Below are 62,277 nucleotides of genomic sequence, written 5' to 3'. Positions count from 1 at the left end.
ACTTGGAACTCTAAGTTAAGGACTACATGTCCTTAATTTTTGTGCTTGTAACTCTAAGTTAAGGACCAAGTGTCCTTAATTTGTGAGCTTCTAACTTGAAGTTTAGGACTATATGTCCTTAACTTTTTAACTTGTAACTCTAAGTTAAGGACTACATGTCCTTAACTTTTTAACTTGTAACTCTAAGTTCAGGACTACATGTCCTTGTTTTTTGAACTTGAAACTCTAAGTTCAGGACTAACTGTCCTTAATTTCTGTGCTTGTAACTCTAAGTTAAAGATCAAGTATCCTTAATTTGTGAGCTTGTAACTTGAAGTTTAGAACTACATGTCCTTAACTTTTTAACTTGTAACTCTAAGTTCAGGACTACATATCCTTAACTTTTTAACTTATAACTCTAAGTTCAGGACTACATGTCCTTAGTTTTTGTGCTTGTAACTCTAAGTTAAGGACCAAATGTCCTTAATTTGTGATCTTGTAACTTGAAGTTTAGGACTACCTGTCCTTAACTTTTTAACTTGTAACTCTAAGTTCAGGACTACATGTCCTTAACTTTTTAACTTGTTACTCTAAGTTCAGGACTACCTATCCTTAACTTTTTAACTTGTAACTCTAAGTTCAGGACTACATGTCCTTAACTTTATAACTTGTAACTCTAAGTTCAGGACTACATGTCCTTATTTTTTTAACTTAGAACTCTAAGTTTAGGACTACCTGTCCTTAATTTATGTGCTTGTAACTTGAAGTTTAAGACTATTTGTCCTTAACTTTTTAACTTGTAACTCTAAGTTCAGGACTACATGTCCTTAACTTTTTAACTTGTAACTCTAAGTTCAGGATTACATGTCCTTATTTTTTGAACTTGGAACTCTAAGTTCAGGACTAACTGTCCTTAATTTATGTGCTTGTAACTCTAAGTTAAAGACCAAGTGTCCTTAATTTGTGAGCTTGTAACTTGAAGTTTAGGACTACCTGTCCTTAACTTTTTAACTTGTAACTCTAAGTTCAGGACTATATGTCCTTAATTTCTGTTCTTGTAACTCTAAGGTAAGGAACACTTGTCCTTAATTTGTGAGCTTGTACCTCTATGTTAAGGACCAATGTCCGTAACTTATAAGCAGCTAACATTCTGATTCTTATTTTGAATACTATCTCATAGGCTTTAAAGAAAAACCTAGGATAAAAGATTGATACTTTATTGAAGCTTCTTGACAAACCTCATGAAACCATAGAGAGAGAACCTAGTGTTCCAATTAGCAAAGATGCAGTTGATGATCAATGTGATGATATAGATGTGCATGTAGAAGATCATTATGAAAGCGATTATAGAGATGCGCATCTAGAAGATGAAACTGATATTGGCATCGAAATTGGGAAAGTTTAGATACAGTTTTTGAATTTGTTATCATTGAAATTTATATTCAATAGTGTAATACATATAAACTTTTTTGTGATTACAAATGTGTGTAGAATCTTTTGATGAAGTGCAAGTTCAATATGTAATGGAATGTCAAGACCAGGAAAATCCAAAAGAGACAAGTGTAATAGAAATAATTTGTAAATCTGGAGTGCAATCTCATGATTTAGAAAATCAATTGGGAACAAGTATAAGTGAGATTGTATGCAAATGTGTTGAAAAAATATATTATCTATCTACACCTCTCTCACTTAAAGAGAAATTTGGAAATCAAAATGATGCCAATCAAGGTTAGATGGAATTTTCATGACATGTTGAATGTTAGTTTTAGTAAACTATTAGTAACAAGTATTAATTGTAAATGTTACAGAATCTTTTGAAACTGCAAGGAAAGAAGATGGAGTGGACTATCAAGATGATGAAATTTCAAAAGAGAGAAGTGGAGGACAATCTCAAGACATAGAAAATACCCAAGAAACAAGCATAAGTGAGATTGTTTGCAAATGTATAGAAGGAACATATGATATCTCTACATCCCTCTCTCTCTTACAGACAATATTGGAAGCCAAATAAATGCTAGTCAAGATAATATTTTAACTGGCATGATCTTGACAGTTGCAAAAGGTTAGACGAAGTTTTTTTTTCATCTTATACATATTTGTTTTAATCAAAGATTAGTAACAAGTTCTAATTGTGTTAGCTCCTGTAAAAATTTTGCAGAATCTTGTGAACTTGCAATCGAAGAACATGGAGAACAATTGCAAGATAAAGAAAATGCAAGCAATATGTCAGCACCATTGTCTGTTAAAGAAATACAAGAAGGCAGCGTGGCCAACACAGGTATTGGTTGTGTCCTTGTTATTATATTCATAATTCAAATTGTCAGGACATTTCAAAAATTATGTCCTTAGTTTTTGTCTCTTCATTTGACAATTCATAGGATTGACGACTTGCAGCAAACTAATGTATATGTAGTGTTGCTTGCAGAGCAAAACAAAAATGAAGCCGTTAACCAATATACTAGGAAAAGAAAGAAAGATAGTATTAGTTTTGATGGTCCATCATTTTCTATTCTTACTCCTACTCCTCCGACTACACAAATGAGCATTGATGAGGGTTTGTCTATGGAGGTTGAAGGAAATGTTGAAGAAGAGATTGGTCAAGGGAAAAGGAATAAAAAGCTTAGTTGGCAATTGAAATCTCCTTTTGAACAGAAAAGAAAAAGAGGAACATCGATGGCGCACAATGAAAATACTCCTAAGTATACAGGCTGGATAAAATCAAAATATACTCGTACATGTATTTTTCATTATGCCAAAGATGATAAAAACTTATTGAAAAAATTCATTGGGTGGTTGGGCAAGGAGAAAAGGAAAGGTCGCAAAAAAATGTAAGTCCCTAAATGTATTCATTATTTCTTAATTGCTTACATTTGTGTCTTGAACTTGTAATTTTAAATTCAGGACTAAGTGTATTGAGCTCCCAACTCTAACTTCATGACTAAATGTCCTAAATTTTTAAGCTTGTAACTATAAGTTAAGGATTAAGTGTCCTTAACTTTTGAGATTGTAAGTCTAAGTTCAGGACTAAGTGTCCTTAACTTTTTAACTTGTAACTGTAAGTTAAGGACTACCTGTCCTTAATTTTTGAATTTGCAACTCTAACTTCAGGACCAAGTGCCCTTAATTTTTGAACTTCCATTCTAAGTTCAGGACCAATTGTCCTTAACTTATGAGCTTGTTACTCTAAGTTCAGGACTTTAATTTATGAGCTTGTAAGTCTAAGTTCAGGACCAAGTGTCCTTAACTTTTGAACTTGTAACTGTAAGTTAAGGACTACCTGTCCTTAAATTTTGAATTTGCAACTCTAACTTCAGGACCAAGTGTCCTTAATTTCTGAACTTCCACTCTAAGTTCAGGACCAATTGTCCTTAACTTATGAGCTTGTTACTCTAAGTTCATGACTAATTGTCCTTTAATTTATGAGCTAGTAAGTCTAAGTTCAGGACCAAGTGTCCTTAACTTTTAAACTTGTAACTTTAAGTTAAGGACATCCTGTCCTTAATTTTTGAATTTGCAACTCTAACTTCAGGACCAAGTGTCCTTAATTTTTGCACTTCCACTCTAAGTTCAGGATCAATTGTCCTTAACTTATGAGCTTGTTACTCTAAGTTCAGGACTTTAATTTATGAGCTTGTAAGTCTAAGTTCAGGACCAAGTGTCCTTAACTTTTGAACTTGTAACTGTAAGTTAAGGACTACCTGTCCTTAAATTTTGAATTTGCAACTCTAACTTCAGGACCAAGTGTCCTAAACTTATGACCTTGTTACTGTAAGTTCAGGACCAAGTGTCCTTAATTAGGAATTGAGGACTAACTTATAAACTTTCTAACTTTGATATTTTCAAATTTTTCAAGGGACAAAATGATATATATGTTGAGGATAATGGTGTGAGAAAGAATCCATATAAATTGTACCATCAAAAAATCAGTAGCAAAATATTATTCCTTGAGCTTGCAGATAATAGCTTTGTACTTGATGATAAGGTTTGATAATTCACAAGACATTTGTTTTCTTTCTTCTTAATTTATTATTTTTTTAATTATTTATGACTGATGGATTTTTTTTCTTTTTTTTTTTCCTTTTTATGAAGCATATTGACATTGCCATGTATTATTTGAGAAAGAAGGAATGCTACCACCCTTGCGCTCATCCTTTTCGTTGCACAACTACAGATATACTTTTTGATAACTATATGCTAATTGTGTATAATGATTTCAATGAAGATGCTTCAGATTTGTTTTGGTGTGATGATAATCAGTTGGTTCTCACACCATATGTGTGGGGTGACAATCGTAGATGTGGAATTGCTTGGACAGAGGTTGACAAAATCTTTTTTCCATGTCGGCTTCCTTCAGAAGATAATGATGTTGTGACACATTTTCTTTTGGGGGTATTGGACTTGAATGAGAGAAAGATTGATGTGTACGATTCCATATATAGTGATCGAACCATATGAGCAAGGAATGAAACACATTGAAATATATGCATGCATGATCCCCCACTTGCTAAAGTTCTCACAGTTTGAGAAAAATCATAAGTCTTTTGGAAATGCATTCAACAAATTTGATATTCAGTGGCAAAGATCACCACACCAAACTGGATCGTACGTGTTGTCATTTTCTATATAATTTATATGTACTTTAGATTTATTTTATTAAAGATATTATTTAATTGACTCCATATTTTTCTTAGGACTGATTGTGGTGCATTCCTAATCAAGTATGTGGAGTTGTTGATGATGGGAAAGGATGTGGAGAAATTCCAATCTGAGGACATATCAAACTTCAGAAAAGAACTTGCAGCAAATCTTTGGGCACATGGAGAGTGGAAAAAAATTTCTGGTTATGATACACCACCAGAAAATGTCGGCGACGACTATGATAGTGAAAATGAAACTTCTTGCCCAAAGAAGATGTAGTGTAGTTGTAAAGAAAGTCAGCTGTAGTGGAATTGGTATAAAATTACTGTAAAGAATCCATATGAATTCTGAAATATCATGTAAATTGTCACAAGACACTTTATTTTGTTTGCATATCATAATTTTTTGGTCACAGCTATGCTAAATTACAGTTTCAGCAGTAATATGAAGGCATCGTGTTATTAATTTCTTTCTTTCTGTTAACTATTGATTTGTCCATTTTTTCACGGTTTTAAAGGGCCAATCTTTGATTAAATTATCTTGAAGTTTTTAGAAATTCAAAGCAACACACATTGATTGTTGTAGAACTTCAGAATCTGTTAACTACATCCTTATTTGTTGAAGGATGAAAATAATATTCAAGACATATTTTTTTAAATGTGCTAAACTTCTGGAATATAGACAATAAACTGAGATTTCCAGAAGTTAAGGACATTTTAGAAATTTATGTCCTATATATTAGATTCATACTTCAAATGTTCAAGACGTTTCAAAAAATTATGTCCTCAAGTCTACTTATACCAATCTCATTTTAAAAATAAGATGTAACAAGCTACAAATATCAAGTTTTATAACTACTGATTTGTCCATTTTAAATTACCAATTTTTTATTAAATTTGTAGAGATATAGCAAAAGATACATTGATTGTTGTAGAACTTCAGGACATTATGTTCATAAACGTCCTGATTTGTTGAATGATGGAAATAATATTCAGGACATATTTTTCTGAAATGTCCTGAACTTCTGAAAATCTAGACAATAATCTGAGATTTTCAGAAGTTAAGGACATTTTAGAAGTTTATGTCCTTAATATTAGATTCATACTTGAAATTTTCAGGACTTGTAAAAGATTATGTCCTTAAGTTTTACTTGTACCAATCTCATTTTAAAAATAAAGATGTAGCAAGCTGCAGGCGTCAAATTATATAAAGAAAAGGACTTTCTTGTTTACTTACGTCAAGAATAAAATTCCATAAACAATAATTGGTCCGACAAAGGTAAATTGAACTCCCAGAAAAAGAAAAAGAAATAAAGAGCACGTAAGCGCAAAGAAACTGTAAAAATTCAGGACATCTTTTATATAACCATCTGCTAATGTTTACTTGCTCAAATAAAAAAAATCTAAATGAATCCAATTTATAGCAAAAACTTAAAAGAGTAGATAAACATAAGTGAATATATCTATTATTCTCTATGCTTCCTTGAAAATGGATGGGCTGCCATAGAATATATACAAGAAGTTCTATTATGACCAATTCTCCTGCAACGACCACATTTGCATGTTATTTTTGATGATTCGGTAGCTGGAATATGCCTTTTCTTCTACCTTCTATCTGGCGGGACTTTGAAAACTGGAGGTTTAATAATTTGTGACTTAACACTCTCTGGTACAATCCAAGAATCCGTATATCCTGCATGATGTATTTGTCTTTCATATATTTTCAGCCAAGATTCCTTTAAGTACCAGTCCGAGCAGAAATTGGACTTCTTGATTTTTCTCTTCTCGATAGCTGCAATTGCATGTATACATGGTAATTCATCAAATTGAAACTAAAAACAATCACATGTTCTTTTGATTAAGTCCAGAAAGTAATTCCTTCTTCCTCAACATAAAGCGCCATGAATCAACAGGGAAGACCTTCAAAGTTGAAAAACTATAAGTTAGTACATTATGTTAAATTATCATTAAAATAATAAGCTAAAGTAAGAACATAATACTTACATTTAAAGTAAAAGCTAAATCTATCTTTTTCTTCAATTCCTCTTCTACCCAACAAGAAACGTCATAAAAAGTTCCTTCTGCTTCATTTCTTTTTTCATAAAACCAACGTTGTAGCTTCACTTGGATGAAATCCATCATTCTTAATATAGGCAACTCCCTTGCTTCCAGCACAGAATTCATTGACTCAACTATGTTTATTGTGAGCATGTCATATCTTCGTTGTGGACTACAAGAACGTGCCTACCTTTCCGGTGGTTCTTCCATCAAGTAGTCAAAAGTCTTCTTCTCAACTTTTGCTATATCTGACATGTATAGATCAAATTCTTTGCACTTGTATACTCTTGCAGCACTTTGGAAAAGTTTTATGACCTCACTTTTCACTTTCCTTCGCTTTAGGTTCTACTCCAAATGATAGATACAAATCCCATGGTGGCTTTCAGGATATACCTTTGCAATGCCATGTGCAATAGATTGATGCATGTCCGATAAAATAAATAAATTGTCATGGCTCCCAATTGCATTGCGAAGCTCACTAAAGTACTACTCATAGGAATTGTTATTTTCAGATTCTGCAATTCAAAAGGCTAGTGGGAATATTTGGTTATTTGCATCCTTTGAAACTGAAATCATTAAAACACCACGATATTTTGACTTCAAAAAAGTTGCATCAACAACAATCACTGGTCTACAATGATTCCAACCAACTATTGATGATCCATATGCATAAAACATATAAAGAAACCTAAAATACAGTTTAACAGAAGGTTAAAAATGCAGGACACTAAATCCTTAACATTTACACTGCACACATCAAAGTTAATGACATCTTGTCCTTAATATTTTCATTGCACATATCAAAGTTAAGGACACAATGTCCTTAACATTTTCAGTGCACACATCAAAATTAAAGACACCATGTCCTTAACTATTAGAATGCACACATCAAAGTTAAGGACACCATGTCCTTAACTTTTACAATGCACACATCAAAGTTAAGGAAACCATATCCATATCATTTTCACTGCACACATCAAAGTTAAGGACACCATGCCCTTAACATTTTCACTGCACACATCAAAGTTAAGGACACCATGTCCTTAACATTTTTATTGCACACATCAAAGTTAAGGACACCATCTCGTTAACTTTTTTATTGCACACATCAAAGTTAAGACACCATGCCCTTAATATTTTCACTGCACATATCAAAGTTAAGGACACAATGTCCTTAACTTTTTCACTGCACACATCAAAGTTAAAGACGCCATGTCCTTAACTTTTACAATACACACATCAAAGTTAAGGACACCATGTACTTAAGTTTTTCACTACACACATCCAAATTAAGGACACCATATCCTTAACATTTTCACTGCACACATCAAAGTTAAGGATAACATGTCCTTAACCTTTACAATTCACACATCAAAGTTAAGGATACCATGCCCTTAACTTTTACAATGCACACATCCAAGTTAAGGACAACTTGTCCTTAACTTTTACAATGCACGCATCAAAGTTAAGGACACCATGTCTTTAACTTTTTTACTGCACGCATCAAAGTTAAGGACACCATGTCCTTAACCTTTACAATGCACACATCAAAGTTAAGGACACTGTGTCCTTAACCTTTACAATGCATACATCAAAGTTAAGGACACCATGTCCTTAACTTTTATAATGCACACATCAAAGTTAAGGACACCATGTACTTAATATTTTCACTGCACACATCAAAGTTAAGGATACCATGTCCTTAACATTTTCACTGCACACATCAAAGTTAAGGATACCGTGTCCTTAACTTTTTCATTGCACACATCCAAGTTAAGGATACCATGTCCTTAGTTTTTTCACTGCACACATCAAAGTTAAGGACACCATGTCCTTAACATTTTCATTGCACACATCCAAGTTAAGGACACCATGTCCTAAAGTTTATAAAACAGACTAATAAACTCTTTTTGATTGTTTACCTGTTGTTGTCGTCTATCTTTATGTTAGTGTATGTTCCCGGATTTTTACTTTTCATCATATACAAGTATGAAGACAATAATTCATAATTCTCTTTAGGAGTTCCTCTTATTAAAGTTGAAGCACGTTGAATAGCACGCCACGCCTTGTGATAACCAATGTCTAGTCCATGCAATTTTTGTATTTCTGCCATGACAAAGGCTGGTATAACTTCAAACCTTGGGTCTCGAAGATTGTCGATAATGTAACCACTAATCAACTTTGAAGTTGCATGCCTTTGATCAGCTTTCATAGTGTTAACTGAGCAGTCATGATTTTTCTCAATCTTTACTATCTTGAATAGTGTTGAATCTTTAATTCTGAAAGCACGCACACACCACCCACACCTATCATCATTGCATTTCAATGAATATCTTGTTGAGATTGACCTAACAACCTTGAATTCAAAATGTCCTTTAATTGCTATATTGGAAAAACAGTTAATTATACTCTTCTTTTTGTCAAATATTGATCCTACTTTTATTTCATCTAACGAAGCATTTTCTCTTAATATCGTAGTTGGGGATTCTTTTTGTTTCGAATTTGAGCTTTGCATAGTTAGTTGAGTAAATGTTTTTTCAGCAACTTTTTCTATTACCGGTGCACTCTCTAAGACTTAAATACCCAAAGCTTGTTCGTTGTCAATCTCTATAATGCTTTGTCATTCCACTTGAATAGAATCAAATGTTTGAAGCACCTCTTCAGTTATTGGTTGAGCTTTAACCACATCTATTTCCATTATCTATTGGCATTTGTCTTTATTATCTTGTTGAGTTTCTGTATTGATATGTTCAAAGGTGCTTGTAGAATTAAAAATTCTTTCCGAAATATCAACAATGAAACGACAGCCCTTGAAGAGTGAATGACTTTTTAGTAACTCTATACATGTGTGAAGATCTAAATCTTTGGATACAAGCATTCCCTTGCTTGTTCTCAGATTGATATCAAACCATATCATTGCTTCAAACTTGTCTCTATCCAATTCAATAACTTAAAAGACATGGTTAATGAAATTTTCAAATCGAATTACCTCAGGTACTAGAACAAGCTTTGTTTGATGATCAAGATACTTATAGTTTGCACTCCATCTACCATTAAAAGCAACTATAATACATATTGTATCCATCCTGCAAGTCAAGAAAATGGAAAATTCAGGACATATTTATACAACAATCGTGAAGTTAAGGACAAGATGTCCTAAACTTTATCAATACAAGTTGTAAAACACAGGACACTATGTCCTTAAAATTTAGAACAACAATCAAAATGTTAAGGACATGGTGTCCTTAACTTGGATGTGTGCATTGTAAAAGTTAAGGACATGGTGTCCTTAACTTTGATGTGTGCATTGTAAAAGTTAAGGACAAGTTGTCCTTAACTTTGATGTGTGCAGTAAAAATTTTAAGGACAAGCTATCCTTAACTTTGATATGTGCAGTGTAAATGTTAAGGACAAGCTATCCTTAACTTTGATGTGTGCAGTGAAAATGTTAAGGACATGGTGTCCTTCACTTAGATGTATGCAGTGAAAATGTTAAGGACATGGTGTCCTTAATATTTAGAACAACAGTCATGAAGTTAAGGATATCGTGTCCTTAACTTTATCAATACAATTTGCAAATACAAGACACTATGTCCTTAATATTTAGAACAACAGTCTTGAAGTTAAGGACAACGTGTCCTTAACTTTATTAATACAAGTTGCAAAACACAGGACACTTTGTCCTTAATATTTTTTAGAACAACAGTCATGTTAAGGACACCAAATCCTTAACATTATGTCCTCAATATTTACAGAACAATCACAGAGTTAAGGACGCGATGTCCTTAACGTTATCAATATAGAAAAGAAAAAAAAATCAAATTCCTAGCATTTTATTCTTCAGTAACGAACTAAAAATCTACACAAACACACAAAAGCATATAGAGATATCTGAAACTTTAGAACTTACTGTAATTTTATGGTGAATTTTGGACGAGAAAGTTGAATTTTGAACTTAGACAAAAAGTTTGAAATCGGAAGAGAAGTTTCTGCAATTTTGGACGATCACAACAATCCTCTGCACGTAAGTTTGCACGTAAGTTTGAGCTGCTGCTGATCGTAAATAAGGAGCGTATGCATCAGCGAAATCCTATATAGTAGAAGGGTATTTTCGTCCGGACGGGTAAAAGTTTATTAAAGCAGTGGCTAAAGACTAAATATATTTAAAATAGTGGCTTAAAAGTAAATACATGTGTTATTACTGGCTATATGTGCACATCGCCCCAAATTTGATGCTTCTAATTCGGGTCACAGCCCAAGTTCGTCGTAAATATAAAACCCTTCAGAAAATCCACAATCCCGCAAAAAAAGAGAATCCCACTGAAAAATACCGTTCCCTCCAAATCTCTACAAACCCTCGTAAAAATCCCCAAACTCCACAAAAACCCCACGCAACCGCACACACTCAGAGAGCGAGAAGGGGAAAAAATAAAATCCAAAGGGCAGTGCTGAAATCCGTGTAATGGGGAAAGACGAGGATGAGATGAGAGGTGAAATTGAAGAGAGGCTGATAAACGAAGAGTACAAGATTTGGAAGAAGAACACACCTTTTCTTTACGATCTGGTTATTACCCACGCGCTTGAATGGCCTTCACTCACTGTCGAATGGTTACCGGACCGGGAAGAGCCGCCAGGAAAAGATTATTCTGTTCAGAAGATGATTTTGGGGACCCACACATCCGAAAATGAGCCGAACTATCTCATGCTTGCTCAGGTTCAGCTCCCTCTCGAGGATGCTGAGAATGATGCCAGACATTATGATGATGATCGGTCTGAATTTGGCGGATTTGGTTGCGCCAATGGCAAGGTTTAAATCTTTTCTAATTTTTGACTGTTATGTGGATTTCCCTTTTCAGTGTTCTGGGAGTTTTTATATATACAGGTGTAAAGGTCTTAAATTTATGCGATTTATTTAATTATACTAGCTCTGAGGTTATGTGACAGATTATGTGGCCTACAGTTGTCTCCTTTGCAGCTTATTTAGTAGGGTGTAGTGAATTGAAAGTTGACTAGTTTAACTCTTGGTTTTCAGCTTAAGGTAAATTTAAAAATTTACCAAAAGAGAAAAAAAGGTGCCGAGCACAATTAGCACCCAAAGCACAATATTTTCTGATTCAGTGTGGCACCTAACATGCTAATCTCTTTTGGAAGAGTGAAGTATTTGACTGACACATTCTTGTTGAAGTTCAATGTGCTGTTGTAGTTTGAGTTTTCATCGTTCCTCTGCTTCTTCCTGAGTCCTGATATTGTTGAAATATCTCTTTTTATAAGGAGGCCACTTGAGGCTATAATATGAATAGTGGTGCTTGAAGCCCAGCTCAGTAATGTTTTGCTGGTAGCTTAGGTGAAATGGCTAGTAACAATTAGCTAATGCTTACTGCTTTGGTTAGAATTCTAAAACTGTTGGTTATGTAGCTCCACACTACTGAATACAAAGATTCTAATGACAAACCACATTGTTTTGGGAGAGAATTAATAAAGTTTTGAATTGCCAGCAGAGGAACTTCGAAAAGCTTCTTATGTGAATATCATTTATGCCTATGTCCTATTGGTGTAGATTGATGTTACTGTTATAAGAAGTTATTGTTGGCATGTGGATTCAATAGAAATTTGATAATGAATTCTCTATTGGGACATGGATCCCTAAACTCTAGTTGTCTGAGAAGTCTTTTAAAATGGGCTATTGGTGCCAATTCAGATCGTTTGGAGGCCCCATTTCCACATTTTTTTGCTGTGCTATTATTTCCCCATCAACATCAGAGTGAACTTGGTGTATCTCTTTTAACATTGACTGATATTTATAATGACAAATATTTCTCTTTCAGGTACAAATAATCCAACAGATAAATCATGATGGAGAGGTTAATCGGGCTCGATATATGCCCCAAAACTCATTCATCATCGCGACTAAGACAATTAGTGCTGAAGTTTATGTTTTTGACTATAGTAAACATCCATCTAAGCCTCCTCTAGATGGTGCATGCAATCCAGATTTGAGATTAAGAGGCCACAGCACAGAGGGCTATGGTTTGTCGTGGAGTCAATTTAAGCAGGGTCATTTATTGAGTGGTTCAGATGACGCTCAGATATGTTTATGGGACATCAATGCCACTCCCAAAAATAAGGCTCTAGATGCTATGCAGATATTTAAGGTATGCCTTATGCTTTCTTGACGAATCTGCATAGCTTACTGCCTTGGTGCACTGCATATTGTTGTCACTTTGTTACTCTGCTTACTGCTTGTAGTTTTGTCTCGTGAAAGTAACTATAATTGATATATGGAGAAGACCTTGCATACTATCCTTCCAGCAAACATCCTCAGGCACCTTGGAAGTAAAAGAAGGGAACTGAAGTAGAATAGCACGAGTTCTCTTCACAGACCACATAGCCTTTGTAATTAATATCATGTTACAAAAGGCAAACTGAAACTTCCAATAGTGTCCCAACTTTTACCTCAAAGGATATTTAGAGTTGGCAGTCACATCATCTCAGCTTTTTGCTGCCTGAAGTTTCAGTCGACCGATCCTGGAAGTCTTGTCTCTCGGATTATTTTCTCATTATGATTTTGTCAACCTTTCTTGATTTATTCTAATATTTGAAATGTATAGATTCATGAAGGTGTCGTAGAGGATGTAGCATGGCATCTGAGGCACGAGTATTTATTTGGCTCTGTTGGGGATGATCAGTATCTGCACATATGGGATCTGCGGACTCCATCGGTGACCAAGCCTATACAATCTGTAGTCGCACATCAAAGCGAGGTGCGACTTAGACTTCTTAGCTGGACTTTTCCATATTTATGCAATTGACAGCGCTTTCCTTTGGCCTTTTGTAGCTATGTTGCTCACATCCTCCAAAAAGTGCTGCTGCTCCGTTGTCAGATCCTCAAAAAAATGTACAACTTTTTGGAGGATCCGACACACTCGGCAACATTTTTGGAGGATCCGAGCAACATAGTTTTGGAGGAACTATTTGAATATTTCTTATTAACATAGTTGGCAGTCTTTTGGTTCTTCCATGGAATGTGAGAATCTCGTGCTTACAAAATAATTACATTTTTTCTTAAAACTAGAATTTGGATTTACCATATTTACCCATACTCCTATATTCATAATTGTGGATTTTACAATATCGGAATATGCAAACAAGTGGTAGTGCTGTTTGTGAAAACCTATAGTTTGATTTTCATGTCGGGATTGCTCTTAGTTGCATATATACAATGTGGTGCCTCTTCCTGTTGTTCCATTAGCTGTATATATCCATTCCCACCCAGCACGCTACAGAATCAGTTGATTTAGTAACACACCCATTAGATGAAGCCTGTGATATGCTTTTTCCACTCTGTTAGGTTGACTTTAGGTGCATGCTATAGTTTAGATATTCTTTGAACTAACATGTCGTATTTTGATTGCTTCCCTATGTTCTGTTCGTGAACTTTTACTTTAAATGGCTCAAGGAGATGGTCCCCCCCACCCCCCACAACAACCCCACGCGCACACAAAAGAAAGAAAAAAAAAAGGTGGGGGTGGGGCTTCAAGGAGAAGTTATTGAATTTAAAATACTACTCTATGCTGCTTCTTTAGATATACAATTCTCTTATGAGGGTCCATTGTGATGCTGTTCTGATTACTTATCGTGTGCGAAGGATGAACTTTAATGTACATTGCTTATTAGGCAAAAAACAATGTCTTACTGCAGTGAAGTAGATCCTGGTGTTCGTAAAAAAGCATGTTTGAGTACATAATTCTGCATGGTTGACCACCTTTGTCTTTTGATCAGGTTAACTGCTTAGCTTTCAACCCCTTTAATGAATGGGTTGTAGCAACAGGATCTACAGATAAGACAGTTAAATTATTTGATCTACGCAAGATTTCTACTGCACTGCATACCTTGGACTGTCACAAGTAAGATGTCTTCCTTACATATACTTCTGAGCAAAATGTTGGTAACCCTCATCAGTCATGACAAATAGTACTCTCTATGTCCCGATTTATGTGTCTTGCTTTCATTTTTAGTCTATCTTCAAAAGAATGTCATACTTCCTTATTTTAGAAACAACTTAACTTTAAGTTTCTCATTTTACCCTTAGTGAAACGATTTATAGCCACACAAATTTTTATGGCTTGTTCTAGACCTCAAGTTTCGAAAGTTTTCATCTCTTTCTTAAACTATGTGCCTAGTCAAACACCGCCACATAAATTCGGACGGAGGAAGTATAATACTTAAAAAGTTTGAAGAGTATCATAGAAGCTCATACGTATGGTTTTACAGTTAGTCATCCTTGCTTTACTTGTAACTTTTCTACAGGGAGGAGGTTTTCCAGGTTGGATGGAATCCGAAGAATGAAACCATCTTAGCTTCTTGTTGCCTTGGTAGGAGACTCATGGTTTGGGATCTAAGCAGGTTGCTCTTTCAACTATCACTACTAGTATTATTGTAATGTCAGAATGAATGTTCTGTCTGTCAAGTGGGTATTTTTATTAGTCACAGGTCTTTAAAAGTGGGCTTATAGCTCTTTGATGTTTTTTGTGATTCTATCTGTATGTTAACACCTCCCTTGTCTTGCCTGCTATAGTTCACCTGAAGTTAGGATCTATCTCACCCCATTCCTTCCCTCTTCTCCAACCTAGCACCAAGCCCCCGAACTCCTTCAGAAAACCACCTAGTACAGAAGTCAGCTTAAAAAGTTATGCCAATTCATTGTCTGATGTAGGCTCATCCTTTTGTGTGTTTGAGTCAATACCGAATTGTCCTAACATGTGAAAATGACTACATCATATGCTCCACTGAGTACTGGCATGTGTGGAATTAAAGTTCCATGTTGATTTGTGCACATGATGCTCCAGATGTACAATTGTAGTATCATGTGGTCCGAATCTGAGTTTCTGATCCCAGTCCAGTATCTGGGATTTCAAAATTCAGTTTCAAAACATTTACATTTATTTTCATTCTTAAAAAAAAATAACTTTTACATTTATTTACTGAATTACTTGGTGTCCCTTCTATTGTTTTTGCTATGTAACAAAAATTGTTGTCTAAGAGCTAGACGTTGACATTATAGATATCATTGCGTCGAGGATTTGAGATCTTGTACTTTAACCAGAATTACAAAGAAACTAGTTTTAACCATATGATAATTTGCTGTGTCAAAAAAAAAATCTGCTCAGTGATACATTAATGTCTAGCAGTCTAGGCTTAAATGTCTTTGCCTTTTCTATTTTTGATTTTATGGTGTTTACATGGGATTTTTGGAGGATTCGCTGGAATCACTATTAATGTTTCCCTTGAGACCTACAGGCAGCAGTAAACCTGAAATTCACTTTTTGATTTTGGTTTCAGGATTGATGAAGAACAAACACCAGAAGATGCAGAAGATGGGCCACCGGAGTTGCTCTTTATTCATGGTGGCCATACAAGTAAAATTTCTGACTTCTCATGGAACCCATGTGAAGACTGGGTCGTTGCTAGTGTTGCTGAGGACAATATACTACAAATCTGGCAGATGGCGGAAAACATCTACCACGATGAAGATGATCTACCAGGAGATGACGCCACCAAAGCTCCCTAGGATACTAATATAGCCCCAAGGGGGTTTAGTATGTAACATCAATTAGGAGTCCAGAAATGCGCCTTTTCAATTTGCCTTCCACCTGCTCTTCTGTTGCGTATTTTTTCGCGTCTTATTTCTTTTTCACCTTTTGAACTGAGCTTCTCTCTAGCTGTGGTATCTTTGGCTGTTGCTTTAACAACTGTTTTTCTCTTTAACATTTCATCTATGTATTTAGGCAAAAAAAAGATTGAGCCCGCTCCTTCCATATTGGCTCCCTTTTCATTCTTTGTATACTTTTCTGGATTCTTTTTCTTTTTTTTTTCCTCCCTAGTTGGCTGTGATTGCTTTAAGATGAAAGCGAGGTTCATGTGAGATGATAATGTGTAGTGTATTCTTGGAAAAAAGAGGAAGATTGTGACAGTAGTAACGTGGCATGTGACACAAATTGTATGCTTAAATTGGGTGGTGATCCAATCCCTCTGTAAACCTGCAAAGTTTCACGTGAGAAAATGGGTAGATTAACCCCAAAAAAGATGGAACAAGCCACAGCTTTTTATCCAAATAATGGCCTTTTGTATTATGATCCGTATAATTGGAATATTAGGTGTAATTTTCTTATAATACTATCTGCTTTATAAAATTTCTACACCTCTTTAAGAAAGACAAGCAATAGCTTTTAAATTAAATATATAAATGGCCTAGTTGATAATAGAATAGCAAAGGATTATACCAAAGTTTTGTTGATTAGGGTACTCTATTATAACTTAATATAAATAACATAGAATTTGAGGCTAAAGTTGACATTTTGCGCCTAAGTTGGGTGAAGAAAAGTAGGTAAACAAAATTGAATGTTTTCTGTTCGACAATGAAAACAATCGCCCGATTCTTACCGAATGAAGTTAGGATAAAAAGGCTATTGCAATAGAGTGAGAGGGGGCCTTGTGAGGAGAGAGAGAGAGAGAGAGAGAGAGAGAGAGAGAGAATAATTAGGTGGGACTATTTTGTGTTTCTCTTCCTCTTTTAACTATGTTAAAGATTAATAATCAGAATTTATCTTCCATTATGAGAATTTTAATACTATCACTCGGATAATGAAGTTTATAGGAAGGAAAAAAACAGAATGGATAGTATTAGGCAGGAAAAAAGAAAAAAACACAAACAATGAAATTTGTAAAAATGGATTGAACTTATTGGTTTCAAATCATTTTCATTAAGTTTTATTGGAAAATTGTTAAAAATGGAGGTCCAGATTTTATCATACACCAAAAATATAGTCTTTTACAATTCTAAGTAGATTTATTAGTAAACTGAATATATGTATACACAGATTTGATTAAAAGTTGAAAAGTTTTTATTTCCTGGAAATGGACATGGACAAGTTGCTTTTAAAATTAACTTTTTCCTTAGTACTAGGTTACAGAAAAATATTACAAGTATTATAAAATAAAAACTGTAAAGTAAAGACAAGTATAGAGAGAAACTGATATATTATTCAAACTTCAAACTTATGTACATAATGAACTGAAAACTCCTCTATTTATAGAAGAAATGAAGCAATTGCGAGGCTTTTCAGGAAGCAGCTGCAAGGCTTTTTTTTAGCTGCTTGTAAGCTGTCTGCATGAGTTTCTTGCAACCTACCTGTTTAATAAGAAACTGCTGCAAATCATTTCATTGAGCTGCTTGCAACCTGCCTGCATCAGCTGCTTGAGATAAACTTCAACAGAGTACTAAATGGATAATTTTCTTCAGGAAGATTATCTATAGCGGAGTAATAAATGAACATCCACAATATAATTATTTTCATAACACTCCCCCTTGGATGTTCACTAAAAGGTATTGTGCCTCGTTAAAACCTTACTAGGAAAAATCCAGTGGGAAAAATCCTAGTGAAGGAAAAAGAGTACACATATTTAGTAATACGCATTTCTAACTGCCTCATTAAAAACCTTATAAGGAAAACCCTATGGGAAAAAAATCTTAGTAAGGAAAAAAAAGTACATCGCGTGTTTTACTCCCCCTGATGAAAATCTTGTTTTAAATATTTGAGTCTTCGCATTCCAATCTTGTATACCATCTTCTCAAAAGTTGAAGTTGGCAAAGATTTAGTGAATAAATCTGCCGGATTGTCACTTGAACGGATTTGTTGCACATTAATATCACCATTTTTCTGAAGATCGTGTGTGTAGAATAATTTTGGTGAAATGTGCTTCGTTCTGTCTCCTTTTATAAATTCTCCCTTCAATTGGGCTATGCATGCAACATTGTCTTCGTATAAAATTGTGGATCTTTTATCACACTTCAAACCATATTTTTCTTGAATAAAATGAATCAATGATCTCAACCATACGCATTCCCTACTTATTTCATGAATAGCTATTATTTCAGCATGATTTGAAGAAGTAGCAACAATTGACTGCTTTGTGGAGCGCCATGATATGACAGTACCTCCACATGTAAACACGTACCCGGTTTGAGATCGAGCTTTATAGGGATCAGATAAATAACTTGTATCTGCATAACCAACAAGATCTGCACTACCTTTGTTAGCATAAAACAAACTCATATCAAGAGTTCCTTTTAAATATTGCAAAATATGCTTAATCCCATTCTAATGTCTTCGAGTAGGAGAAGAGCTATATCTTGCTGGTAAATTAACAGAAAATGCTATGTCAGGCCTTGTAGCATTAGCAAGATACATAAGTGCACCAATTGCACTGAGATAGAGTGTTTCAGGACCAAGGAGTTCCTCATCCTCTTCTGGAGGTCGGAACGGGTCCTTATTTACTTCAAGTGATCGAACAACCATGGGTGTACTCAATGGGTACGCTTTGTCCATGTAAAAGCGTTTTAAGACCCTTTCTGTATAGGCAGATTGATGTATAAAGATCCCGTTTGCTAAATGTTCAATTTGCAATCCAAGACAAATTTTTGTTTTTCCAAGATCTTTCATCTCAAATTCTTTCTTAAGATATTCAATTGTCTTTGGGAGCTCTTCTGGAGTTCCAACAAGATTTATGTCATCAACATAAACAACAAGTATAACAAATTCTGATGTCATTTTTTTTTATAAAAATACATGAACAAATAACATCATTTATGTAACCCTCTTTCAGTAAATATTCACTAAGGCGATTATACCACATGCGCCCAGATTGCTTTAAACCGTACAAAGATCTTTGTAATCTGATTGAATACATTTCCCGAGATTTTGAATATGCTTCAAGCATTTTAAATCCTGCAGGGATTTTCATGTAAATCTCATTATCAAGTGACCCGTACAGATAAGCTGTAACCACATCCATCATATGTATTTCAAGTCTTTCACGTAAGGCTAAACTGATGAGATATCGAAATGTTATGGCATCCATAACTGGTGAATATGTTTCTTCATAATCGACACCAGGTCGTTGTGAGAATCCTTGTGCGACAAGGCGAGCCTTGTATCTTTCAACTTCATTTTGGTCATTCCTTTTTCGCACAAAAACCCATTTATGACCAACTGGTTTTACACGAGCAGGTGTTTGGACTACTGGTCCAAAGACCTCTCTTTTAGCAAGTGCATTCAATTCTGATTGAATTGCCCCTTGCCATTTTGGCCAATCAGATCTTTGTTGACATTCTTCGACAGATCGGGGTTCACAATCCTCACTATCTTGCATAATATTAAGTGCAACATTATATGCAAAAATATTATCCATCACTATTTCAGATCGATTTAAATTAATCCCACCACCAGTAGAACTTATTAAAAGTTCCTCACTCACTTGAGTCTCGGGTTCATTGATTTCTTCAGGAATCTCAGAACTAATCAGATCTTGGGTCTCTTCAAGAGATCCCTTCATAATATCATTTTGATCATTTGTCGATTTTTTTTTCTAGGATTTCGATCCTTAGAACCCAAAGGCCTACCACGCTTCAGGCGTGATTTAGGTTCACTAGTTCTTATGCTAGTAGATGGTCCTGCTGGGACATCAATTCGTATAGGCACATTCTCTGCAGGGATATGTGACTTAGTTTTCCTTTTCAAATCAGTAAACGCGTCTCGCATTTGATTTGCTATATTTTGTAAATGGATGATCTTCTGGACCTTCTGATTATATATAGGGGTACGTGGATCAAAATGAGATAATGATGAAACTTTTCACACAATTTCTCTTTTGATTTTCTTTTTCTCTCCCCCTAATTGTGGGAAATTTATTTCATCAAATCGACATTCTGCAAATCGAGCAATAAATAAATCTCCCATCAATGGTTCAAGATAGCGAATAATAGACGGTGATTCAAACCCAATATATATTTCTAACCTTCTTTGGGGACCCATCTTACTGCACTGTGGTGGTGCTACTGGCACATATACAGCACATCCAAAAATTCGTAGATGGACAATATTTGGTTCATAACCAAAAACTAATTGTGACGGAGAATATTTATTATAATGTGTTGGTCTGAGACGGATAAGTGATGCTGCGTGCAAGATAGCATGGCCACAAACAATAGTGGACAATTTTGTTTTCATAAGTAGTGGTCTTGCTATCAATTGCAGTCGTTTAATAAATGACTCTGCAAGGCCATTTTGAGTATGAACATAAGCTACAAGATGTTCAACTTTTATTCCAACTGATAGACAATAATTATCAAAAGCTTGAGATGAGAATTCTCCGGCATTATCAAGGCGAATAGCCTTTATAGGATAATTTGGGAATTGTGCCCTTAATCGAATTATTTGGGCTAATAACTTTGCAAACACCAGGTTGCGAGATGATAGTAGGCAAACATGAGACCATCTTGAAGATGCATCTATTAGGACCATAAAATATCTAAACAACCCACTTGGTAGGTGAATAGGTCCACATATATCCCCATGTATACGTTCTAAAAGGGTAATAGACTTAGTGCCAACCTTCATTGGTGATGGTCTAGTGATCATTTTGCCTTGATAACAAGCATCACAAGGAAATTCATCATTTGTAAGAATTTTCAGGTTCTTTAATGGATGCCCACTCAAATTTTCAGTAATTCGTCTCATCATTATTGATCTAGGATAGCCCAAACGACCATGCCAAAGCACAAAAGTATTTGAATTAGTAAACTTATGATTTACGATAGAGTGTGCTTTAGCTGTACTAATATTTGAATAGTATAAGCCAGAAGATAAAGTTGGTAACTTTTCTACAATGCATTTCTGGCCAGAAATATTCTTTGTAATACAAAGATATTCCACGTTCATTTCATCTATTGTCTCAACATGATACCCATTTCGGCGGATATCTATAAGACTCAACAAGTTTCTTCGTGCCTTGTAGGAGAATAATGCATTGTCTATAATAAGTTTTGTTTCCTTAGACAGAAATACAATAGCTCTTCCGGAGCCTTCAATCAAACTTATGTTACCAGAAATTGTAGAAACATTTACTTTTTTCTTATGCAAATAAGAAAAGTATTTCTGATCTTTGAATATGGCATGAGTTGTTCCACTATCAATTACACAAATATCTTCATGATTGGTCTTTGATCCAAACATAATTTGAGAATTATCCATATTTTTCAAAATGACATAAACAAAATAAATATGATAGTAAACATTATTATCAAAGCATAACTTTTATTTATGTACAATAATTATATAACCATACTATCTACTACAAACAACAAAAATTAAAATATTTATATTTCTACAGATTCACTACCGATCACATGACTTGTTTCTCCTTCTGGGAGTGCAAAATAACCAGCTACATCCAAATGCATGAAGTCTAAATTATCTTCAGAAATAAAATTTGCTTCAACATTTTTCTCTGTCTTTTTTCAGGGAGGCTTGATACAACTCAACCAGGTGCTTTGGCGTACGACATGTACGTGACCAGTGCCCTTTTCCTCCACATCTATAGCATGTATTTTCTGGCTTTGCTTCTTGCACCGCTTCATGCTTTTGTTCCTTCCTTTTCCACTGCTGGTGGTGAGAAAGGTTCTTTGGTGCATTGTTATTACCACGATTAGAGTTTCCTCCCCGACCACGGCCATGACCACGACTGGGGCCACGTCCTCTTTCACGCTTAGCTTGGTGGAAGTTCGTCTCATTCACTTCAGGGAATGGACAAGAACCAGTACGTCGACTTTTATGATTTTTCATTAATAGCCCATTATGTTGCTCAACTACAAGAAGATGTGAGATAAGTTTAGAATACTTTTTAAATCCTATCTCTCGATATTGTTGCTGCAGGAGCATATTCGAGGCATGAAAAGTGGTGAAATTTTTCTCCAACATATCATGATGCGTAATATTATCACCACATAGTTTCAATTGAGAACTAATTCTGAACATAGCAGAATTATACTCACTGATAGATTTAAAATCTTGTAACCTTAGATGAGTCCAATCATAACGTGCCTGTGGAAGAACGACCATCTTCAGGTGGTCATATCTATCTTTCAAATTATTCCACAGTATGATTGGATCTTTAACAGTAAGATATTCCATTTTCAGGCCCACATCAAGGTGATGGCGTAGGAATATCATTGCTTTGGCACGGTCTTGGTTTGATGCCTGATTTTTATCTTTGATAGTGTCTGCCAGACCCATCGCATCAAGATGAATTTCGGCATCAAGCACCCAAGACATGTAGCTTTTGCCCGATATATCGAGGGCTACAAAATCAAGTTTAGAGAGATTTGACATTATTTAGAAAAATAAAATTCGTACCTCTGATACTTTCAAAGTATTTTCTCGAGATGGCAGAGTCTCGTGCTGATAACGTGTTATAAAATAAAAATTGTAAAGTAAAGACAAGTATAGAGAGAAACTGATATATTATTCAAACTTCAAACTTATGTACATAATGAACTGAAAACTCCTCTATTTATAGAAGAAATGAAGCAGCTGCGAGGCTTTTCAGGAAGCAGCTGCAAGGCTTTTCTTTAGCTGCTTGTAAGCTGTCTGCATGAGCTGCTTGTAACGTGCCTGTTTAATAAGAAACTTATGCAAATCATTTCACCTGCCTGCATCAGTTGCTTGTAGATAAATTTCAACAAAGTACTAAATGAATAATTTTTTTTTAGAAAGATTATCTATAGCGGAGTAATAAATAAACATCCACAATATAATTATTTTTATAATAACAAGTACTAGGAGTACTATTTATTTAAAATCGCTACTATGATCTGAAATTTGTTCGAAAAATGTGAGAAAACATAAAATAGGAATATGCCTTGTACCATATCTTATTCCTGTAGTACCTTCGGAAACTTAAAAGCCGACGTGGCATTATGCTCGTAGTCACGCCTCCCTATGTTAATGAAACAACACCTCACGTCTTAAAGTGTTAAAGACTCAAACTATGCAAACTCCGCTCCTCAAACCACTCATCGCGCGTGGCTTCACTAGAGTGACGAACAAAACGCAGATCTATAATTTATGAAGAAATTAACAAGTTTTAACTGAAATTAAAAGAAATTACAAATTAATGAGAAAAAAGTAAACATTTAAACTAGAAAAATATATATGTTGATTTTAAAATGATACGATATATACACACTAAAATTTAAATAAATATTAAATTTCGAACTCATTATTTCATAAATGGGTTAGATAGTAGGAATTTGAATGGCGTCTGAATTTGTGAGATAAGGTCTTCGGATTGATTGCTTTTGATTTTGAAAGGAAAATAAGGTGAAAAAATGTAAATTCTACATTCACATATTCTTAAAATCGAAGTTAGCACTAACGGGAGCGTCAGTACAAATTGTTGAACCCGCGAGTAAGAGCGCCACCTGAGCTTTTCTCTTTTCTCTTGCATTCGAGACGAGAAAAAGAGAAGAGAAGAGAAGAGAAAAAGAGTAGCGTAGAAATGACTCCACGAATCCCTTATATTCGCTCTTTCTCTCTCATTTGCCCTTTTTTTCGCTTCCCCTCATTTTATTTTCTCTCTCATCCAATCCAAAAACCCCATAAACTTTTTTTATATTTATTTTCATTTTGTACACAAATGCCCGCGCTCTAATTTAATTCCCTCTCAGATCTCTCCTTTTTTACCAGAAAAACCCTAGCTCTCTCTTTTTATCTCCCCTCTTATTTTTACCAATTCATACTTCATATTTAATCAATTGATTTTTTCCGGTAAGAATCCTTCAATTTTAATTTTTTTTTTTTGTGGGATATTGTGGATAATGGGACAATTGAAGGATTTGATAATTCGATTAAATTAATGGTGAATCTGAGATTGATGAGGGGGGTTATAAAAGGTCAAGGTGTCATGTGCTTGGCTTTGTTTTTATTGTTTTATTTAAATGAATTTTCGCTGTAATGAGTTTTTGAATTATTGGAGTATTAATTAATTCGTTTTATTAACTGTCTTCTCGCGTGATTTTGCACGTTGTTTCGTGTATTGGGTGCATTTTCTGAACCTCCCCTTTTGCGTCTGTAGTAGATAATACGTGGAAGTTGAATTCTTTGGGGAGTATATATATAGCTAGCGTGTACCTTTTTTTGTTGCTTACAATTATCATTTTTTGGATCCAGATTCGCTCCAAACTCAAGGTGGGTGTGAGTCTTTTATTTTTCTTTTCTGATCAATTTAGCTTGACTGTCTGAATTACAATTGACTAAGGCAATTCTGTCTAAGAAATTGCAAAAAATGATTTTTATGTTAGTGCGCAGTCGCTTTAAATGACTTGTTATTGTGGTATGTCAATGTGATCAAGTGTTTGGATTGCTATGGTCTTGATAGTCTCTGAATTCCCCAATTTTGTGATAGTCGGATCGCCATTGTTGTAATTCAAAACTGATAGATTGTTTAATCAGTGTGTCATTTGTTGTTGTTGTTGTTTCGGGAGTTGATGGTGGTACTTGAGCTAGAATCACCGGGGGGTGGTTGGGGGGGGGGGGTGGTGGCTAAGTTATGATGGGATCTGTAGCTTTAGGAGTTCCAATCATATTTTAGGAGCTGACATTTGAGAGGTTATTGAAATAATTTCTTTTTTCTCAAGGGCGACGATTTAGTGAATTGCAGTAATAGGTTGAATGTTTAGGCGTCTTTTATTTAACTTTTTAAATTGCTGATCAGACTTTTTATTTTAGATTTTGTAATGCAGATTTTTGTTGTTGTTGTTGTTGTTTCACGTGCACACACATACTCACACTTATATTTTCACATATTTTCATTCTTCAAGGAAGTTGACTAGTGAGTTCCTTCCTTGAATCATTGATGCCTTGGCTTTTCCTTCTTTTGGGTGATAGTGTACCTTGAATCCATTCCTTCAGTAGAATATAAGGTCAACGATGTCTAGTATCAGAATTGTGATTTAGCCGCTAGCACCTGATACTTTTCAGGCAACTTCAGAGATCTCATTTAATTATCTTTCTGTGCATGTCGAGACAGGAGTCTGTAGTTGTCTTCTTGATGGGAATGTAAGTTCTTGCACTTCTGTCTTTTGTGGTCTTTGATCTTTTTGGAATCAAGCTGTATATTTCCTTGGTTTTCTCAATAAGTAGAGGGCGCTTTTTGCCGTCTCTTACAGCGAATATATGGATGATGTTACCCGATTTTTTCGGAGCTGGCCTTTTATTCCTAGCTGATTTGTTTTCAAATCCCTCTCTCTACTTTTTTGAGGGGATTCCAAGCTGATTTGTCTTCTGTGATCTTATCCAACTAAATGCATTTGCTATTTCTATTGTTTGAAGTATAGCTTTTTGTTTGCTGTTTGAGATGTTATTGTGTTATTGTCATTTTTTATCTATTCTATTATTATTATTATTATTATTATTATTATTATTATTATTATTATTATTATTATTATTATTATTATTATTATTATTATTATTATTATTATTATTATTATTATTATTATTATTATTATTATTATTATTATTATTATTATTATTATTATTATTATTATTATTATTATTATTATTATTATTATTATTATTATTATTATTATTATTATTATTATTATTATTATTATTATTTTTATTATTGTTTTATTTAAAACTCATATTGTGGGTCTAGGTTTTGCTTTATATGAATACTTGTGTATTTTAACTTAACAACATATTACGGGCAATTACCCAGTCAAATTGGACTCAGAATTCCAAAAGATAAACGTAATTTGCTTTTTGACCAGATTTGATTTACAAAAGTTTTGGTTTGATTTATCAAATTATTGTGTAAAATTTGACTATACTCTGAATATTCAGCTTGGTAGGGCAGAATTGATAATTCATATAGTTGACCCCATCTAGTTTGAGATTGAGGGAATTCGTTGGCTGATCTGATGTTTATTAATTATCACATGGATGCACTATTTCTCTATTTGCATGTCACTCTGTATTTAATGATGGCTCTATGTTACTCGGTATAATCTCTGTTCCTCTTGTTAAAGGTCTGCCCTATTGTTCTTTCCTCGATTGAGCTTCATGCTTCCATTTCGCATACATAGATAGACCAGAAAAACAAGCAAACACATGGCTCTTCTAAGTTTTGTGTTCGATCTGTTTTCCCTGTTCTTAGCAACCTATGCCCTATGGATAGCTAGAGCACTTACTCAAGGTCACTGAAATTTATGATTTGTTGAAACCTGCCATGTAGTGAAATTCTTGCTCTAGATCTCTGTTCTTTTGTCATGTGTTGAACCATAAAATAGGAAGGAGATATTATTTAAACAAGATATGGTAAAAAAGTTAGGAAGCATACTTTACTTGAACACTCATATAATATTCTCAGGATATGACTATGCTCTTTTTTAATGTAGTGCTATCTTGCTAAATATTGAAGTTCTGTTCCTGCAGATTTGTCTAGGAAAAATGGCTAAAGGGACCACAGGACGACGTAGGATTGGTTCTCGACGATGCAGGGCCACACCATACCCTTTGCCATCTGCTGATCATTGTGAACATGTGCACCAAAAGAAATGTTCTAAAATCTTTGAGAAGAAAGACTGGGAAGATGCAACTTGTTCCGTATGCATGGAATATCCCCATAATGCTGTGCTGCTCCTGTGTTCCTCTCATGACAAAGGTTGCCGCCCCTACATGTGCGGAACTAGCTTACGCTATTCAAACTGCCTCGATCAGTACAAGAAAGCCTACACCAAAGAAACACTGCCAGATGACAATCAATCTATGCAGGGTCTTACTGATACTCCAACTGCGGGCCTGTTTTCTACTTTGCCTTCTGAGAAAAGCGAGGTCATCGAAGTTGCATGCCCGCTATGTAGAGGGCAAGTGAAAGGATGGACTGTGGTTGAACCTGCAAGAGAATATCTGAATATGAAGACACGTAGCTGCATGCAGGATGATTGCTCATTTGTTGGAAGCTACAAGGAGATGCGAAAACATGTTAAGGCAGAGCACCCCTCTGCCAGGCCACGTGAGGTAGATCCTCTTCTTGAACAAAAATGGAGAAGGCTTGAGCGGGAACGAGAGAGGGATGATGTTATCAGCACTATAACTTCTTCAATGCCAGGGGCTGTGGTTTTTGGTGATTACGTGATAGAAGGAAGTCATTATGGTTTTGATTCGGAGGATGAAGAGGGTTTTGATGTGAATGCGATGAATGGGAATGAAGGTTTTGGAATGGGAATCGATCGCAATTTGATGAATATGTTTCTGTTTTTGCAGGCTTTTGGTTCTGCAGGGAATATAGCGTCAAATCGGGTTATGAGGCGGCATGACCGAGACATAAGTGACACTTTGGATAGAGGTGCTGGTGGAATTGAGCGAAACCTCCGAAGCGGTGGTTTTGAGTACTCTGATGCAGACAGTGACAATAGCGGGGATGATAACGATGATAGTGGCATATCGCTAGTTGGGCGTCTTCGTCGTGAAGGTAGGGTCCTTTTGGGGCGCTCTGGGAGGAGACGACGACGTAGAGAGGCCAATGCAGGTCGGAGATAGAATTTGTGTATGTTTCAAAATTGTGAAAAAGAAATAATTTAGGGCTTAGTTTAGGATTTAACTGTGCTCTAACATTCTCGTGCACATCTGCCTCTGATTGATGTTTGATACATTGTAGATTGTAGGATGGCTCAGAATTATTGGCGGGCACTTAAAGAAAGATAAGTTTCTCTGTAATTTGTAGTCTGTAATTTCCTTATTCTGTCTGAACATTTATATGTCAATTCTTGTATGAATGCAATTTCTGATGTACATTTTAATTTTGTTGTTCACCTTTTACTACTTCAACTTGTATGTACGTAATTCATTATCTATCCGTCCAGTGAAGTTGATTCATCCTTAGGGATTGGTGATTGTAATGTATGCTAAGGAAAGACCTTATAGCTCTTCAGCATTTATTAAATTGACATGCAAGGCTGATTAATTTCATAAAATATTGTAAAACAAAATAGAGAACTGTATTGAGATTGTCGAATGTGGTTCCACATAACATATTTTAGGGCCGTCTGGCCATAAAAAAAGATTCTTTTTTTCTTTTTTTTGAAATCAGCGTGGCCATGAAACTTTCTATTTTCATTTAAGGATGAATTTTAAAAATTTCACTTCATATCACTCATAAAAATTCAAAAACAACTCAAAATTATATTCATGTCAAACACAACTCTAATTTTCAAATACCATTTCACCTAAAAAAAAATTATTTTATTTTTTTCCAAAATTTTATAATTCTTATATCCAAACGCGCACTTAGAAAGTGTATCAAAAACTTATATTTTATCAGGAAGTTGGAGATTAATGACATTAAAATTAAATAATACATTTGTACAACTTAGTAACGTAAAAGCTCATCACGGCAGTCTGAATCATTAAGTTACAAGAGGCAAATTCGATGCCCCGCACTGATTTGACTTGTTCAAGCATTGTTGTGTGGATCCCCACAAAAAATTTCTATGCACGTACATCTTCTCATACTATTTGAAAGATTTCTCAGTGAAATTGATACTCTTGATACTGCAAATATTTTTATCTTTGGTTAGCTCAACAAGAGACCACAATATTTAAAATGACGGAGATTCTTGACAGCACGGGCAATAAAGAATGGGATTTTGACATTATCATATACCAAAGTGATAATACTACAAATCCTTTTTGCTGATTATTCCAGTGGGGACACCATAACAAACTGGAGCTGCTCCAATCAAAAAAGGGAGAGTGCATGCATCTCTAGCTTGCCCCATGAATGATCCAATCTTTGGTCTGTGTTTACAGTGGTTAGTAGATGTATTGTTTTTACACATATCAGGTGCTATATCTTTCTCCTTTTTTATCCTTTGAGTTCTTTTGCAGTAACTAATTTTCATTGACTCGAGTTTATGTGAAAGAGTATCACATTTATCACATCTAAAAGAAACATTTGATCTTTCTCTCAGGATAGCATCAAGCATGCTCTTTCCAAATCTGTCAATATCCTTGTCTGTCACTTCCCATAAATTAGCAATTATAACCGGAGAACCTGCTAATAGATAGCCCAGGGCAGCACCCCGAGGAGCATAGCATCCATGCAGATGCAGTGACCCACTACTGCACCCCATAAGCAGAGTAGCAGCACAACTCTCTAGTTTCTTTACCTCATGCTCAGGGATATATTGCGCTCCTGAAATGCCAGCATAGCAACATATTATTACTGATAGGGCATATAGGCAATAATAAGTAAAACTTAATCAACCCTGATAATGTTGAGAATCAGTTCCAAGATTTTGTGCGTACCACTTCCATGGCCAAAGTAAATAAAAAGATCATGACTCTTCAAGGCCTCAGCCAATTCTTCTACTGCTGGTGCAGTTCCACACTTCCCCTGCAAAACGAAGTAAAATAATATAATTATTTGTAGACCGATTATATTCGCAGAGCATAAAAGAAGGTTGCAGTAAGTTGAAAACATGTAAATAGTTTTAACTACAATGAATACTTTTTAAATGGACCTTAATATATACAAAGGAAGCATACAACAGACCCAACTAATATGGGGACTTAGTTGACAATTGACTCACAAGATTATTTATCCTAATTTTTACTTATAATCAGATAGTCGATATCACTATTTCTTAGTGGAAACAGTCTAAAATGATAGAACCACTATAGTTCCCACAGTAAACAAAACAACATAAAATACAATCTATATATATATTGGCAAACTATGGTTAATCAGGATAGTTCAAGTCAATAATCATTTTAAAACAGTATTGATACTCTAATATCAAGCCTTTAGTTCAAGCTAAACATTAAAGATTTGTATTTCTATGATCCTCAGTTCTTTTCCTGTTTATTGGGTCAAGACTCTAATTTGAGTGAGACATATGAGAAATTCTTTTGTATAGGTAAAAAAAAATCTTTCTGCTAATTTTCCTCCCATTTAAGGAAAACACCTATATCTCATTTTTCAGTTGAAACTCATTAAAAATAATAAGGTCCTTCTAGCATTCATAAAGGAAGATACTTAATGAACGTAACTTTTGTAGGGTATAGATATCGATGAACTTTTTAAGTACATGCACATGCCGAATTGGTGAAATGCGATGCTTAAGGTTTCTTTTTACTGTTCTAATTTCCAGGGTAAAGTAGAAAAGTACCTCAAAATCCTGATCTCTGAACCAGCTTTCAAATTCTATCTGCGTGCTGCTAAGATCTCCACTTGGATTCAAAAGATAATAGGAATCCAGTGGATCAATCAAAGGAATGGAATGTGATGGAACCCCTTGTTCCATAGGAGATCCTTGGTAGCACTTTAGCAACTGAACTTGTTGTTGATATGGGCAACACTTGATCAGGGTTGCTCTGATGCTGCTAATTGAGGGCATGCGATAAACCTGCTGGTTTCTTAATACTGGTAGGTTCTCCCAAGGAAGCATCTGCAGAAAGTGATCATTATTCTCCTAGCCAAAACACCTTCTGTTTAAAAAAGGTTACTGGACTCTTGCCAATTAGCAAGGAAATTTTTCCTACTTGGGTTTAGCAACACAACTGCATAAACTTAGGTAAGAACCAGATAACTAAAGCTTTTTAAGGTTAAAAATGCACAATGTTTCAGGCTACATGAAACAACAAATAGCAATATATAACAAATCTATCATTTCCAGAGAGTTGCAAGTTCTTGAAACACAGAAGGACTTTATATTTCCTTTCTGCAAAGCTTTTGGCTAGCATGAGAAACTTAAAATATAATGAAGCACAAAGTTGAATCAAGACATAAGGAAGAAGAGAAGAAAACACACCTGCACCTCAAGATCCAAAACAAGAATAACTGGTCTTCTACTTATGGATTCAGTCTCTACCATCTCTTGGGCTTCATCAAGTATAGACTTGTATACTGAATCACAGAGATTATCAACTTCGGTAGATGTCTTACCGAACACTTTGGAGTTTCCATTACCCCCTCCATGCAGGTGACATCCTTTATTTAAAACCATCTGAGAAATGTGATTTTCTTTCTCATAAGCGTACTTCGCAGCTCCGAGAATTACTTTAAGAAGACTTTTATGAACATCAGCTCCAGTTTTACATCTAAAATGATCATAAAGTTTCTTCACTAGTGAATCCAGGAGCTCACATTCTGATAATTCGCCCAAAAGCAGGTATCTCCAAGGACCTAACCATGAATCCTCTAGATTCCTGAGGCATATAAAGTTAAACATACAATACTTTGAGTGCTTATTTGAAAGTGAATTGGCATTATGATAGGAATGATAGGCATAACATTCAGTGACTTCTCTCTTAACTTTCAGATGGAAAGGTGAAGGCATCAACAATTATACAAAATCATCATCATAACACCAACCTTTCAACTGAACTTTAGCAAACAGCCAAAATTCCAAGCAATTCAGTATTGAAAGATCTGATCCAAATTCAGAGAGACAAGCTTTTTCATGGAACATTAAATGAGATGAAAAATCATTTGACTAACCGTAAAAATTTAGCAAGGCGCTGATCAAGTTGTTTCCTCCACTTCCACCATGATGATCTGCTCTCTGTAGTATCTTCTAACAGGTGCATAGAAGAGGACAAGTAATTGTTCTCTAATATATCTCTAAAGACGGGTGCCACATCATCAACCACGCTGGATAACCAAGGGCAATGCCAGTGCTTATCTTTGACTTCAAACGGAAAACTGGAAGTGAATTGGGCAACATCATCTGAAGCTTCTGATGGCATGAAGGAAGAATAAGCCAAGGAAATCTTTCATGAATTTACTGTTTCGTTTAGAATAAAGGACTGTATTACCTTTTACAATAGAATGTGCGGGCAAAATTACAGTGATAGGCTGACTAGGTGAGCTCATGCGGGATAACAGAACCCATGATTGAATGGGGTGCGGAGAATGCAACAATTCAGTCAACAAACTGGAAACAGAGCGTCCAAGCAAGCTAAGACAGACAACTGTACTAGCAGGCAGGCTCTCAAAAAATCTCGAAACAAAATCTTCAAGATCTTCAACTGATTCAGGTGCAAGCCTGCATTAAAAGAGGGTGCAGATGGAACAGAAGTGAGCACATCTTCTAAGCAAAGCTCCCCGATTCATGCTCAGACAAAGAAATACCTGAACATGTTAGGTTCTTCTGAACCTAGATGCTGTTGTGTCAAAGAACAGGAACCCTGAAAACAGAAAATCCAAAAATATAAGTGTACCCAGCATGGTGCAAAAAAATATATAATATAAGCTTATGTGCAGGAAAAAAGTTAGATTTGGTAGTAGGTCTTTTTTTTAGGCATTAGCGTAGATTTTGTAGAAGCTTCGCAGGCTGTGGCTTTACCTTAGCAGTCATTCAAAGTACAAACAGAATGCTAAGGTATATGTTTAGGGATCCAAGGTAGTTCTTTGGAGTCATAATCGTTAGATTTACTCTGGAACACTGCTGCTCAACATTTTCCTTGGAACAAAATCGGCTTCCTCAATTGGCTTTTCTTTCCAATTAATCTCACTTTCTATCTGATTTATCAGAAATGTCTGTCTGCTATCTTCAAAGAAGAGTTTATATTTTAAGGCCTTCTAGAGGATCTATCCGATGAAGCCAACCCTTACACATTTATTTTGTTTCACGGGAAGAAGGGTAAAGAAGAGAAATGTTCAACAATTTTAAGGCCTTCCGTTGGATCGAGTACTCCTTATCTGACATGATCACAAAGGGGTAGAAAATATACACTGGACTTCACATCCAATTTAGGAGGGTAAGAAAAAGCTGTTCAACCTCTTGTACTTCCCTTTACAAACAGAGGAAGAAAACACCAACCTCTGCTCTTTCCAACCTCGACCCACCTAAATCCAAAACTCATCACCTACCATTTCTCACAAGTGAATTCGTTTTGTTTCCCGCACAAAAGCTCAAAATTCTCCATTACTACAAAGTTTCAGTACTATTTTCGTTTTCCGACATATACAGTACCCACACACCTATACACGATTATATATTACTTGCTGAGGGGTAGAATACAGAATAAAAATACATGCAGTAGCAATACCTAGATAAGAGCAACTAAAATATAAAATATATAAGGAGAGTGGTAAGCCCCGACATTAAGCCAAGCGGCCTGTTAAAAAAGGAGCCACGTGGCACTTTTTAGGACAAAGTTAATAAGCATTGTAATAAAAAAAAATTGAATAGAGATGTAAAATATTTTGATTTTGAATTTGAATTGAAAAAGATAAGTATTAGAAAAAGAGATAAGAAAATTAATTTGAATTTGAATTGACAGATAAAAACATTTAAATTGAGATTAAAAATTTGGAATTTGAATCGGAAGATTAAAAAAATTGAATCAATATTAACAAAATGATTTTGGATTTGAATTGAAAGATAAAAATATTTGAATTGAGACTCATAACAAAGTACTAGTGAAAACCTTATAACAAACACAACAAAGAAACAACTTCTTGTAGAGCAGTTGTTGATGCAAACTAATCTAAGAACACACACCTCATAATCCACAACATGTTCAGCTTTTTGCTTCTTCAACGGGCAAGAAAAGAAGTGTTGATTGAGACGAGTACCAATTGAAGCTTGATGGAAGAACGATGCCCATTGGCTTTCAGAGATTGCTTTGCTAGGTGGTATACTAAAAGACTTATCAGAAGTCGAAAGTACATAAACTGCCGCAAGCAACCTGGAAATCTGTTTGAATTGCTTATAAGAGTCAATTTACTGGGGATCAAACTGTTTCAGAAGTTACAAATTGTAGAAACGAACAATGAAAATATGATTATTTAACATACCAACATGCACCCAAAGAATAAGCATATGATGAATCACTCCAGTACACATTGGAGAAATCGTTGCAGTACAGATCCATATGAACACCAAAAGATTATTTAAGCTGCGAACTAACCAAGTCAACCCACAGACCAACACATACAAGACCCAGAGACTAATTGAAAGATTTTTGAACCTTACTTAGTAAAATACAGTATTTGCAAGAGTCTTTTTATACATTGACTTTAGGACATTAACCTTCAGTACTAGTAAGCAATTGTTCCCTCAGAGCAGATGAAATTACCATGTATTACTCATGCGCCTAATAATTTGTCTGCGAGCACGTAATATGAAGTGCTTAGGGGCTTCTGGTGAAGATGTTGATCACCTCTTACATTGTCAGGTTGCATCTAGCTTGTGGTGGAAGTATTGGGTTGGGTTGGCCTTCAGTGAGTGATGACAGGCACAGTCAAAGAAGCAATGCTTAGCTTAACTTTCATAAGAAGGAGAAGAAGACACGGGCTTGGGATGTCGCTCCACTTGCACTTATGTGGGACGAGAGAGAAATAGGAGAGCTTTTGATGGAACAGAGAAGCATTTTGTACATCTGAGGGGTACCCTCTTTTCCCTTATTGTGTTTTGGTGCACCCATGAGATCCCTTTAACCATAGAAGGTTGGACGTCTTTTAGAGTCATATTCTTTTGTGAGGCTTCTCAACTATTTGGTATACTTCTTGTATACGGGTATTTATGCCCTTCATTAATGATATCTTATTACTTTATCCAAAAAATGATGCGCTTAGGGGCATTCTGTATAGTGAAAATGTATATATCGAAGGAAATAACTCCTAGTGAGTAAAAGGGAGCAAACTGGTAACTAAGAATGCAAGTCTCTCAAAAGGTAGAAAACAGCAAACAAGATTTTTGAAGCATACACTTGATTAATAGCCTGTTTGGCCAAGTTTCTCCGGAGGCCAAAAGTGTTTTTTCCCCCCAAAAAGTACTTTTTTTCTAAACTTAGGTGTTTGGCCAAGTCTTTTTTTGGGGGGGGGGGGGGGAAGTGCATTTGGGAAGAAGTAGAAGCAATTTTGAAGATAAAAAAGTAATTTCTCTCCAGAAGCAGAAGCAGTTTTGACTTTTCTTCTTACCAAAAATACCCTTAGCAAAATATAGTATATACCAAAATAACCTTACCTATTTTAAACCTAATACGTAGGATATTGATGTATAAGTATTTCTTCTTATTTTATTTTTTTGATAAGGTAAATTGTATTAATCAAAAGGGAGAGAACTCCCGTATAGTATTTCTTCTTATTTTTAGGATAGTTTTCTAATATATAGTGATTGAATGTTTTTATATTTGTTGATTGATTTTTTGATATATTTAAATCATATTGAAAGAATTAAAGTACTTTTTCATTTTATTTTCATATTTTACTTAAATAAAATGGAAAAACTTAATTATTATCTTTAATAATAAATTTTTGAGTTTATTTATTTACTGATGTAATAGTATTAACTATTAAGTAAATCAATTCATGTCCTTATTCGTAATTTGATACTTAAAAGCATTTTTTGACAAGCTTGGCCAAACACAAATTATTGCTCAAAAGTGCTTTTCTGATTGATCAACCAAACACAAATTGCTTCTATCCAAAAGTACTTTTCCGAAAAGCACTTTTGAAAAAAAACACTTTTCAAAATAAGCAATTTTTCCTACTGGGCCAAACAGGCTATAAGAGTGGAATTTCTAGTACAGAATCAACTAAACAAATTCTAACCTTCTGAGAAAGCAAAGGAATCTCACGACTGAGAATGAAGGCCAGCTTCAGCCAAGAAATAACCTTTGATAACTTGATGCATGAAAAAACATGGCATTCTTTACAGCTAGTTTTTCTGCACAAGAAAAAAAAATCAGACTGGACAACAGCAAAATGATATTATGAACTAATTCACCATGTGAATGCTAACGCACACAGCGAGGGAAATACACGGCTACAAAACTTATGTACTTATGTTGGTGAATGTTGAAAAATATTCTGATTAGATATATCTATATGTAGCAAACCACTATCTCAGATCAAATGTACTTATTTGACATAGGAAAATTGTTATAAGAGTTAGGATTTTCAAAAAATTACTTCTAGAAACCTTACAAGATATTTAAGAAAATGATAGTTTTGAGAGAAGTAACAGTGAAACCCGCGAAATTTTCCTATTTGGTGATTATATGGATGGATATTCAATCTGGATACCAGGGAAATATAAACAACCTTTGGAGTCATATTTCTAACAGCACATAAGACGAGCAATTAAATAAGGATTACTGAGCAACTAAAGATGCCAACACACCAAAAGAAAGCAGGTTACTCCAAATATTGAGAACCAGTAACTAGAAGCTACAAAACTCATGCTATTTACAGCAGACCTAGTGACATGAATCATCAAGGGGAGAAAACTAAAATAGTGCCTTAATAGAAGATTTGCATTCTTTTGCTTTTATAACGAGAATTCTCACTCTAAAAAGAGGCATATGCACAGAATTACAGGAGATACAGAAAGAAATGCCAAGTAAATAGCCCAACACCATTTTCTGAAAGAAGCTACGAGAAGAAATTATCTTAAACGAAAAATTATTGATAATAGTTATGAAATGCACCCAAAGAAATTGGAGTGGATATCGAAGATTCAAATAGCCGACACTAGTATGTGATTGAAGCACAGTTGTTGTGGCTATTCAGAGAAACGACCCTACTGCACTTCACAAATATGATGCTAGAAGTCCAATCTATCCCATAATCAGTGCAGAAGAAATGATTGTACTTGGAAATTTCACAGGTTCTGTCCAACCAAATGCACCAAGTAGTGGCATAAACAATTCAGTCAATAAGCCGACTAGCCTCAATCCCAAATTTGTTGGAGTCAGCTACATGATTTTTTTGATTCCACTCAGCTTTATTCAGGTCCATTTCTTTTTTATACTAAATAATAATTGTTTCATGCAAATTATTTCTAAAACTAAATTTTCCTAAAGCTTACGTAATGACAAACATTACACCACAACCCCTTTCCTTTCCTTTCCTTTAGAAACACCAAAACCACATAGTAAGCATGTCTTCCCGAATTCATAAAACCATAAAACTCTACACAACAATTCATTAGAGTTCAGCGGTTACTTGGAAAATCAGAATTTGTTAGATGCCCTTTAACGAAAGAATAGAAGTGCCAGTTTTTATAACACTGACAGACCTTAGTTAAGTCATTTGCAAGAAGAATCTAATTAACAATCTTTCAGCTGCTGAAGATTGTCAGACGCAAGGAATAAAAATTTCTACCGCATTTACACTAGTAGTGTGGATTTCAAAACTCTTGTTAAGCTGATATCAAGAACGATCTTTTGTTCGAGGTTCCGGATATGAAAATACATGACAACTTGTATATATTTCTGCACGCATACCTGGTTGCCTTGCAAGAATAGCTATTCAAAATGGAACAGCATATGTGGTAAAGCATAACTGAATGATCACGGGCCAATTCAACCGCCCAAATATCCTGTCCCATCTGGTCAACCAAGGACATAAGTGGCAGAGAAGAGTACTTGGGACAGGATGAATCTGCACTGAACAGTGACACACTTTGCAGAAAAAGCTTTTGTGCTTCATGGCTATCACCAGAAAGACCTATGCATTTTCCTGCCATAAGATAAGAGGTAAGGCCAAAAAAAGAAGTTGAAAACTTAAAGAGTGCGAAAAAGAACACTCACACAGGTATGATTATTAGTTCATGCATCAAGCACTTTCAGCTGCAATTCATGCGTTCAAATCTAAGAGGGCACTAACATTTAGCCATGGAAATGTCTACTGTGTCTTGAAAGAATAGACCCACAAGTGGACCACAGAGTTCAATATTTCGATGAAGTTTGACGAATGAAAGAGCAACACAGAATAGTTCAAGCATGCACACAAACAATGCAAAGAATATGGACAAATGAAATGGGTTTTGTCGGAACATATGAAGAAAATATTTTTGAATATATATTCAATTATTTCTCTCATAGTATAAAGATGACCCAGCTTAAAGTTAACATTATCAATACTACATATGGACGACAATTATGTATATAATAATGAATGACCAGTTGCACATGTAGGTGCGATTTTTTTACAACAAACAAAATCTCCTGTTGAATTTAAAACACTCAGTCAGACATTCTAGAAATAAACGATAGCTCCTGAAACAGGCCCACAGTTTTGATAAAATCTGCACAAGTGTTAAGTGATCAAAGGCTGAAAAAATTCCACCAGAGATCTTTTAAAAGCGGAAAGCGCAAAAAGGACAAGCCTCCTGAGGCTTTAAGCGAGAATCAGGGTCTGCGCCTTTTCAAAGTAAAGAGCACAATTTACAGCAAAACAAAGATTATCAAACAAGTAGAAATCTAGTACTAATAAAATCAAAATTGCATTTAGCTTCACTAATTTCAACATCCATTATACAACATTAATCTCAACCACTAAGGGTGTGCAATTTCCACAAGCCAAGAAAAGATATCCAATAGCAAAATTGATTTTCTGCTTGCAATTAATCAACTATTGAAAAGAATCAATATGTAATATTGACTTAGTTAATTGCTTCAGGAATTGTACTAATACTTATCTTAGATTGCAAGTGTCAATTTCAATTTTCCCAAACATGAGCTATAAATAAAGAATAGGAGAATAAAAACTCGACAGAGAGTACACAAGAAAACTAACAAATTCCTAGCACTCAGATGGCAAAGGCTCTAATTTTGTACCTTTTTTTTTATTTTTCTCATATTTAAATGTTAATTCAAGGAATCAGACCCTTCTTGCTCAGATTGCCCTGAGCTTCATCTCACAAAGCACATGATTCTTTCAAGCATTCTGCTTTACCCACGAGAAGGGATGACCTATTGCTTCGTGTCACTCCGTTGCTTTTAACAACATTGTTTATTACTATTGGAAAATAATAATGTATGGCTCCGTGCTCTTAACATGGACAGCACAAAATTTGAGAAACACTACTAATGTTTTATATGGTGGTACCCAGGCCAGCTTGCTGACACCACTATTCCACGATGCAGCCTGCAACAGTGCAAAAGCACAGGAGTAAACCTCCTACCAATACTGAAGCAGATGGACTCACATTGAGTTTTGTCACCTGCTCCGAACCTGGGATTCTTCAGGTTACTCCTACGCCTCAACACCAATAACGTGTCAATTTACTCATTATCTTTTAACGTTCAGAGAAAAGCTGTGAGTTATTCCTAGTAATATATTCATGAATTCTGAGCATGCATAAGGTGACTGTTCACAAGAAAGATACACAGAGTGGCATCCAGAATGAACTTCACACTACCCATAGTAGTTAGAAGCCTCAGTGAAAGTTGTCTGCGCACAAGCTCCCATTTCAAGTATATGAAATTACTCAAAGATCCAGATTGGAGAACTTCAAGAGGAAGATGGTGCCAACACTTCAATTTGAGGCACATACCTGTGAATGTATGACCAACATCAGCAGTGAATAGCAGTTTCTATCTTAAGTCTATCTGAAAAGAAACATATTAGTAAAAGAAGCTTACAGCTCATGTTTTCAGCACCACTTGAATGTTTATCATCCACAGAACTTTCACATTTTTGCATAGCATGAGATCTAGACCGTGTCATCCTTAAATTATGTTCAGACTCTTTTTTGGTCTTCCCAGTCCTTCTCCCTTCAACAGCATCATCCAGCTTGCCAGATGGTAACTCCTTCAAGCCTGAAGGATCTTTTGCACCGTTTGCAAATGAAGTAGCCTGGTGCTTGGTGTGCTGGGAACTTGCTCCCAGGGGCCAACCAACAGAATCTTCCCAGCCGAAGTTATTCAGCTTCTCAAAGGCAGATCTATACTTCTCTTTAACACTATATAAAAATTCCACAGTAGAGGAATTTACAGCATCACAATGGTGGAGTCTCCATAGATCTCCTATTAGCAGATCAATTGAAACTTCCAGAATAATTCTGCATTTTAGGCAAGAGATGGCATCATAGTTTTCAGCCAATGTTTGCTTAGCAGTATTTAGCTCCCGTTCTGCCAATTCCCAGAGATGTTGTTTAGTGTATAGTTTTCCTGATAAACATTAAGAAGACACTAAGTTAAAAATCCAGAAACCACGGCAAACATCCATTGTGATACACGAGGAAAGGTAAATAAACTGGGAAAAAATGTTACCTAACATGCAACAGAATGAAATTATGAAGAGGGGCAAACTCTGATTACATGAGATGTTTTTCCCCCATACTAGAAGTGCCTTAGCCTCAGTTCCATTTCCAAGCATCTCATGAACAGTTCCAACCTGTTGCATTGGTTTATGCTATCATGGTCAATTTGATTCTCCCAACACATCCAATTCAAATTAAAGAGCAACTATTTTTGTGTATGTATTAAATAACGACAGCAATTATAACAATAATGATAGACCTGTAATATGCTTTCCAGATAACATTGGAGGATAGTCCAAGGAGTAAGTATAGAACCATCAAAGTCAAAGGAGACACTTTCAGGAAACCAAGCCTTTGCAGCCACTGGATCATATATCTGGAAGGCTGTGAGACCATATACCTCACTCTGCTCCTCTATCTGATAGAAGAAGTTTTCTTGAAGAAGTTTACTTCGTAAACAATGGGCTTCTTTTGCATAAGCAAGGGCCTACAGGCATTGAATTAACATTAAAGAGCATCTCAACAATTAGCAATCAGTGCCATGCTGATATTTAGAGAATAATTTAACGTTTTGAAACCAAAACCACAAAAACACCCAACCACCCCACTTTATGGTCAAATTTTCACGTAATAGATAGCAAATAGTCTTTTGGAGCATGGATCCATGTGGTCTGCTGGGGTATGTTAACCCAAGAATAAAAGCCAAAGGTAAAACCCCAAGTGGGGCCACGCATACTGGATCTACTTTCCACTAGCAAAAGTTTTTAACATTCCATGAAAAAGTGAAATTAATTCAAACAAATGATGAAGAAAACGTTAAGTTGCATCCCCTATAATCATGCAAAATGTTATAGCCATTATTTTACCTCAACCAGTCGTCCATTTAGAATCAGTCTCTCACTCAAGTCATAGTAAAGATAAGCAGAAAGAAAGGCTGCACCGCTGGATAAAGGAACCTAAGAACAAATAGCAGCTCCCGTTAATAGGTGTAACCACACTGGCAGCCAGAATAAATGCAACATGTTGTGTCTATCCTGTAAGCTTACAGTGTGAATTAGCTCTGCAGCAGTGAGCTTAACTTTATCGTCTGTAATGTCACAGTGGAGAAAACTTTGATGACTACGAGACACTTTAGAAGAAAGAGCAAGGGTTAAAAAGCTCTGCTGAAACCCAATTAATTGTGGTTGAGACGCTTCCATGCACTTCATCCAATATTTGAGGGACTCGGAAAGTTCACCACAATGGTTTGACAATGCTTTGATGAACATTTCATTCACCGGTGAAGTACAGAGAGCATGACTAAGTCTTCTATATCTCCATAGTAACGACACAGACTTCTCTAATGGAATGTTCTTCCTAAATATTTGTATCATCATCTCATATATGTCTGGATGAATTTCCAGGTAGCCCTGAAAAATGGAAGCACAAGATGATAAGAGATCATGCAAATTGACATATCTCATTACCAAAAATTCAGCACTCTTCAGCAAATATCAGAATGAAAACACGTGCACATTTTTCATAGGAAAGGCAGCAATTCAAACCAACAAAATATTGTTTTTCATAGGAAAGGGGCGGTTGAACGAGAAAAGCAATTTTATGCATTCAAATAAGTGATAAATAAGTACCACTCAGAAAACTCCAAGTTCTTGCAAAAAAAAAATTAAAATTAAAATCTACTGGAAGAAGCTTCCAGGAAGCCAAGCAATTACTATTTATTTCTCAAAAAATATTTCCATGGTATATGTTAGTGAAACATTTAGCGTCAAGAAAATTACGTTGTAGGAAGGGATTCTTAACAACTTCTCGAAATGGAAAATGCTCCTTATGGGTCCTAGAAGGATGATCCCTCACATGAAACTAAGCCAAAAATATATTGTTAGATAGTTGGTAATATATAGTGTCCCACATCAGGATATAGCTGTGTAGTACTATGTAAACATTGTATAAATTGGGCTATTGTAAAATACTTAGATATCCAAAATATATTTTTCTCCTGTGCACAAGTATCACATACTTAACATAACTGACACATGAGTCATCAAAGATTGAACCAGTCAAAGTGGCCAAAAAAAGAGAAGTTTAAAGGGCAAAACAAAAGGTTATGATCCCTCACATGAAACTAAGCCAAAAATATATTGTTAGATAGTTGGTAATATATAGTGTCCCACATCAGGATATAGCTGTGTAGTACTATGTAAACATTGTATATAAATTGGGCTATTGTAAAATACTTAGATATCCAAAATATATTTTTCTCCTGTGCACAGGTATCACATACTTAACATAACTGACACATGAGTCATCAAAGATTGAACCAGTCAGAGTGGCCAAAAAAAGAGAAGTTTGAAGGGCAAAACAAAAAGTTATGATCGGTTAGACCTAAGATGCATATTTAAATGCATGTGATACAAGGGCCCTCTAACTTGTCAACTGAAAATTTGTGCAAATACAAACTACAAAGTGACATCAAGATTAGAGATTACCTTTAGTGATAACAAGTCGACAATCTGATGCAACATATTCAACATAATATCAGACATCCTACACTGATCAGGTGCATGGCAGTGATTGAGACTCATCCAGAGTCTAGCTGCAGCATGAATATCTTCATAAAGTTTCTGTTCAAAAAGGAGGGAGAGTGGGGGGAATAAAACAATAGATAAGTATTCAGTAAACACAGGAAGGGTTTTCCAAGTCAGGGAGAAAGAAAGTAACTAAACATAGAAAAAGCTAAGAAAAAGTGCACTGATTTGTTCATTGGTATGACGAAATAAAGTTGAACATGAGAATTAAATTTTCAGATTTCATTTCTCTTCTTTAAAGCAATCAAATTGTGAAGAAAAAGGATAATCCTAACTCAACCTTAAAAGGTACTAGCTCATAAGATGAGGATTGCCTAAAACCATATAAGGAGACAACAGTCCATTCCATCAACCCAATGTGGGACATTCTAATCCCTCCCCGCCATGCATATGGCTACATCTAGGGAATTGACAATATAAAATATTGGCAACATTAGGTAAACCAAGAATAGGATGGATCTGTCTTGTCTCTGATACCATGGGAAGAAAATAAACCTTGGGCCTAATTCAACCCAAAAGCTAGCTCATGCGGAGTGAATTGCCCAAGACCATATAAGGAGACAATAGCCTATATTCCCTCGACCAATATGGGATATACTAACACAAATCAATTTTTTTTAAAATAACAGAACTTCCTCCTTTTCCTTCCAAATGAAACATAATTAACTCAACTGTTTGCCCCCTTAGAAACCATAATTATCAATGCAGGAAACTAGCCTTTTTATGCTGTAGCACCTTTGAGTTTGGTTCAATCTCACTGGTACATAATGCACGTGCACAATACGCATAGGCCGCCAGATGAGAAGCTGAATTCATGCAGGCTAAATTTGCTACACAGTATTTCTGCTTTAAGGAACTTTCCTGCAAAAGGTATAACCTGACATAATTATTAACATCAACTTAGACAATCAAGCTCTGATTACTGTAACTCAATAAATGAAGAGGCAGACATAAACAATGGCTTACCACTATAGCTATTCCATCTGTTAGGCACTGAATGCAATCTTTCAGGTTTTCGAATCCATTGGCTCTTAACACCTCTCCCTTAACAATAAGGACTCTACATCTCTGTAAATAGCTGTCCTTGGAGACATACACCTTTTGTAAAAGAACACCTATTATTTTCAGGCACATTTCCTGACATAATCTTGGATTTCGTGCATTCAATTCTCTATATGCCAGAAGCTCCTGATGAAGTATAAGTATCAGTTGTTAGCAGCATCTACTCTTAAGCAAACAAAGCACATCAAAATAAAATATAACTGCAGAAAGGGGTTACAAGTATTAACAAGCTCAGCCAGGAAGAGTGTGTGTGTTAGACCTGCTCCAAAATGATTCCAAGAGCCTGTTTTGATTCTACAAAAGGTGACAACAAAGAATACAACATAGTGGTACCATCCTCAATATCCACATTGTTAACCTTCAATTCCATCTGAAAGCAGATCCACGTCAAAGAAATTCATTAAGAAGATGCCAGCAAGGCCAACATATAATTCACAATTGCATTAAATTAAAGATAAGAGAGGCAAACAACCAAACTTTGGATTTTACCTTCACAAACTGCTTCACTATAGATATGGGACTTGGCAGTTTTTTGAACAAATGCTCTGCAGCAGACCAGCTTTTAAGGCTATCAATGAGGACTTTTTGGACCTTAAGATCTCTACAATGATTAAGCACCTCCAAAAGAAAAGCAGTTTTCCCGCAAGCCTCATCAATGAAACCAATCAGAGCATCTTCTGACAGATCATTTTGAAATTTATCTGGTTCATGCTTAAATAATTCACAAAGACGTATCACATGATTCCAAGATGCTTTGCAGCATAGTTTCAGAGCTTTAGCAGCCTGCAAAGGAAGAAACAATATAGCAAAAATCGGATAGGAAAACGCGAGAGCGTGATTTTTTTTATTCAGTAACAGTTGTTATCTGGGCAGTAACTTCATCCAACTCTTCTCAATCAATAGGCAACACTATCTTGCGCTGTTTCTTAGTATCAAACTTCTCACCCATTAGAAATTATTCCATGTTTTCTCTCCTTCTCCAGAGTAGATTTACAGACAAGAATAAACTATCTGGTTTCCTATTTCTTTGCTTTCCGACACATGTTTTCTACTTTCATCCCTTCATAATTTCCAGAAGTCCTTTTGCAATTAAGTTAGCCCATGGACCAGACATCATTTGATTTATGCAGCTTCCTAGTGAACTTAAAGCATCAGAATCATAACAGATAGGGTAAAGTCCACTCCTCTAACGTAAACATCTTTTAGAACAAAACCCATGCTTTCCCCATATGCAACTATTTTGTGTATGTTCTGAATACAACCGGTACTTCTAAAGCACATATAAGGGATAGCTCAAAGTTTCTTATGCCATAAAACTGGCCTCTCTCTTCTCTCGCCCACCCAAAATACTAGCATACTCAATGATCTGAGTGTCCATTCAAATGGTAATTGATTCAAATTGATAAAACATCAAGAATTTAGAGGTGAATAATAAGCTGCATCTTCTTCATTAACAATAAATCAACCATGTGGAACGTGAAAACAGTAAAAAGGATCATATGAGAATCTCTCTAGCTGTTCATACCTCTACCATTTGCTTATTTCTGTATAATACAACAGCGATGTTGTAAAAAGAGGTGACGAGATACTTAAGTCCATTGGCTTGAATCCATTCACTTGGAATGAGATACTTGATAAATCTAACAGTTTCCTGCAATAACAAAGAAAAAGAGAAAAGCTTTAATCCATTGTTAAAGTGGAGCTAGTCTCTACTATCATTCAATAATTATCATATGTCGCATGGGATAGTAATGGTGGTGGTACATGATATCAATAGCAATCTTAATCAACTTAGTAGCATGAACAACAGCAGAAACCTTGGTATCACGTTTTGTTCGTAGAGAAAGAGTGAAAGTAGCCACTGCTACATGAAGTAACATTTTGTTAGTATCATCACAATGATCTTGCTTGCTATCAGCGGCACTGCATCCAAAAAGGCGAAACACATAAAGATTACATAAAATAAACTATTGAAGAACTAAATTAAACAGAAGGACCAAGACAATCTTAATGATGAAAAAGACCAGAAAATAGCTAGATTAATTTTAACAGAGAAGCTAAAATTTTATATAAAAAGCAGAAATTGCATTTGTTCAATAAAAAAACACTATATACTGACTTCAGAAACCTAACAATGCCTTCTGAATATGTAATTCCAAATCCAGCTAAAAAATTCAGTTCTTTAAAGGTTAATAAAAAGTTTATAACAAGTTAAAATCAATCTCACAGGAGAGCAAGACTTGCCATATACTAGTGACATACCTGTGGTGTAGGAAGACATTAATGTACTGCTTGAACACATCGTGGATAATTTCTAAGTAAGTATTGCAGGAAACAGCCTCTGTTTCACTAAGAATTTCTTTCCTTGTTGAGATAACATACTCGGCAAGTGGCTGGCACAGGAACTTCAGTACAGCAAAATAAGACAGAATATAAAGCATTCTCTTCTGTGAAGTGTTGCTTCCTTTGCTGTCTATTTCAAAGTACGATTTTAAAAAGTTGAGCAAACTACTTAGTTTTTGCAGCATGTCCTTGCTATCAGAGGAAAGAGCTCTTGAATTTCCCTGGGTAATGGAGTGAATATTGGACTCATTAATGAGCAATCCAGTAGCATAAAGCCCCAGAATCAAATCAGTGGGTGGCTTATCCTTCAAAAGAACCAATTCTGTCATAAGTAGGACATTCCTTAACCAAAGTCTTCCATAAATGCATAGGAGTCGTTGAAGAGATAAATAACAAAAACAAACCGCTAAAAGCTTACCTGAGAACCTGCTAACTCAATGTGATGTTTTTTCACGTGAATGGCTAACTCTTCTAACTGGGCAGCCAGGGTACTACAGACATTTGCGTTAACACTTCGGCATTTATGGGCGCAATAACAAAAAAGCTCCAGAATTTCTATGATTCTGCTCTCCTTTCCGACCTGCCCGGTAACATTCACAGAATTATACTATTTTTGTAAGGACAAGCATATCGTCAAATAAATAATAGAAACAGTGAAAGACAAGGCAAAGAAAAACAAGTTCTGAAATATATCATTGAATTAATAGTGCATTGCACCGTTCAAAGAAAAATAGGGAGATTATCTTTAGCATAACAATGAAAATACATTCTTTGAACACATCAATATTTTTAACTAAATAGAAAGGTATAAATGAAGTAATTATTCCAATCCTCATAAAGCAATTGTAAGGGCATTGTCTTAAATAGAGTCATGAAATTGCATATTTAGCAGGAATAGAAAAGAAAGATAAGATGGTTTATCAGTGAAAAGAAAGATAAGATTTAGAATCATCATTTAACCAAGTAAATAAAGATAAAAAAAGAAATTTCAACACAAAAGTACAACTCGTAAGAAAAGAAAGGTAGTGAAATAAAAATAGACATTTCCTGGAAGTTTATCAAGAAAGAAGAACAGCTTAAACAAAGTCATTAAATTGCATACATTACACTTTTATGTCGCAAGGATAGAAAAGAAATGTAAAATTTAGAATCATTATTTTAACCAAGGAAACAAAATAAGAAGATTCCTGGGAAAAGAAAGGCAATAAAACAAAAAATAGACATTTTCTTAAAGTTAGCAAGAAAGAAGCAAAAAACTTGTACGATGTGTATGAAACTACCATAGGTGACATCAAGGCAACAAGTGATTTCTAGAACGCTTCAGTTGAGAAAGAAGTAGTAGTATTAACTGTGTAATGCAAAAATACATTATGTTGTGACACCAATAATTTACAATTAGGACTTTTAGGAGCTATATTTATGTTAAATCTCTGTACCAGATGAATCCAGTTTTTTTGTCAATTTGACCAAGTTCATGTACATCAGAAGATAATTAATGCAATTCTAAAAGTTTGACGCAAAGATGATGAAGTGTAACTCCTAAAAGTAAACAAAACAGAATATTCAATTCAAGATGGAGCGAGTAATAGAAGATAAACATTTCACGGCTCATTTTTTTTGTTTGGTATGATTACGTTAAATATTCAGAGGTGTATTGATCATTTTGTATTATTCAGTAAATAAGGTCACTAAGTCAGTGAGTCCTACTTATTTATCATTTCCCTAGTTTTATTTGGAGCAAATTGTGTAGAAGTTCTGTAATCGGTAAAATATTGGGGGGGGGGGGGGAGTATAAGTACAAGCTTATGAATGCTTTGACTCAAGTTTAGCAGTGCAGAAGACGAGGAGTTAATTTCTATCTTTGTTGTTGAAGCTTGTTGGTTTTAGCATGTCGAATTTTATGCAAACTTACCCTGCGGTTTGGGAGGATTCCTGTAGGATTCTAGGTGGCAGTCAAAATACTTTTCTTTCCTTCTTGTTCCTTCAAACTCTCCATGTCCTTCTCACTGGTCAGACGCAACATTGAACACAGATTTGCACCAAGAACAGCCCTAAGTTCGAATTATTTGACCTCAACATCAGTAGCTTCACCAGATCACATAACATCTGAAGCCTCGTAATTTCATTGCTGGTCCGGCCTTAAATTACCATATAATTAGAACCAGCAATTTGTTTGTTGTACTTTAACTGGCCAACTGAATGCATGAGGTACCCCTACCTTGTCCTATGGAAAATTGTAAACTTGCTCACTTACTCGTCTTCAATAAATTATTCATTTTTTTATCGTGTAGATTATTCATTTGTATATGCCACTGTATTCTCTCCCCATGTATCGGACAATGCAGATCAAGCAAATGAAAAGAATAAATACCGGATCCAATAAACAACAGAATATCGTTGTTCGAGATCAATAATCTAAGAAAGGAGCAATATAATACCTTCATTTCTGCAGCCATTGTATCCAGCACATATTTTAAGGGGTCAACAATCCCAGAGCATTCCTCAAGTTCTTGTGAGAAGATAGAAGAGCATATCTTCCTTGCAAACTGTGAGGCATATACCTGTTAGCTTAGACAGAAAAGACATTCTAGAAAAGGTGAATGTGAACATGAGAAATCCACCTTGAACAGTTGATCGTTTAATGATGAATTTTTAATTTGACACAAGGCTTCTTTACAAAATTCCAGCACCAAATCCCCACTGAATTTTGTAACGTCCCCAAACATAGTCATTGTTATTCTGTTCAAATATGTCACAAGCACCCGATGCAATTTATCGTGAGCATTTGTATCCAAAACCCTGAATTATCCAAAGTTGTTAACTCCAGTCAGTTAAATACATTCTCTCACATTGCAAAAAAATATAGCACGGTTCAAAATTATCAATAATCTTTTATAAGGTTCAAATAATTCACTAAATTAATCAACAACATAAGATACAATCATAAATGGCAAGAGTGACTCACTTGAACCATGGCGCAACCTCTTTAACCAAATCAAGAAGTCCATGATATTCACTGACCGCCTTATTCTGAATTAAAGAAGCACACTTAACAAGCGTAACGACAATCTCCGCAATCAAAAGAGCAAATTCTTGATCCACGTTCTCTTCGCCTAACTGAGGCAATAACCGCTGCTGCGTTGACATCACTGAATTGGACTTCTTTTTTTCTGCCTTGGTTTTACCAATGGCATTATCCCGAAGAACCTTAAGTACAGACAGTACTTCACATTCGGCTTCCTCGTATTTCTCCCAAGATTCCAGACAATGAATGTACCGAACTCTTTGTGCTTGAATAGTGTAGGGTTTACACGACAGCTGCGAAGAGATACACTCAAGGCAGTTAAGGCATAATCTGTAAATATCGAACAAGTGAGAGGCAGATTCGTCAGGAATTCTGGGGGATTCAGATAAACGTTTGGGTAAAAGGCTTAGGGCTTTATTGAGGAAGGAAAGGAATTGTTTGGCAAGTGAACGGATGGTAGTAGTAAAGTCGGTGGATTTTGAGGGTTTTGAGGACTTGTTTGGTTTGGAGAGAGTAGTGAATTCGTGGAGGTAATTGGAGAAGTTATTGTAGGTATTGGTGGTGAATTTGGAGGAAGATTGAAGTTCAGTGAGGAGAGCAGTGGCGGTGGAGGAATCCATGACTGCGGCCGTGGAAGGCAGCGCAGCGGCGGTGATGGCGGGGGCGATTTTGGGAGTGGTGTTGAGTGGAGAGAAATTTTAAGGGAGCGGGAAAATGTGCCGCTCTTTGCTCTTCAAATTATTTGTATGGAGAACGGCAATAGTAATATAGAAGCTTCTTAACGTAAAGTTAAAAAATACGTATTAGTTAGCAAAGTTAGGATTGTTAGGGGTACTGGTTCCCTCCTATGTTGTACATAAATTGTTCCAAACTATCACTATGTTCTTCTCAAAAAATTTATTTTTTATCATTCCTTTGCTAGCACATCAGCTATCCTATTCTGTTCTATATAGATGTGTTTCACCACTGTTCTGATCTACATTCAGAAATAATAGAGTCATAAGTGTTATTTGCGGTTATTAGCATTCTTATTACCTATGTAGAGTCGGTTGCTATTTCTAGTGGTGTTAGGTCCCTTTGTTGTGCAATTTGAAGTTCCCTTAAAAGGGCAGTTAACTCGGCTAGAGTATTGGTGGTGTAGGGCATATTTTCTAGGTAACGTGGGATCCAGTCTCTACTGGAGGTCCTAAAGACAACTCCAATGTCACTTATCCCTCGGTTTCCTATAGTTGCTCCATCAGTATTAAGTTTATAATGACCCCTAGATGGAGGTTCCCATCTAACACCTATAATAATTCCATTCCTCAATTTCTCCTTGCCTGTTACTATGCAGTATTCAATGGCTTTGCAATTGTGTTAAAGGTAGAGATGGGATCCTTCATTTTCTTGAAGAGGTTGTGATTCCTTGTTAGCCATATATGCCAGAAGCAGAAGGGAAGGATAACCTCCCAGGATAGGATGTTATTGAATGACTTTTTCTTTAAGTTGGTCCATGTATTAGACCAGGATTGGGCTGTAAAATTGGGATTCTGCTGTTGGTTGGCAATTGTGCTTTGTGTGGTGAGATTATGCCAGAACAACTTAGTATTCGGACAGTCGAAGAAAATATGGGCACATGTTTCAGGTGTAGAGGAGCAGAAACAACATGCAGGGTTACAGTTAACCCCAATTATGTGGAGGAGAGCTCCAGTATGAAGTCTTTCATGATACAGCAGCCATATGGAGGTTTTGATCTTATTGGGTACTTTTAGCTTCCATATCCAACCAAAGTTTTTTTATCATTCATGGCCAATTTTGGATTAGCTTTACTACTAAGTAAGGTGTAGGCTGATTTAGTGGTAAAAATGTCATTGGATGTTAGACCCCAAATCATATTATCCTCATTGATTAAATTAGTATGAATGAATATAGATGTAATCAGATTAATGACGTCGTCAGGGATATTGAAAGGAAAGGGAAGAGGTATTACATTCTCCATTATTGTACATGGTGGGCACCTTGACAGTTGTGTCATTTAAGTTAGAGGACTCCCGGTCATATTTATGATGGATGTATTATTTGTTATCCAAGCACCATTAAAGAAACCTACTTTGTCCCCTTTATTAATGACCCACCTACTAGCCTACCTGCATGTATCCTATCCCACGAAGATACATGAAATGCCCTATTTTTGCACTGCACTTTTTGCAAACCTAGTCCCCCCTTACTCTTTGGTGTTGTAACCCTTTTCCCAACCCACCGGATGTATTTTTTCCTATTGGGTATGGTGCTCCAAATGAAAATTCTTTGGACCTTATTAATCAATTTGGCTAATTTGGAAATTTGATGAACTGCATGACATGACTTGGGATGATGCTTAGTGATACTTTGGCCAGGGTGGTTCTGCCAGTCATGTTCGGGTAGCTTGTTTTCTACCCAACCAACTTAGATTGCATATTGCCAATGATGAATTGGAAGTCATTATTGGTTGGTCTCTTGTGGAATATGAAAAGCCCAGGTATTTACCAAATGATGAGGTGGCTTGGATGGAGAGGTTGGCAGTAAGTGCCTCCATGTGGTCGGATTTGAAGTTAGAGGAGAAGAAGACCATGGAGTTAGTGAGATTAATTTTTTCCCCTGATACATCATTGAAAGGAGTTCAGAGTATGGATGATTGTGTTACAATTCTTGGAGTCAACTCTTGCAAATATAGTTAGGTCATCAACAAAGAAAATGTGAGAGATCTTAGAGCCAGACTTGCTAATACTGATTGGTACCCACTATTTGGTATAGACTGCATTGTCAAGGAACATGAAAAGCCTTTCTATGCACTTGATGGAGAGTAAGGTGAAATGGGGTCTCCTTGTCTAATTCCCCCAGTTGGATAGAAGGAGTCTATTTTGCCACCATTAACTAGGATTGAAATTGAGGAGGAACTGACACAGTTGAGGATGAGCTTGATAAGGTCATAAGGAAAATTGAAAGCTTTGAGTGTGTCTCTAATTAAAGAATACCCAATCCTATCAAAAGCCTTTTATAGATCAATCTTTATGATCATGTTAGCATGTTTCCCTCTCATTTTTCTAAAACGAGCGATGTATTCCTGGACAATTGTAGTATTATCAAAGGCTATTCTATTGGATATGAAATTAGCTTAGCCAGGACCTATTATGTCTTGGAGGAAAGGTTTGATCTTATTAACAATGATATTGGTTACACTTTTGTGGATGGTGTTACACAACCTTATGGGTCTAAAGTTCTTGACTATTGAGGCGTGAGGGCACTTGGGAATGATTTATAATGGATGCATTGTGTGGGATTCAAAGCTCCTCTTGCAAATGTCAATGATAGACTTTTATACTACGTTCCAGTATTTTTTTATAGAAGAAAGAGTGCAGGCCATCCGGCCCAAGAGCTTTGAAGGGCTTGAGGAGAAGATGGCCTCCTTATTTCACTATCCCCAAGGGGTGTGCTCGGGATTTGGGAGTTGAATAGTGTATATGTTTAGTCATTTAGGCAGCTAGTGTGTATAGGTGATTGTGTGTGTGAAGAGGTGTACATGGATCTGAATTAGTTTAGGATAGAGATATTGATTTTCTGCTAGTCGTGCTATCAACTGCCAGCTTCATCATTTAGAGGGAGGATTATGTTTCTTCTTCTCATATTAAGAGTGAAAATATGAAAGAATACAGTGTTGGCATCACCATCAGCGAGCCAATTAATTATGGATTTCAATTCCCAAAAACGACTGATGTTTCTATCGGAGTTTCGAGAGGCACTTGGATAGAGATGCGTGCATACCTCCCCGTAAAGGTAGAGGAAGAGCACGTGTCTATTTTGAATAGTTTGCCTAGTTTCCTTCTAACTTTTTCCAAAATTTATTTATCGTATAACTCAGTTGGCAATTGAGGCAGAAGAATCCAAATGGCAGTGAAGGATAGAGTTGCCTCTTATGGAACGAATTTGGGTTTCCGTTTTCGGACTGAGAGAAAGTTTTCGGAAATGAACCAAGGACCTAGGTGTAGTGCTTTAGCCATATTTTCCTCCAATCCGAAATTGATTATGAAGAAATCACATCCTAGGTCAATCAAGATTAATTGTTTAGATGGATTCCAAAGGTCGATTAGTTTGGATCGGAGGGAAATGATAGGACATTCTACGACCAAAGACTTTTATGATGACGGAGAAGCGCCAAGGATGTTACATGTAACTTTGTCTTCCTATGTTAGGGCTACTCGGCCATCATTTTCTTTTTCTTTGTCATCATTATTGTTTGTAGGGGGTTCTTTCCCGTAGTGTTCAGATTGATTTGTTGCTTGATTGTCTAGAGCATTTTCTTGTAGGAGCGAGATGGGGTATCTTCTACCTCCATGGGGTTATTTTGGTCCGGTGATTTCGGTGGGATATTTGGTGGTTGTGTTCATTTTCAAGTATTATAGAGGTGAGTCAGAGTTTCAACTTCAACTCTCTCTCTTCAATTTATATTCCTTTTAATTATGAGATTTATTACTTATATAAAATTTAACAGACTATTACTCTTTATTCTTTTTAGTAGAATACAATTCATTTAATAGAATCTTATTAAGGCGGACAGTATAATATCTTCTAATTCATAAAGCGAACAACATTAATCTTACACCCCAATAATCAGTAACATGATATTGTTCAACTTATCTAGCTTTTTAGTTTAACTTTTCTTTAATGGATCAATGTAGGATTTTGTTCACCCATCAAGTGAGTAAGCTCGTGCTCGAACCAGACCACTAAAACACAACTCATCAATTAGGAATAGGGCATGCTATTTTTTTTCTAGAAATAATAACTTGACACGGTCACAACACATCAAATAAGTACGCGAAATGAGTTCGGGTGTTATCTATATTAAGATCACATTAGGTTTGCAAGTTTGCGTTTTTGCCTTTTGAACTTTAAATAATTAGAAGGGAAGCTACAAATGAGAAAACAAAATTATTGATTTGGACACAAATTTTAAAAATATGTAATTAAAAAAAACTCAAATGCTAAAGTATCCTTAAATTTATTAAGTATAACTTTTCACTTTAAGATTTTAATACAATTTGCAAGCCCGTGCTTTGACATTTAACTTGCAAATTATAATAAGAGTTTTCTACTTCATAAATTAAAATAAAAAGAAAAGAAAAACTTAATCATGTTCAAAAGTTTTAAAATAAAAATATAATCATTTCAATATTATTTTATAGACGATTCAGGAGTTGGGTTATCTTCGTTTATTCGTAAGATTGGTCAAATACAAGTATTATTATATTTTTAAGTCCTTCGCCATCCGGTTGTACTTATGTTGTGAAGTGCTTTATTCTCAATTTATGAAATATGAAACAAACTAGATATTTTAAATTGGTACTTAGCTAAAAATTGTTTGTTTTCTCTGAGTTGATGCCTTTGTTGGCTAAAAGCTCTTTCTGTCGCTATATTTCAAATCGAACATTACTTATATTGTTCTTGTAACGTTTCGTAGTTAAAAGCACATACACCTACTAAAAAGGTAGCCTATATTCATGTAAAATTATATTATTGTTGTTGACTACCGGGACTAATTATAATTTTTTTACATTTACCCTTACTATCACCAAAGACACTGGACACTTTTCTCAAGTAATCTATATATTGTGCAAATTAAACAAATACAAAATATACTTTTGGGGGATAATAAAATAATACATGTGAATTAAAACACTAGATAATATTAAGAGTCGGAACAAGTTAATTAAAATATTGGAGTAAAAAAAAGATGACATTAATGTATACTTGAATTTCAAACTTGGTCGGCAAACTTCAAACAATACCATTCACGACTTATAGATGAGAATCTTGATAGCAATTTAAAAGCGAGAGAAGATAGAATTAGAAATAGTTCATTGTGAAGAACTGAATAAAGTTAAGGATATTTATAATTTAGAAAGAGGAACAAAATGTAACTTTTTAAGTATGTGTAATAAAATTACTTTTAGAAGGTGGTGATCCAGGGGATGGGGCCAAAATAATCATTTGGCAATAATCAAATTAGATTTGGATGTGTATGGCACTCAACTACCAGCTCACACATAACAAGAGGTTCCCGTTCTAGTATACCATTATAATATAATTGATGGAAAGAAAGAAAAAAAGAACTTGGAAAAAATAAGACAATCATTTTGTATATAAAAGAGCATCAATAATATATAATTTTACGTTTTATGTGAGATTAGATTAAGAGAAAAGTATTAAATACAATACACTTTTGTCACGACCCAATCCCCCCTCGTAAGACGTCGTGACGATACTTAGTCTCTACGACTGGGTAAGCCTAACAAAATGCGAAAATAACAAAATGGAAGTAAAACTTAACAACTAACTGCAACAGATAACTAAATAACTGGTAACAATGCCGCTTGGCATGTACAATAACCAACACTCTAGTAATACACAGTATTCCCAAAACCCGAAACATCATAAGTCACAAGCTACAGAAGGAAACTAGAATCTCTATACACCAGAGTCTAATAAAAGAAATACGGAAGGTAAATGACATAGGAGGGAATAGAGGGGGACTCCGAGGTCTGCGGACGCGGCAGATGTACCTTGAAGTCTCCGTACAACAGCAAGCACTCTCAGCAAATAGCAGGGCTTATAAGAAGCATCTGGATCTGCACACAAAACATGTGCAAAAGAGTAGCATGAGTACACCACAATGGTATCTAGTAAGTGCCAAGTCTAACCTCGTTAGAGTAGTGACGGGGTCAGGTCCGGGCCCTACTGGGGATATAATAATAAGCCAGATGATATAATAAAATGAAGTAACACGGGAAATTTAACAGAAAGAATTCACAAAGAAATAATAACACAGCACAATGTGATAACAACAGGGGCATTCCCGAGATACCGTCTCGTTGTAAAAAAAAAATAAATATTTAATAGGGGATCTCCCGAGATACCGTCTCGTAGTCCCAAAAGTAATTATGTGAGGAGATCTCCCAAGGTACCGCCTCGTTGTCTCAAAAGTAAATGTGCATGGGGATCTCCCAAAGTACCGCCTCGTAGTCCCAAAAGTAAATATACAGGGAGAACTCCTGAGGTACCGCCCCGTGGTCTCAAAAGTAAATGTGCAGAGAGAACTCCCGAGGAACCGCCTCGTAGTCTCAAAAGTAAACACACAGCTCAAACCGATAAAATACAACAGTTAACAACAAGATTTCTACAGTTAATACTGATAAAGAACAAGGAAAATCGGAAATCAACTAGGCATGCTTCACAGAGTTCAAATAAGCAGTTAAAGAGCGTAGACATGCGATATTAGACTAAACATGTTAACTACACATATTGGAATAGCTCAATTAAGAATGAAAACAGACTAATACTCATCAAAACGGTATAACTCGGTAAAAAAATCGGGTTTTACAATAATATAGCCAGTGTACTACTCGTCACCTCATGTATACGACGCTCACATATCACAACAGTACCAAATCCTAAGGGGATTTTTCCCCACACAAGGTTAGGCAAGCCACTTACCTCGAACCAAGCTCAATCAATCGGTAACAATGCATTTTCCACGAATATCCGACTCTGAATGGCTCAAGTCTAGCCAAAATCAATTACATACCATAAATACAACTATAAGGAACTAATCTAATTAATGAAATCAAAGCTAAAGCAAGGAATTAGAAAATCGCCCCAAAAAGCCTCCCCGGGCCCACGTCTCGAAATCGGGTAAAAGTCACAAAATATGAACACATTCACTCACGAGCCCGGTTATGTAATTTATTTTGGAATCCGACCTCAATTTCAGGTCTAAATTCTCACTTTACAAAAATCCTTAATTCTACCCAAAACCCCCAATTTTCACAATGCAAACACAAGATTTTAGATTGAAATATTAGGAAATGTAGTGAAAGATTGAAAGAAATTAGTTTAGAATCACTTACCAATGATTTGAGGAAGAAGGGTTCTTTGAAAAATCGCATCTAGGGTTTCTTGTTTTGATAAATTGAGAGAATGAACCAAAATCCCGTCTATGTCCCATCTTGATCCGTTGATGATGTCGCATTTGCGACCTGGGGTTCGCAAATGCGAACCCCGCAAATGCAGAGAAACCATCGCAAATGTGAAGTCCTTCCCATCTCTGCTTTCATCGCAAATGCGATGACTTGTTCGCAATTGAGAACATTGATCTTCCGCATTTGCGACCAAATTGATCGCAAATGCGATCAAGCCTGCCCCAGCCCCACTTTGCAATTACGAAGTATTGTTCGCAAATGCGAACTCTGGCATCCCTGCAATTTGCGACGTCTTGATCGCAAATGCGAACTTATGCTGACCTAGGTACTCTTCGCAAGTGCGAAGAAATTTGCTCGCAAATGCGAGCCTGGCAGGATTTGGGATGTTCGCAAATGTACCAGAAATTACAGAACACCAGCTGAGTTCTAAGTATAAACCACTCTGTAGCCTATCTGAAACTCACCCGAGCCCTCAGAACTCTAAACCAAACATGCACACAAGTCTAAAAAAATCATACGAACTTGCTCGCGCGATCAAATTGCCAAAATAACACCTACACTTACGAATTTAGCATCAAATCAAAGAAGATTTTCAAGAAAACTCATAAAATCCTAATTTCATAACCGGATGTTCGAATCACGTCAAACCAACTCCGTTTCTCACCAAATTTGACAGACAAGTCATAAATATAATATTGGACTTATACCGGGTTCCAAAATCAAAATACGAACCCGATATCGATAAAGCCAAACATTGATCAAACTTTCAAAGTCATTAAGCTTTCAAACTTTCAAATTTCAACAAAGTCAACTCGGGCTAGGGTTTTCTGAATTCGATTTCGAGCATACGCCCAAGTCCCAAATCACGATACGGGCCCACCGGGACAGTTAAAATACGAATCCAGGTCCGTTTGCTCAAAACGTTGATCGAAGTCAACTCAAATAGATTTTAAGGCAAAAATTTCATATTCTCTTAGTTTTCTTACATAAAAGCTTTCCGAAAAAATACTCGGACTATACACGCAAATCGAAAAAGGTTAAAATGAGGTATTTAAGGCTTCAAAGCGCAGAATCAGGTTCTAAAATATAAGATGACCTATCGGGTCATCACAACTTTACAAGGCCATTCGAATTTCTCGTCTTGTCTTATGTCTCTAACAATCTAAATCAAAATTATTCATATGTTGTTCATAAATTTCTAGTAGTTGTTTAAAAGGTATATAAACTTGATGAGTATGCCATTTATGATTTTGTTCACTATAATAGCATCCGAATTACATAATTGTCCTTTTTTCTCTTTAAGAAATTGGTTTTAAAATATCATCCCCATTTTTAATTTTGTTACATAAATAAGCTTCTTTAGTTTTCTACGCCATGCAATTGTTTATCTTCACCAAGAACATTATAATTCTTCAATTTGAAAGCTTGAAATTATATTTGTGGGGTGGGCGGGGTGGGGGTTGGGGTGGGGGAATTGAAAGTTAATGGTTGATTGTTGTTAAAATCGACTAAATATTAATTATTAATGCTTAAATTTTTAGTTCAAATAATTATTTAATGACTTACTTAAAAATTCTCAATACTCAATCGTTCATCTTTAGAAAGTGTCACACCTCCTTTTTCCAAGGATAAGGGGATTTTTTTCAATTAAAGTGACATTATTCGAAATGAGATTATTTATTTAATTAGAGTTGCCACTTGAAATATTTGTTATGGTGTCCCAAGTCACCAGTTTATTTTAAATCCCAAATCGAAGAAATTGACTATGTTTTACGGTTCGCGTAATACAAAAGACCGGGTAAGGAATTATGTTAACCCGGGAGAAGGTGTGAGGCACTCCCGAGTTCCGTAGTTTTAGCACGGTCGCTTTTAATCATACATGGTTTAGTTAATTGTTTAATTACGTATTTTATAACCTATGTGTATTTTACCTTTTATCGCTTTTAATTATGGCGTTCTGAATTTTGAAACATATCACATGTGTGTAAATCCGCTTTATTTAGCGCGCTAAAAATTATGTCATGCGTACGTGTACACAATTAATAACACTTAGTTTATTTGTTAAGATTGTTTGGCCAAAGTCGCGCGAACACGTACCTTTATTTATTGTTGGTATCACAATTATGTCACACGAACGTGTACATAATCACGATGATAGATTAAATCGCGCCTAAAACATTCTACGCATATTAAAAAGTGAATTAATTTCCCATACATGTTTGAGATTTACGTAAGACCTGATTATGGACACCATTGTGAGCTTGAGGGAAGGATAACTATGAATAAGCAATATACTTTTATGAAAATATGTCACTATAATTACATAATTGCCTTGGTTTTCTCTTTAAGAAATTAATTTTTAAATATTATTCCCAATTTTAATTTTGTTACATAAATAAGCTTCTTTAGTTTTTGTCACGATCCGAAATTCCCACCTTCGGGACCATGATGTCGCCTAACATTTCACTTGCTAGGCAAGCCAACGTTAGAATAATTTTAACCATTTTTTTAACAATCTAATTTAATTAATAAAAAAATATTAATAACTGGAATAAAATCTGAAATAAAGTGAGTAAACCATAATAATAGCGATGTCTAAATACCATACCAGAACCGGTGTCACAAGTGCACGATCTACTAGAATAATACAAATAAGGGTGTGAATGAAAATAAACTATCTGACAGAAATACACAGCTAAAATAAAGTAAATGGGGACTTCAGAGTCGCGAACGTCATGCAGTTATACCTCAAGTTTCCTCTGGATAGCTGAATCCAAGCAAATCTATTGTACGTTACTGGGACCAACTCCGATATATGCACAAGAAGTGCAGAGTATAGTATGAGTATAACTAACCCTATGTACCCAGTAAGTGCCGAGCCTAACCTCGACGAAGTAGTGACGAGGTTAAGACATGTCACTTACTTTAACATGTATGCAACAACAACAACACCAACAACAACAAGAGCAGCATCAACAACAACAACAGCAATAATAACAGCAACAACAACAACAACAACAACAACAACAACAATAATATAGGAGAACAAGAATAGAAATTAAACCGATAAATCATATTAACAATCAAGCCAACTCGGCAGTCATAACCAATTATTACTTAAATCATTTTTCGTTGCGGCGTGCAACCCGATCTCACAATATATTCATATTCAATTATGTCACTGCGTGCAACCCGATCCCACAATATATTCATATTCAATTCTGTTATTGCGTGCAACCCGATCCCACAATATATATTTATTTTTATTTAATTCCGTTGCGGCGTGCAACTCGATCCTCAATATATCTTTTCAATTAATTCTGTTGTGGCGTGCAACCCGCTCCTCCAATATATTCACTTTCAATCAATTCTGTTGCGGCGTATAACCCGCTCATCTAATATATTCACTTTCATTTCTATTGCGGCGTGCAACCCGCTCCTCAATAATATAATTTACCAATTCTTATAAAAGAAATTATTCCAATAAATGCAACAATTAATATGAAATTGTAAGACAACAAGCATATAATAATTATGATTTGTTTAGAAACGAGTGATGACAAGTAGCAATTAATTATGGAAATTAAGGAGGAAATAGGCAATTTAATATTTAGTATGCTAAATGTCAAGTGACAATTGAGTTACATAAATCAAATAAGCATGCAGCAAAAATAGCATGGACTCAAGGCATAATAGTGAGCAAGTAATATGAGAGAAATAATAAATATAATAATTAATTAATTCATGATTTTTAGATAAATGTGCAAACAATCAATTTGACGACGTATAGGCACTCATCACCTCGCCTATACGTCGTTACACATGAAATTCACGTAACAATAATTCAAGGGTTCTATTCTCTCAAGTCAAGGTTAACCACGACACTTACCTTGCTTCGCAACCAAATTCAAGATTTTAATAAACCTTTGCCTCGCGAATTGATGTCCGAAAGCTTCAAATCTAGTCACAAATAATTCAATATTCTCAACACGAATCGTAGGAAATAATTCCATATGAAATTACTGATTTTTTGGATTAAAACCCGAAATTTATTTCAAAACCGACAGTGGGACCCACATCTCGAATCCCGAAAATTTGTGGTTGTGACCTCTACTTCTGTCTCGCCGGAAAAGATGGCTGACGAAGATACAATGGATGAAGAAGAAAATTAAGAAATTTCTAGTCTACTAGTGGAAAAGAGTTATGAGATACAATACGACGTGGGTCGTAATAATGATGAATCAGTTAAAACCACCCCAGGGGTTGATTTGAATGTTGTTGATTCTACAAGTAATGCTCTTCTTATGTCTTCTGAGTTCACTTTGGGTTTGCAAGAACAAGAGGCCATAGAGAATATGTTGTCAATCACTATTGAGGGTTGTGTAGATAGTGGTTATGAAGGTAAGTCTGAAACGAATGGGTCTCAAGGGAAGGTGAATGTCTACTGAAAGAAGGAAGGGAACTGGTGCCTATCGAAAATCTGGCACCAGACAGTACTACTAGGGAACCTACTGAGGGACCTGATCTCTTCACACAAGAAGAGACCTGTGCTCCTACTTGGGATGAAACTCCATATTCTTCTAAAGAATGATCCCGCTCCCTCTCCTCACTTCTATGCTGAGCCATTGGGAATTGTTTCTCCCGATATGATATCTCTGTCTGAGGAGGAGAATGACAGTAGTGAAGAAGACTATGA

General features: G+C 35.5%; 3 protein-coding genes across 7 annotated transcripts; 2 read left to right on the top strand and 1 right to left on the bottom strand.

Annotated features, from left to right (window-relative positions):
* The first annotated feature begins 10,885 nt into the window (after positions 1–10,885).
* On the top strand, positions 10,886–16,489 carry LOC107828333 (histone-binding protein MSI1). The gene is made up of 6 exons (XM_075238690.1): positions 10,886–11,481; positions 12,500–12,826; positions 13,283–13,435; positions 14,454–14,578; positions 14,982–15,077; positions 16,014–16,489. Exons 1-6 carry the CDS (start codon positions 11,137–11,139, stop codon positions 16,240–16,242), a joined length of 1,275 nt encoding a protein of 424 aa, XP_075094791.1. The 5' UTR covers positions 10,886–11,136; the 3' UTR covers positions 16,243–16,489.
* Positions 16,490–24,064: 7,575 nt separating this feature from the next.
* On the top strand, positions 24,065–28,367 carry LOC107828332 (uncharacterized). 4 transcript variants are annotated; one of them, XM_075238689.1, is made up of 3 exons: positions 24,109–24,337; positions 25,599–25,627; positions 27,005–28,367. In XM_075238689.1, exon 3 carries the CDS (start codon positions 27,020–27,022, stop codon positions 28,109–28,111), a length of 1,092 nt encoding a protein of 363 aa, XP_075094790.1. In that variant the 5' UTR covers positions 24,109–24,337; positions 25,599–25,627; positions 27,005–27,019; the 3' UTR covers positions 28,112–28,367. The 4 variants fall into 4 exon arrangements, with proteins under 4 accessions (XP_016511102.1, XP_075094790.1, XP_016511101.1 ...); XM_016655615.2 differs by lacking the exons at positions 24,109–24,337; positions 25,599–25,627 and adding exons at positions 24,368–24,757; positions 26,414–26,571; XM_016655616.2 differs by lacking the exon at positions 25,599–25,627 and having other exon boundaries at positions 24,065–24,337.
* LOC107828330 (separase) lies at positions 27,468–50,310 on the bottom strand. Of its 2 annotated transcripts, none has more exons than XM_016655612.2 (28): positions 49,528–50,310; positions 49,184–49,361; positions 49,001–49,108; positions 46,981–47,142; positions 46,482–46,867; positions 46,037–46,142; positions 45,745–45,870; positions 44,709–45,002; positions 44,479–44,589; positions 44,124–44,345; positions 43,893–44,018; positions 43,059–43,193; positions 41,619–41,981; positions 41,439–41,528; positions 40,832–41,059; positions 40,583–40,706; positions 39,953–40,480; positions 39,730–39,864; positions 37,811–38,045; positions 36,135–36,249; positions 34,081–34,275; positions 32,706–32,761; positions 32,390–32,619; positions 32,073–32,310; positions 31,384–31,780; positions 30,742–31,020; positions 29,879–29,966; positions 27,468–29,765 (listed from the first exon to the last, which is right to left on the bottom strand). In XM_016655612.2, exons 1-28 carry the CDS (start codon positions 50,205–50,207, stop codon positions 29,248–29,250), a joined length of 6,453 nt encoding a protein of 2,150 aa, XP_016511098.2. In that variant the 5' UTR covers positions 50,208–50,310; the 3' UTR covers positions 27,468–29,247. The 2 variants fall into 2 exon arrangements, with proteins under 2 accessions (XP_016511098.2, XP_016511099.2); XM_016655613.2 differs by having other exon boundaries at positions 32,073–32,307.
* Positions 50,311–62,277: the final 11,967 nt, after the last annotated feature.

Source organism: Nicotiana tabacum, chromosome 19, assembly GCF_000715075.1.
Source record: "Nicotiana tabacum cultivar K326 chromosome 19, ASM71507v2, whole genome shotgun sequence".
In the NCBI taxonomy this organism is placed as follows: Eukaryota; Viridiplantae; Streptophyta; class Magnoliopsida; order Solanales; family Solanaceae; genus Nicotiana; species Nicotiana tabacum.
The sequence above is the reverse complement of the archived record's forward strand: the minus strand, read 5'-3'. Positions and strand labels throughout refer to the sequence as shown.

Excerpts from the sequence above, each read along its gene's own strand:
- LOC107828333 (XM_075238690.1), top strand. The coding sequence starts at position 11,137 with ATGGGGAAAGACGAGGATGAGATGAGAGGTGAAATTGAAGAGAGGCTG. Across the intron at positions 12,827-13,282 it reads ATGCTATGCAGATATTTAAG|ATTCATGAAGGTGTCGTAGA; the intron begins GTATGCCTTATG and ends TGAAATGTATAG. Across the intron at positions 15,078-16,013 it reads ATGGTTTGGGATCTAAGCAG|GATTGATGAAGAACAAACAC; the intron begins GTTGCTCTTTCA and ends TTTTGGTTTCAG.
- LOC107828332 (XM_016655615.2), top strand. The coding sequence starts at position 26,491 with ATGTTTATTAATTATCACATGGATGCACTATTTCTCTATTTGCATGTC. Across the intron at positions 26,572-27,004 it reads TGATGGCTCTATGTTACTCG|ATTTGTCTAGGAAAAATGGC; the intron begins GTATAATCTCTG and ends CTGTTCCTGCAG.
- LOC107828330 (XM_016655612.2), bottom strand. The coding sequence starts at position 50,207 with ATGGATTCCTCCACCGCCACTGCTCTCCTCACTGAACTTCAATCTTCC. Across the intron at positions 31,021-31,383 it reads TTTTGGATCTTGAGGTGCAG|ATGCTTCCTTGGGAGAACCT; the intron begins GTGTGTTTTCTT and ends CACTTTCTGCAG. Across the intron at positions 29,766-29,878 it reads TTACTTTGGCCATGGAAGTG|GAGCGCAATATATCCCTGAG; the intron begins GTACGCACAAAA and ends CTGGCATTTCAG.